The 70,347-nt window shown below is 42.9% G+C and overlaps 5 protein-coding genes across 6 annotated transcripts in view; 2 read left to right on the top strand and 3 right to left on the bottom strand.

The window, feature by feature from the left end:
- Positions 1-8,636, bottom strand: part of hectd2 (HECT domain containing 2) — a 19,743-nt gene extending 11,107 nt beyond the window's left edge. Inside the window, exons 1-14 of the mRNA XM_028969977.1 lie at positions 8,445-8,636; positions 8,043-8,145; positions 6,297-6,435; positions 6,117-6,219; positions 5,849-5,938; positions 5,688-5,752; positions 4,964-5,009; positions 3,896-4,005; positions 2,777-2,925; positions 2,095-2,218; positions 1,784-1,880; positions 735-842; positions 333-465; positions 1-2 (exon numbers count right to left, since the gene is read on the bottom strand). The exon at positions 1-2 is cut by the window's left edge and continues 87 nt beyond it. Of these exons, the coding sequence (XP_028825810.1) occupies positions 1-2; positions 333-465; positions 735-842; positions 1,784-1,880; positions 2,095-2,218; positions 2,777-2,925; positions 3,896-4,005; positions 4,964-5,009; positions 5,688-5,752; positions 5,849-5,938; positions 6,117-6,219; positions 6,297-6,435; positions 8,043-8,145; positions 8,445-8,522 (1,347 nt within the window). The 5' untranslated portion in view covers positions 8,523-8,636. The remainder of the gene's footprint in view (positions 3-332; positions 466-734; positions 843-1,783; positions 1,881-2,094; positions 2,219-2,776; positions 2,926-3,895; positions 4,006-4,963; positions 5,010-5,687; positions 5,753-5,848; positions 5,939-6,116; positions 6,220-6,296; positions 6,436-8,042; positions 8,146-8,444) is intronic.
- Positions 8,637-17,441: 8,805 nt separating this feature from the next.
- On the bottom strand, positions 17,442-31,972 carry pcgf5b (polycomb group ring finger 5b). 2 transcript variants are annotated; one of them, XM_028967747.1, is made up of 9 exons: positions 31,779-31,971; positions 29,189-29,516; positions 25,861-25,957; positions 25,290-25,345; positions 25,089-25,148; positions 23,807-23,952; positions 22,677-22,775; positions 21,571-21,660; positions 17,442-19,543 (listed from the first exon to the last, which is right to left on the bottom strand). In XM_028967747.1, the coding sequence occupies exons 2-9, from the start codon at positions 29,298-29,300 to the stop codon at positions 19,496-19,498; spliced, it is 708 nt and encodes a 235-aa protein (XP_028823580.1). In that variant the 5' UTR covers positions 29,301-29,516; positions 31,779-31,971; the 3' UTR covers positions 17,442-19,495. The 2 variants fall into 2 exon arrangements, with proteins under 2 accessions (XP_028823580.1, XP_028823581.1); XM_028967748.1 differs by lacking the exon at positions 22,677-22,775 and having other exon boundaries at positions 31,779-31,972.
- Positions 31,973-36,982: 5,010 nt separating this feature from the next.
- On the top strand, positions 36,983-41,293 carry ankrd1b (ankyrin repeat domain 1b (cardiac muscle)). The gene is made up of 9 exons (XM_028960225.1): positions 36,983-37,051; positions 37,275-37,394; positions 37,640-37,765; positions 38,539-38,646; positions 38,728-38,826; positions 39,700-39,798; positions 40,402-40,500; positions 40,577-40,695; positions 41,146-41,293. The coding sequence occupies exons 1-9, from the start codon at positions 36,983-36,985 to the stop codon at positions 41,234-41,236; spliced, it is 930 nt and encodes a 309-aa protein (XP_028816058.1). The 3' UTR covers positions 41,237-41,293.
- A 132-nt stretch (positions 41,294-41,425) lies between these two features.
- On the bottom strand, positions 41,426-46,482 carry rpp30 (ribonuclease P/MRP 30 subunit). The gene is made up of 11 exons (XM_028966819.1): positions 46,373-46,482; positions 45,924-45,979; positions 45,786-45,842; positions 44,213-44,278; positions 44,051-44,119; positions 43,063-43,152; positions 42,599-42,715; positions 42,482-42,511; positions 42,161-42,198; positions 41,910-41,989; positions 41,426-41,799 (listed from the first exon to the last, which is right to left on the bottom strand). The coding sequence occupies exons 1-11, from the start codon at positions 46,452-46,454 to the stop codon at positions 41,666-41,668; spliced, it is 819 nt and encodes a 272-aa protein (XP_028822652.1). The 5' UTR covers positions 46,455-46,482; the 3' UTR covers positions 41,426-41,665.
- Positions 46,483-46,828: 346 nt separating this feature from the next.
- On the top strand, positions 46,829-63,766 carry kif20bb (kinesin family member 20Bb). The gene is made up of 28 exons (XM_028960213.1): positions 46,829-47,162; positions 48,212-48,301; positions 48,841-48,957; positions 49,059-49,197; positions 49,967-50,151; positions 51,335-51,386; positions 51,480-51,689; positions 52,081-52,192; positions 52,303-52,374; positions 52,511-52,660; positions 52,846-53,008; positions 53,625-53,906; positions 54,054-54,178; positions 54,278-54,404; positions 54,689-54,893; positions 54,983-55,044; positions 56,327-56,446; positions 56,530-56,683; positions 57,099-58,047; positions 59,650-59,788; positions 59,894-59,998; positions 60,773-60,916; positions 61,118-61,261; positions 61,752-61,895; positions 62,277-62,345; positions 62,743-62,881; positions 62,979-63,112; positions 63,669-63,766. The coding sequence occupies exons 1-28, from the start codon at positions 47,052-47,054 to the stop codon at positions 63,750-63,752; spliced, it is 4,527 nt and encodes a 1,508-aa protein (XP_028816046.1). The 5' UTR covers positions 46,829-47,051; the 3' UTR covers positions 63,753-63,766.
- Positions 63,767-70,347: the final 6,581 nt, after the last annotated feature.

Here is a 70,347-nt window from a genome sequence, read left to right as displayed (position 1 = left end):
GCCTGCAAACACACACACACACACACACACACACACAGAGGACCCAATGCAAGACATTGTAAAAAATGCAATGTTTTAATGAGCGGCCTTGCGGTGAGCTACAGCGGCCGTTGGCCAATTGCATATTAAAGATGGGTTGGAGATGAAAGCGTGCAAGGCAGCGATGAGCACAGTTTTATAAAGTCGGATTGAACGTTATTACTTAACGGCGACAGACGCCTCGGGTTCACAGCTGCAAGCGTTTCGGGGTTTCGGTGCGCGGGCTCGGGATCGTTAGCAATACGGGAGGTTAATTAGAAGCAGCTGTCTAGCGTCCGTCGTCAGGCCCTCACCGTAGTCGGTGTGAAAAATCCGCCGAATCAGGAGCAGAAACCACTCCTTCGTCAAACCGCCCATGTCCAGGCCCGCTTCCCCAACAAACGTCACCTTCAGCTTTTTCTTCAGGTCGGCCCGCTTTCTGGTGAGCTTTCCGGACAAAATGAAAAAAAGGGGGGATGAGGGAACGAGTCCAGTTTTCCAAATGAACGCTTAGAACTTTCCAGAACGCACTTTATAGCACAGTGACCGAAAAAATATGGACTTTCCCAGAAAAAAAAAAAAAACAGGCAAGGGTTTGGTCAGAATGCATAAAAAAGGAGGCTGGGTAGGATAATAATAATAATAATAATAAAAAAAAAAGGTCCTTTGATAAGAGGAACGCCGAAGCGTCCATGTGTGTTTCGCTCCGGCATTACCTCATCCAGAGAGTCGCTGACCAGCTGCAAGCGTCGCACTTTAATGTTGAGGAACAGCAGACTCATGTCCACCCGCTGTCTCCGGGACACCTTGTCCACCAGGGTTTGCTGGGGCGAGAAGCGAAGGCGAGGGCCCGGTCAGGACGGGTGGTTCCCATGCTGCCGAGTGTTTATGTTCTGGCGGGTTGAGCGTGATATGTTGTGCGACCGCCATAGTGTTTGTTTGTGTCTGGGACTGTGTGGTCGGTGTGTAGGAACGAAGTGGCGCGGGGATCATAATAAATCTTTTCTCAGACAAAAAAAAAAAAAAGAGGGACTCCCTTTTTCTCTAAGGCTCTCTATCCCGAGTTTCGTTAAGTTAAGATCATGGCACAAATTTCCGGTAGGATATACACAAAACCAAATCTGGTGGTGGTTTTCTAAGACCAAACTGACATTCGGAAAAGCAGAAATTTTTTTTTTTTCCACACTTTGGCAAATAATTTTTTTTTTTCTAGCATCCATAGGATCAGAGCTTTATAACTGTTCATAGCGACAGAAACTCAGCTATCTACCTCTATCTCAACTGTGACGTCATGTTCAATCCCTATACAATTTACATAGATGATCAATTAAATGCTATTCATTTACATACTGCTCAGATTTGTTTTTAATCGTTAATAATGAATAATCTTTCAAATTGGAAAACTGAAACTAAAAGACACAATGAAAACATCGGTGCTGAAGTAATATTCCGCCTATATAGTACAGGCCAAAAGTTTGGACACAAAGTTAGTACGTGCCTGGTACTAAAGTGTAAAACACCAAAGTTGTAATTTGTCAGAGCTGAGAGTATGAAACTTTTTTTACTTTTCCAAACTGACAAGCATCCATGTGCATGTCTTTTTTGCTATTACATTGTTATTCACAATGAATCACAAAATCTGTCTAAATCCCCGTATGTCATTTGAAAACCATTTACTTAAGGAAGAAAATGAATTACAGATCCCTAAACCTGCATGCAGTACACTCGAGATGTGTAGGGAGTTATGTAACCCCTGACCTCTCACCCTGGCCATGCTGATCATCTGCTGCTCCGAGTCTCTCTGCATGATCGCTTTCTTCACCACTGTGGACAGGATGAACGGGAACTGGCAGAAGGTGAACCTGGAAGAAGAAAATCACGCGTGTTCTGCTCATTCCTTGAGTCCGAGGTTTTCAGCACTGTTTCTCGCTGATGCTTCGTCAAGGTGCACAGCAAAAAAAAAATGGAAAAAGCAGGAGCTCAACTGGACCTAACATCCATCTGTAGAGGTGGTTATTATGAGAATAGTGCACGCGGCGGGAATTTCCACGGAAATTCCTGCCATGGCGACCACACCTGCTGGAGTTTCCATGCATCTGCCACGTGTGGTAGTCGTCCATGAAGTCTGTGTGGTCCAGGGTGAGGTTGTAGAAATCGGTGAACGGGGCGATGGGTGGGGTGACGATGCTGTTGGCTGCATCTTAGGTGAGGAACGGACAACACTGTTCACATACAGCAGAAACAGCGTAAAACGTACAACGCCGCACAGCACATGGCTCAACTTTTTGACGTGTGCGTGAAGTTGAGAGAACTTAAAAATGCTTTTCCAACTTTTTATTTTTCCACAGTGTAGGTCTTAACACCATTAAATTACAAGCCTATGAGATGAAGTGAAAGTGATTGTCATTGTAATACACTGCAGCACAGCACACAGTGACACAATGATATGTGTCCTCTGCTTTTAAGGCATCACCCTTGGTGAGCAGTGGACAGCCATCTGTGTGTGTGGGACTTGGTGCTTTGGCGGGTCGGGATTAGAACCGGCAAACTTCTGATTACGGGGCCGCTTCCTTAACTGCTAGGCCACCACTGCCCCAGCAGTGGAGAAGATGTAAATATTCTCCAATCCATCACCATAAATGAATCCTGCTCACAGGATTGCAGATCTAACAATTAAACAATAGTCAATACTGTAGACTCATGATTCATAAGAAGTTCCATTTGTTGCACTGGTTTGAGGCTGCAAGGAACCACTCACTGAGGAGGGAGAGGACTTTGGTCGCACAGGGGATCCACCAGGAGCACTTGGCCATCGGTGGCAGGTCCTCGGGTCTGCCTGGATAGAGGCGGGTGCTGATGAAGAGCTGGAGCCGCTCCACCAGCAGCTTGAAGCGCTTCTGGGACAGTCTGGAGAACAACAATGTCCTCGGTCACTCAAATGCCGGCTGGGGCGTCTCTCCCGGGCCCACCGGAGCCAGGAGTTCAGAACAAACACTGTCATCATGTGCATAGGAAAATCCTGCTCTGTTCTATGTTCTGCACTCGGTGAAGGACTCTGTTTATCCTGACGTGCTCGGATGTAATACATACGTTACAACACAAACACGCAGAAATCGGAGTGTGTTTATGAATGCATAAAGCAAATGACGGGAGAAATTATTTGTTTATATTCAAATCTGAACTCGACAAATTACTACAAATTACTCTTATTGAGCTAGCTAGCTAGACAGATAGATAGCAAGATAGATAGACAGACAGACATAGACAGACAGACAGATAGATCAATGGATGGATGGATGGATGGATAGAGAGACAGACAGACAGAGAGTCAGATAGATAGATAGATAGATAGATAGATAGATAGATAGATAGACAGACAGACATAGACAGAGTCAGATAGATAGATAGATAGATAGATAGATAGATAGATAGATAGATAGATAGATAGATAGATAGATAGATAGATAGATAGATAGATAGATAGATAGATAGATAGATAGATAGATAGACAGACAGACATAGACAGAGTCAGATAGATAGATAGATAGATAGATAGATAGATAGATAGATAGATAGATAGATAGATAGATAGATAGATAGATAGATAGACATAGACAGAGTCAGATAGATAGATAGACAGACAGACAGACATAGACAGAGAGTCAGATAGATAGATAGATAGATAGATAGATAGATAGATAGATAGATAGATAGATAGATAGATAGATAGATAGATAGACAGACAGATAGATAGACAGACAGATAGATAGTATGGTGGAATCACTGCACATAACCAAACGGAAAATCACAGCGTTTGAAGGAACATTTCAGTCTGTGTTACAGAGCCAGAGTCATTCAGGAAACGCTTCAGACTCACTTTTTGAACCAGTGCATCAGGAAATGGTGGTCTGTCTCCGCCAGGGAGGCCATTTGCCGCAGTAAGTGCGCAAAGATGACATACGTGGCTGTGCTGCCGTACTGCGGGTTCTGCAACAAAGAGGTGCCTTTTATTTTAAAGCTAGGAAAAAAAACGTTGAAAGGGAAATATAACTTTTCACTGGGAGCAAAGAAGAAGTCTGACTTTTAATAAACGCTGGCATTACGGTGGAAACCAGCGAGCCCCTCCCCTTCCAATGTGACCTCATCTGTTCCCACAGCCAAGTGGAAAGCAAATAACACTGAGGGCCTACAAACGTGGCGACAGACAGATGCTGGTCTGGCCCCTTCAGCCGAACCCCCCCCCACCCGAAACCTGGGACAAGGAGCCTTGAGGACGGATAACATCACACAGGAGTCTACAGCGACAAATCCCCCAAAGAAAGGTGACACATGAGCGCAAATGACACAAAACATACAGGCAGGCTGGAAAAGAGCTTTAGCTCCTGTGACCAGTGTTTTAGCAGATGCTTTCACCCACACCAAATTACAGAAGAGCCGTAGAACAATCGACGTGTACCGATCTCGTCGGCACTCGACGTTTGGCCAAGTCAACTTTCACCCACTTTCTCAGCTTGACCGGAATTCGACTGAAATCAATTAATCAAGTCAAAGTGCGATGTTCATCGCGGAACGTTGAGATAACGAAACGATCCATGCATATACAGTCTGCTTGGATTCAAGGTTCCCTACCCACCCCAGCAAAAGAAAGGGCAGATTCGTTTTCAGATCAGTCCCATTCCTTGAGCTGCAGGGCTGTTCTGTGCGCGGCCCCTCGTTAAAAAGGAAATTACCTCCATTACCGAAAAAGTACCATACATCCAATGGTGGCATAATAGGGCTGTTTTTTTGTAAACTGCATGGGGCAATTACGCTGGAAGGTGGCTTCGTTAAAGCAGCCCCCATTCCACCACCAATCAATAATAAGAAGGACTGGCCAAAACCAACAAGTCCAGGCACATAACAGACATCAACAGTCCGCCATCTAATAAAATTAAAGCTGCATTACCTGTATGAGGACAAAATATGCCCTCAAATCATCTTTCGTTCGAGGCCTGCAAGTTAAAAAAAAAAGGCATGTGAACGCATTTGAAATGACATTTTCAGAAATGCAATGATTTCATTGATTTTAACATAGTATTACAATACCATACTCATACTGGATCTCTACAAGTTGTCATCATGTCAAGTTGTCATTATGTCTCAATGCACAGTATATTCAAGCTACAAGTCATTAAATCGTTCCAGGACACAATCATGGCAGGGGAATGGATTTATTGACGCTGTAAATCTGACTCCGCTGAAACAAGTTGCCATTTTGCGCTTTTCATCCATCTACCTATGACATCAGAGACCAGAACGTTGAACAAAGACTAATTGGCACCTTGCGCGTGCATAAATTATTTTTTTTTTCTTTCACTTTTTTACTTTTCTTGAGGGACAAAATTTGTCGGAATGTTGAAATGCATACATGCTATTTTCACGAAAAGTGATGTCCTGTCTTCATGCAGTAACAAAAATCCCATTTTGGGCAGATATAATCTTTTAAATGGCACACGCCATAGTTCCGTTCTTGTTCTTGGTGTGTTGAATATGTTATGTAGGAAAAAATAACTAAATCCTGGAGAGAACTCAACTGAGTCCAATTCAGAGGTGGGTGGAGTCTGACCTCGTATGGAGAGGTCTCGATAAATGGCGACTAATCAACCCGAAGGGCTGAAAAATTCACCTACCTTTTCCACTCCCTTAGTAAGCTGTTGATGGCTCCCTTCAAAACGCACTTCTGTGTGTCAGGTGGCTGTGGAAAAAAAAAAAAACGCACACGAAGGGCCACACACATGTAGCACGAGCAACGTCAGAACGTCTTCGCAAGAACGAGGCTTTCGGGACATACCGTGTGGAGCAAGACGTCATAAACCGCGTTGAGGAGCCTCGTGTTGATCCCTGAGTCATCAGTAGTATTTGACGGGGCGTTCGCTTCTTTCTGAAAAGCGCATAAAACATGAATCATAATCCATGTTTTTCCGGAATCATACAGGACTTTCGACACCGACACACGTCTCGACCCCTTACAGTCGGTCGAATGACGACGCATTAGACTCAATGAGTCTCTGTGCCTAATTCGCCTCGCCTCTAATGACATTCCCAGGGCTGTTCCAGACCTTAAAGGCCGCACTGAGTTCCAGGAAGGAGCCAAACGTGCTCGCGTAGAAGTCGTGGACGGGCTTCCAGTCACCCGAGTGGGTTGCCTTCTCTACACCCTCTCTGTAATCGGAAGAGCAGACGTTAAAACGAAATGAAGCCAGAATTAAGCTCAGGATGCACGTATTCCCGCCACGTACTGAAACTCTTTGGTAGTTCTGGCGCGGAGCGGTATTATAGGGTCCGCGACGAAGCGAGCTTTTGCTTCAGGAGGCACAACGTCGGTGTGAGTTCGATGTTTCTGACGGACACCAGTGCAGATCGGCGGCAGTCCGGTCACTGTTGCGGAAAATACATATACACATGTTCAGCACAAATCAACAATAATCTAAGACTATTTTATTTAAAAGAGATCATTAATGTTTATTTCGAGAATATATGTGTTTTACATTGGACACATTCTTTTTATTTATATTATACCATGGCACATTTTTTATGTATTGCGTAACTCTGGCTCATTATATAAAGTTTAGCACTGACTCATTATATAAAATACCATCGATAATCATTCAAAACTGATGTATTGCTAGACAAGATATTTAAACTAGATTCCCGTACAGAACTAAATCTATAAAGTCGATTCCTTCCACGTAACGGAATCTTGAATAATGCTTTTTAAAGATGACAGGGTGGTAGTAGCCTAGTGGGTAACACACTTGTAGAATGGCAAATGGTCAGTGAGCTTGACTTTCTGAGGAGAGGTAACGTGAGATGGTTGAAATCCATGTCGAACCATCGCAATCAGAATATTCTGATTTCAGCAGGTGGAGGTATTCCTCAAAACTGATGCCAGTGTGAATGACATACGGAAGTGTTTGTGGATAAACAGTACAGGCCAAACGTTTGGACACACCTTCTCATTTAATATGTTTTCTTTACTTTTATGACTATTTACGTTGGTAGATTCTCACTGAAGGCATCAAAACTATGAATGAGCACATGTGGAGTTATGTACTTAACAAAAAAAAGTTTTAAGATTCTATTTTCTTCAAAATAGCCGCCCTTTGCTTTGATTGCTGCTTTGAACACTCTTGGCATTCTCTCGATGAGCTTCAAGAGGTCGTCACCTGAAATGGTTCTCCAACAGTCTTGAAGGAGTTCCCAGAGGTGTTTAGCACTTGTTGGCCCCTTTGGCTTCACTCTGCGGTCCAGCTCACCCCAAACCATCTGGATTGGGTTCAGGTCCGGTGACTGTGGAGGTCAGGTCTCCACTTTTTGTTAACTACATAACTCCACATGTGTTCATTCATAATTTTGATGCCTTCAGTGAGAATCTACCAATGTAAATGGTCATGAATATAAAGAAAACACGTTGAATGAGAAGGTGTGTTGGCCTGTACTGTATTTCAATGTGAAAAAATATGAGATGCATCAATAACAATCTGAGAAAAAAGCATTGAGACCAAGCCTGCTGGAAACACACTGCAATGCATTAAGATCATATATTATTGTCTTATGTGAATCCTGGGATGGGCCCGTCACAAACCAAACTTTTCACGAGTCTTGCAATTATGGTAGTCATATTTATCATTACAGCGAACCTCAGTCTGTAGAAATAAACTCGAAATCCCTGTCAGATCTACTTATGGCAACCTATAATCATCTTTACGTCTTGTCCTCGCGACTACAGTGATGACGAATCCCTCGCGATCCATATGGCCCGTCTGAAGCAGTTGCTAAGGAGGGCCTCTTGAGGTGGCCTCAGACTTGTGACGTCCTCAATGGTTCCCATCGGTACGAGGACACTGATGATCCAGAGCACTGGAAAGCCAAGGGGATCGGCCCCAACTGCCGAAGTGGCGGATAAATCGACGCGTGCAGATTTGTTCCACAGCGGATACCCACACTTACAAAAAAAAAACCTCACATCATGTGACTGAACGCACCTTGTCTCAATGTGGTGAGTCCATGGCCTCCTGGTTCCCGCCGATGGCTTGTGGAGGAGATGAAGTTCCCCAACGGGTAGTGCTTGGAGCCACGATCCAGGCCCTGTTATAAAACAGCATTAATACAATATATCTGGTGCATTAATTCATCAAGTTGACTACAAGAACAGCACGTTTTATTGCGTCTGGAATAAGGGCAATGATCACACCATAATTATTATTCCGTGAAGTTGGTGAGCAGGTTCCCCCCTTCGGTTAAGTTTTATATCAGCAACAGATGAGATGTGATTATGACAGTCTTATAAATTCAAGCAATAAAAAAGTTGTAATAAACACAGTGATGGGACGATAATAAGAACCGCAGTAATAGAGTAATAACGCACAGGACCGAGTTTTCCTTACATTATTAAAAATCGGAGGGAGACGATCTCGCTCCTTCTCGTCCACCGGAGAGCTGCCGTCACTCATGTTCGGACGCATCCCGCTGCGGGCGGAGCTGTACCTCGCATGGCAGCCGCCGGATCTCCCACCGGGACGCGACGGCGGCGTCGGCGGCTCCGGCGCGGGCAGAACTGCGCGGTCTGGCGGACGCGCGCCCGACGCGGACGCGCGCACCGGAGACGAGTATGGCAAGCCATTCGGGCCAACACACGCCACTTTCATCACGCGATTTGGAAGTTAAAACGTCGTAAAATACGACATTGTTTTACGCCGCTTAGTGGTAAAACGCCGGAAAAACAGCTACCATTTGCAAACGTTCGAAACACGCCGCAAATGCGTTTTTACGCGGAGTAAAACACGCCGTTCTCCTTTGTTATAATGATCACCGCCGTGTGCACTTCACAACCAATAAAGCTGAACTGTAAGGAGCCGATCAGTAACTCAGAAAGTCCACCACAGATCTCCAACGCCGCACCCTGTTGCTGCAATACTCCTGTTTTTATGAACAAAGTGATACGCTCAGTTTTTTTGCAGTTAGACAATATTAGGGCTTATTATTTTATCACTTAAAATGCGATTAATATCTGATAGATAGAAGCAATCGTGGTGCACAGGACAGAGATCATTATGATACAAGGCAACGGCGTTTTTACGCCGCGCCGGGTAACGCGCGACGGCGTAAAAACTCCGTTAATGGCTTGTTCAGAACGGCGTTTTTTTACGGCATTGTCCTTAAAATCACGTCATGCCATTTGCGTTCATTTGCTCAGATGGCTTGCCATAGACGAGGAGAAAGGGGCGCGGCTGCGCGAAGATGACGCCATGTTGGTGAGGGCTGGAGGCCCACTACCGTGGGCGCCATGTTGGTGAGGGCTGTAGCTCCTCGCTTACCGCGGGCGCCATGTTGGTGAGGGCTGGAGGCCCACTACCGTGGGCGCCATGTTGGTGAGGGCTGAAGCTCCTCGCTTACCGCGGGCGCCATGTTGGTGAGGGCCGGAGCTCCTCGCTACCGAGTTAATTTAACATTAAACACATTCAAATGTTTCTCTCATGTTTAAATCAATAATGCAATGCCGAGTTACATACTGGGCAATAAGAAAAATTGTCTGATCTGCAAAACACGGTAAAAACAACAGTCGAGATTTTTTTCTACTCTTTTTACTTTCTGATTACCTTTTTATTTACTGAATAGGAGGGAAGCAGCGCCGCCAGGCGGTCAAGCAGAGACGCGAGTTTCTCCGATGAAGCTGCCTACCTTGTTTACATTTACAGCATTTACCAAACCTGATTGCCTTTTCGTAAGCACATTATAACAAGTTAACAGGCAACAAGTTAATTTAACATGTGGTAGTAGTGAGCATTAGAAAATATACATTTCTGAAAGCACAAGTCCATCTGCTTTAACCTGTAGGGTTGGACGTACACCAAGGTTCAACATTGGGTCCTTATGCACATATTTACAACATTTATCAGACGCCCTTATCCAGAGCGACTTACAATCAGTAGTTACAGGGACAGTCCCCCCCTGGAGCAAATTAGTGTCTTACTCAGGGACACAATGGTAGTGGGATTTGAACCTGGGTCTTCTGGTTCATAGGCGAGTGTGTTACCCACTAGGTTTCTACACACCTCTACCACTACCACTACCTCCACTTTTATTGTGGAGAAGACGTGATTGTGTCCGAAAAAAAGACGATGTCACGCTGCCTCAGAGTAACAGAGGACAGAATGTAGGATCAAATGTTTCTGGCACACAAGGACTGACTCTGTGGCATTTGGCTTTGCTGATATTTGCTTAATGTACCAGAAGGGGACGCTAGAGCGCTGCTTGTGTTAAATCTGTTTACTTGCCTCTGGTACAACTTTAAAGCTGACTAAAAACTTGACAGATTTACATTTAGCATTAGAACACACTGTATTTTATACAAATTACTGTAAATATTGTTTTGACACTTTTTCATGTTAATTTGCAGAAAAAAATCCAAACTGAAAGAACACTGACGTATTAAAAATATGTAAATATGTGTTACACTGTAAGTGAGCACAAGGGACCACCAGCCTATTTGCTGTAGAGCCATAAATAATAATCACTCGGCGGCAATGGTGGAATCCAAAAAACTGTCCGCCTCAAGCAGCTCATCTTAATCCAACAAGTCAGGCAGAAATTCCCGGTGGAAACCCGAGGACGCGGCAGCAGGAATAGTGCTGGAGGCCGTGGCTCGGATGTCTCCAGCACCATGGCGTTGCATCGTCGGGCCGTCTGATATGTTTACGGCCTCGCATTGCCCGGTTGTACGACGCACAGCGGCGAGGCTCTGAAACCAGAGAAAAGCATGAAGCAGGCCGGCTTTACCACGTTGTACCGCGAAGTGTACTCACGATTCATCTGCGTCCAGAGAGGCCTGATCAGTCCTGGCTAAGATGAGGTCTTCTCCGTGGTTTCTGAGACCAGGCGCATCACTTCCACAGGACTTCCACCCAGGCGCAGACGCAAACATCATTACAGCTCGCGCTCTGGGCAACTGAAATAGTTACACGCTCCTCTTTAAGACACAGAAAAGTTCTTTTTTAATTGCCGGTTCGAATCCCAAGGTGCCACTGAGGTGCCACCTACACACTAAGGGTGATGGGTTAAAGGCAGAGGACACATTTCGTTGTGCTTCATTCATTTTATTTGTGCAAATCCAGAGGACTGTCTTTCTTCGCTTCATTAGTTCTTTCCATAGAAGACGCAGCCTGTGATGAGTGTTTGACTAATGTCACACTAGCCCGTCCCTCTCAAGAACGAGGAAAAGGTTCCCTCACACCCTGGACACAGACATTTCGACCAGGACCAGCTGACACACGAACCGCAATTTCGAAACTTTGCAGCCCAATGACAATGGTTACGCGGTGCAGCGTACATTACCGTAATGAACCATGAATGGTCAAAAAACACAAGTCTGGCCTTCCACGAGTGCACAAAACGTCAAAGTAAAGTCAGTGACAATGCGCACACCTTTTGCGGCTTTTCCAGAGCAAACCGCCTTGGGGTCCCCATTGTCCTTTGCATACCGAATAAGCACTTTCATGCACCATTGGCAAAAAAACCTTTCAATCTGACCCCGCGTTCACTTCAGGGTCTATAAATAGCTCATCAGCAGGCGAAAATGGTCTGTCCATCAGGAGGACGTCGTGTCTTAGCAACAACAACAAAAAAATGACGCGTGCGTCTCCTCATTAGCTGTTTGTGAGCTGTTGCTTTCTGCACAGCAGTATAAAATAAATCTGAAAAAGACTGGATGGCACATTGATCAATTTTAGGGTGTCTCCACAAATGGCCCTTTTGCTGAAAAATTACACTGAAAAGTCTTTTTTTTATTGCCTAAATTCAGCTAAAAGTTGGAAATTAATGATCTGGAGTTTATTTGATTAGATTTGACTTTTTTTACCGATGCAGTACTTTTCAAGCCAGCAAACCCTCAAGGCATCGTTGTCCGTTTATGATTGCGCACAATGTGTGTGCCTGTGTACTGTATGTGTTCACATGTTGCTAAAACACTGGATTATTACCATGGAATGACCACAAAATAAATAGAAATGGTTAGTAAATGTGTAGTTTCTCTGTAGTCATGGCGTTCCAGGTAGATTATCAGTTATTGTTAAAGGCCATGAAAGTTCGAATCCCGAGCAACCAAGGTGCCACTGAGGTGCCGCTGAGCAAAGCACCGTCCCCACACACTGCTCCCCGGGCGCCTGTCATGGCTGTCCACTGCTCACCAAGGGTGATGGTTAAAAGCAGTGGACACATTACAGTGTGCCATGCAGCTGTGTTTCACAATGACAATCACTTCACTTTCAAATGTAATATTGACATATTGAGCCATGTGCAATTACAATGTACAGCAAACGGTTAAATAACTGCAAAGCAAAGAAAAGCGTTCAGGTGGAAAGAAGAATATGTGTACCAGTTGCTGAATTTTTATCCAGGAACCAAATGAGGGTGTGGTGCATGTGGATGTTTTTTCTTTTAAAAACACCACAATAAACCATTTAGAATAATCCACATTCACCAATATCAGGGGGGCTACTGTGCAAAGGTTTTAGGTGATTGTTCCGGAAGGTAAACACACATATAATAATTATTAAAGCAATCATTTCATGCTCAAATTGGAAAAAATATATTTTGCACCTACTAAGAGAACAATAGGATAACAGAGTCTCTTTCTCTAGACACATAATGTTACCGTTTAGATTAAGTAAATTCTACAATAAACTGTCCGGGGTAAATCAATATCACTGTATGACACACCGGGTTCTTTTTGCTACATTAGATAAACAGTGGTTTCCTTTTCACTGGTATGTATCGGTGCCTAAGACTTTTGCTCAGTACTGTAACTGTTGACATTCTGCAAAATGACAGGCCAGAAGGGGCAGGCTGTAATTGAAATTTCCAAGTGCATGTGCCCGAGATACGTCCCTCAACCGCAAACAGCGAGGGCCAAAAAACCTCAGGAATCCCCTTCAAATGCTTTCAGTATCACTTCTGGAGGACAGTATAAAGAGCCCTTTGACTGATTTCCCCATAGTCAGCTTAGTATGTGGCCTGTGTGGGCACGAGCACAAAGCGTTTCTTTTCTCGTGCCCTGGGCTCGGCCTCAGCAGCTGAATCTGTGTCAAAGCAGAAAGTGGTGGGACGTGCAAGCTGCCTTCTCCCCTCCTGTTTAACCGTCCTGTTTTACTTCGCTTGACTTTTCCTCATTTTTAGGGACGTAGCGTAAGGAAAAAATGCACGAAAACGAATCCAGGTCTGCCAGCCTCCACAGGCTGCAGGAAATGCATCAAAAATATTCAAGAAAGTTACTCTGCTATACTCATCTCTAAAATGTATTTGGCTTTTCTGTATCTTTATGTATATTGAGATTCTGCACAGTATCTGAAAGACATTATAAGAAAAGTACATTTTTAGAGGATTTGAATGCAGTTTCTGTGTTGCATGTTGTGTGTTTGGCTTTGTGGTAAAATTGTGTTTTACTTAATGCTGTATTTAAAACTTTAGGTCAACTGCGGACACTTTTGTTAAAGCATCTTTACATTATATTCTCAATCGCAGATATATATATAATTGCAATACATTAGTGAAAGCCAGAGCATTTGCATTCCGTTTTGGCATTAACTTACTGCAAATGTTACATTATGTTAAACATTGTACCATAAATATTTGCTCTTTGATATTCCTGAGTATGTAAAATGCAACCCTGAAAGGTCTTTAGTGGAAGATCATTCCTTTACATTTACATTTATGTTACCATGGTTAACCGCCATTGTGCTTTCAGGTTATCATAAGACCCCCACTATGAATACAATCATTCTACACACTCTGTTGTACTTTTTCTTACATAAGTCGGACTACAAACAAAGAGTTTTGTCATGGCGAAGGCGACATGCCATGGATGCTGTATGCAAAAACTAAACTTATGACAACCCTGACAACAACCCTGACAACAACCTCCGCCTAGCATTTAAGGAAGTGGTCCCGTAATCAAAAGGTAGCCAGGTTGAATCCCGGTCCACCAAGGTGCCACTGAGGTGCCACTGAGCAAAGCACCGTCCCCACACACTGCTCCCCGGGCGCCTGTCATGGCTGCCCATGGCTCACTAAGGTGATGGGTTAAATGCAGAGGACACATTTTGTTGTGTCGTCGACTATGATTATGCCTGAGGGCCTGCCTCCTGATATTCCACCACCTAGGGGCCAAGTCAGAGAAGGGTCTAGATGAGTGTCTTCCTTGTACCTTCAGAGGTGGAGGGACTGCAGGGTCAGCAAGGGGCAGTGTGAGGTTTCCCAACCCTGGTCCTGGCCGAACTTCTGCCAGAGAGTCTTCACTCCAGCCCTACCTTAATAAGGTTCAGTTGTTACTTAATGGCCTAATAATAAGTGGGGCAGATTGTGAGTTGGAACAATAACTTCCTGCCAGATGTTCCTCCAGGACCAGGGTTGGGAAACACTGTAATGAGGGCTGTGAGGTAGGAGGGTACAACCATATTTAGCTTTATACATTTACATTTTACATTTACAGCATTTTTCAGACGCCCTTATCCAGAGCGACTTACAATCAGTAGTTACAGGGACAGTCCCCCCCTGGAGCAACTTAGGGTTAAGTGTCTTGCTCAGGGACAAAATGGTAGTAAGTGGGATTCGAACCTGGGTCTTCTGGTTCATAGGCGAGTGTGTTACCCACTAGGCTACTACCAGCATCAATATTTTGAACCAGGTGTGGGCATTCGTGGACGTGCAAGGAGATCAAGAGGATTTGTTTCAATATTGCTGAAAAAAAAGGCTTTGTGACTGTGCATTACAGTAATAATGCCATGATGTATTCATCAGTCGGTAAAATCTACAGTGGCGAGTCAAACTTAAATACGGCCCCCTTTCAGAGACACTATAAAAAGCTCCATCAAGCTTTTGAGAGCGGCCTCCCTGCTGGCACCGTGAGGAGCTTGAATTGCAAAGGGAATGCACCTCTGTGGTAAATCACATGCAGACGAAAACAAAACAGACGGCTGGATGGAAGGGAGGCAGAAGAATGATGTCCTGGCCTGGGTCAGAAATGTCGGAAGCCCCTGACATTACCTGACTCAAGTCTGACATTAGCTCACGTTAACCCAGACAAAACATCAGCCAGCAAGTCGCCTGGAGCCTGGAAGATGCATAACATACTATCCGGCATGGGATATGAAACAAATCCAGACAAATAAATGGCCAAATAAATGAATAAAGTCACAAAAGGTTTTGTAAAAAAATAACCCTACATTGAGGGTTCATACCATTTGAAACACATCACTTTTCAAAACCATAGGTAGCATTTATTGTTACAATAAACAAAGACAAAAATGATGCTGCAGAATGATGGAAAATATTGCAATATATATATATTTTTGTCATTTCATTTAAAAAGTTGATCCTTCAGTGAAGACAACTTTCAAAATTGGGATATTTCTAGTTCTTGTGAGATAGTAGTTTTATCAGAATTAAAACAAAAAAAAAAAAAAAAACGTAATGGCATAATGGCTTACATTTTGTTCAAAGTTTGTCCAATGAAGCAGGTGTGAGAAGATGTGACCGACTGAGGAGATTAACACGCCAATGAAATGTGCCACTGATGACAGTTTATGACAACCTCTCCCACTGACTGACATATGAGGCCGCGTGAGAGTCTTGTGTCACAAACACGCCTTATACTGCTGGACTAGTTGGGCATAGGTCGGTTTTAGCTTGGCGCCCGAGCATCTGGAACATTCTTTGAGCTTCAGCTAGCCCTGCAGCAGGCAGATAGTCTACCAGGGAAGAGGCATGTCACACATGAAACAGTAAAGCTACATTTGCATTACATGAGAACACAAGAAAGTTCCAAGGGAGAGCTCGCTTGGAAGAAGCTGAGCTAATAATTTTGCAAGGAATCCTGGGTTCATGATATTCTATGCTACACACTGTAAAGCAATTTTTTCTCAGATGTAGCTTTAGACTATGGGCGTGGGTTTTTTTAGTTTTAACTAAGACGTAAGCATTCAGAAAAACCGTGTGGACCTGTTAGAATCTTGTATACCTGGACTGTGTCACCCCTTGGCCTCCTTTGCTGAAGACTGCATGAATTCAGTTCTGCAAACCTCTGCTCAGTCATCCTTCTATGTATACCAATCATTCTTGTAGCCCTGCACTGAACCCCTTCTAAGCAGCAAAGGCGTTGTTGGGGGTGACCAAGCTACGACAGTATTCAAGTCTATAATTGTAGCATTACATCCATTTAAACTCCACACACCTCGAGCCCCTCTAAACCACCTCTCTGCTGCAACCTCACCTCCACCTTTGTTGTTGTCAGTAAATGTAACCAGCTTATCGCATCAAATAGGGTCAATAGTGTTTATGTAAATTTGGAATAATAATGGTCCTAGAACAGAACCCAGGAGTACCTCACTATAGACATAGGCCCTTTTTGCCTGTAATAGCTTATCGACAGTTTCTGTCTGTTTTGTGGAGTAATTTGTGTGGGACTAAAGCAAATGGCTTCTGGAAAGTAAATCACATCATTAAAGAACAGTCCCAATTTAACAATGAGTAAGTCAGCATTCACATTAACTAGGTCGGCCTCCCTCATCAAACCTTGTTTTACACCATGGTTTGACCTGTGGAGGGTCAAAGTCACACCACACTCTCCTCCCATTGCAGGCACAATCATGCCCTCATTCCATGTAGTTCATGAACAATAACATGACATTTCTAAAAGCCCAAGACTGGCTCCTGAAGTTTTAAGATGTCAGAAGTTAAGAATGATTGTACGGCAAAAAGTCCAATCTCTTGTACGGGAGGAAAACCATAGCAGGACGACAGCAAGTCATAAGTCATGAAGAAGTTATAAACTTCCCAGTGTCCAGAAGGAGAATGAATTTGGCAAAGGTCAGCAGACATTCTCTCTTCCTCCCAGACAGTCACAAAAAGTGGAAAAATTGACTTGTGGATTTAAGTGCTGAATGGAAACACTACAGTGAAACGGTGTCACATATTTCCACTCATCCAGAATTCGAGAGGCAAATGGCATTTTTTTTATATTTAGCCATAATATTTAAGTGGTACCCTTCTTGCCTTGCATAAGAAGAAATGTTTGTAATGTAGATGCAGATTTTGGTGCTGAAGAAATCAAATCCTTGGCAGATACAGTGCAGATGAAATCACAGAGAAAGTATGAGTATCAGTTGCCAGACCCAAACCCCATCCGCACTGCAATTCAGCAAGATTTTCTCCCCACGGAGGCTGAGGATTTAGGTGCTGCAGTCATTCTATCTCATTTCCCCTAGACAGCGTGCTAACTGGCGCACAGATATATGTCTGCAGCTTTACAAGGCAAAGTGCATGCGTCTTTGTACAAATAGAAAATGTGATTAATCTTTCAGCTAAAAAAAAAAAAGTCACCATCACAGCAAGAGCTTTCACAATTTTTAATTATTTTTTTGTCACGTGAAGAACACTTCTTGCATATATATACAGGTCCAATCTCTATAGGAATCTCAGTGATTATTAGGCACATTGACATCCAAAAATAGAGAGAATTTAATCTAAACAGCAGTTTATGCCTGTTATACATACCACTGTTTCATTTTTAAAAAAGATTTCTCTACAACAGCTTCTTACAAAAATACAGAGAACTCAATGGAGCACATGATTATGTTAAGGATCACTCTGTTGGATTACTAACACTAGCACTACGAACCATACAGATTTCAGAAAATAAAAATATGTTAGGTTATGTAATGTGTCATAACTCAATATGGGACAGGTACTACAACCAATGAAGCCAAATATGATGGAAATAACCCTGTAAAAAGGATTTTAAATGAGTTTTTCACAGTACTGTTCATTGGCTGACAGTATATTTTCACACTATGACTTTAAGGGGGTGATTTAGTCTCAAATATATTACATATTTCATGTTTCTTTGGTGTTTTTTTTACCTTATATATCGAAAATACAAAAGCATGAAAAACTAGTAAGTAAGATAATATAAACAAATTAAACTGCTCAAAATTTGTAAAAATCATTTCTTGATAAATGTAAATGTAAAATCAGTTATGCATTATGCATAATTTTAATAATTGGTTAATTTACAATACATATACTGACATTTCGGCAGTGCATCTTTAGGTTCACGGTAGCAGGAGGTGAGGCACATTTCAAATTAAGCTATTTTTTTTAAAAGGGAAAGAAAACAATTTTCCTTATGGTAAAAAGTGCAAAGGACAGTGACTAACACTGTTGCTTGGTAATTCAGTGGATGCATTTAACATCTAACATCATTGTAAATGTTTCTGATTAAAATGCTTCAAAGTTGAAAGAAATATATTAAAAGACATATTTGTGTGTTCCACACCCTGTTCTCAAGAAGGACACCATAAGCGTGATAGGATGATTGAATGATTACTAGCATCCTTTATGAAGCAATATAAAATATTTAATGTACACTGTACATTAAATACATTGTAATTCTATTAAACACAGCCTTGTTGATCAAAAGTTTTTGATCATGAACTGTACACATACAGCTGATTTCCCTTGCGCCAATAGAAAAGTCTTGGACTTTTGTCAGAGTATTCCTTTAAAAGGGAAATTTAGTCTCACTCAGGCGTCATTGAGAAACTGACCCACCATGTGAGAGAATTAAGCGCTCTATATTTACCCCCCAGAGAAGGACAGGCCTTATCGTTGACTTCTACCTGATTGTGAGGTATGTTTGGTGAAAATATGTGGGTAAAAAAGATCCAAATTTGACATCAGAGCCAGATCACCAAAGGAAACAATGATATGGAAAAGGCACTGCTGTAATGCACGAATAATCCATCAAAATGAAACAATGTTTAAGTGCAATTTTGATAATCTTAATCTGCCCATTACAAACATAACAAAACAGTAAAAAGCTTTTCTTTTTTGGACCACTTCATCTTATCTGGTTCTGAAGGCTAGTGCTTGAGGTAAAACAACACAAACGTAAAACAGAAAGCTACTAGTCTAGTTTTTGCCAGAAATTAACATGCTGCTAACAAAACCTTTCTCCGCTATTGGCTTGCTGCTGATCTGAACGTGGTCTCAAATTAGTTGAGTGGTGTTTTCTTTTCATTAGTTGAATGGTAAGAATATACTAAATTCTGTGTTGCAATTCACAGAAATGCCACTGAATTTATCATAAAAAAAATAAATTTGGATGATCTTAATCGGGGAAAAGGAAAAAAAAAAAAAAAAGATCTCTAACTTTCTCTCAAATTTCAGGTCAAATAAGCATGTAGAAATAAAGAGAGACAGTGTTGGGAAAACATCCAAACAGAAACATATTCATAAAAAAATAATTTAATGAAGTAGAAGAAATCTGTTTCTGCATATGGAAACTGCATTGTAGTCCCAGCCGCTGGGAGGCATCCATTCATTGTGCTGTCCACCGATGGGCTAAATTTAGTGCAGACGTCGTCATATCACGTCCTCCCGTCTTCTAGCCGAAGTCAATCCGTGGCCGATATTCTAGCACCATTGGATATGCCTGCAGAAAGGGGAAAAAAATGATTTGAGATTTATCAAGAAAGTGGTAACAAATCTCATGCTGTTGAGCAAGCTGAGAGAGTATTCGATAAGTAAAAAAAAATCTGCAGCACTGTACTCCATTGCGATATATAAGGCCATTCATATCTAATATCATATATATCATAATATAATTTCATATAATTCCCCTTGAGGTCAGAACAGCTCACTCACTGAGCACTTTCAAACGGCAACATTACTCTTTAGAGAATATTTAGATGAACTTGTAACCTTATTATTATCTGACGTATGTATGGAAACTACAACAGAGTGAATAAAAAGATTGTATTCATAGTTGGGGGTCCTAGTGAACCCTAACTGATCACTTCATTGATGGTAACTTGGAAGCACGTTGTAAGTCGCTCTGGATAAGGGTAGCGTAAACGTAATGTAAATGTAAACCCAATGAGAGACCTATTGTTGAAAATATGTTGAAAGAAACATATTTTTTAGCAGGACATTATTTTTTAGTAATGTTTGGGGGAGGATGTCGGTCTACGGTCTACAATCTGGGAACCACCATGTTAGCCCACTTTAACAAATAGCACAGCCCACATTTTTTAAAATCATTTTTGATCTTGAAATGACTTTTAATATCAAGTCTGTTGGCACCTCCAAACTGGGCTTTTTGTCCTCCTTTAGCGCTGCCACAATGTCTATTTTTAGAAGTGAAGAACATGTGCTGGTCCATAAATTAAGCCCAAGAGGCCCAAAAGCATGTAGGTGTAACATGAGAACAGACGTACCAGTTCCTTCAGAGATTGGAGCAGAGACATCAATTTGTCTTAAGGTTTGTGTAGACACCTCACACACTAATGCCCAGTGCCCAGCCATGCTGTGCAGGTGTGTGTGTGAGAGTGGGTGTGTGTTGGTTGATGGGCAGCAGGTGAGTCACACACTCTCCGCTGACACATTCAGCGCCATCCTATTTTTAGACAACGGCAGGAGGACATTTCTGAGCTTTTCCTACCAAAAACAGAAGGGAAGTAACCCACTTCTTCCTCCATTTTCGAGCAAACAGGGGAATTCATTTCCAACTTCGGGTGCCAGTCATCCATTTTTCAGCCCCATTTGCACAGGACGTCTAAAATTCCATCCGATTCTCCTCCCTGGTCGATCAGACTGGGGGACGCTCTCAGACTTTAATACCAGCGGCATGCAATTATCCTGTCACTCTGCAGTATTAAAATTGATCTGTGTTAGGAAATACGTCCCTCTCTCCATCGGAAAGCCCATTTCACATCTTTCTCAGCCAGACACCAATGGAACACATCTGTTCTAAAACATGAATGTATTCATTTTTTTTAAATGATATATGCATTTGTTACCATAGCACCTGCCACCTTGGGAATGCTGTTAGAAACGAGAGAAACTGAAGATGCACCCGGGCTATCATCACCCGTTAGCAAAAGACACCAGATGCTTTACGAAGGCCAGTAGCACTGGTGTTGAGCCTCAGGGACAGGCCTCCTGCTGGGTCAGCTGACAGGGGCATTCAGTCTGTACCCACGCACAAGTCATGGAGGTGACCTCTGACCCCTGTCTCCACAGGCCCCAGGAGCCTGCTGTAAAAGCGGGAGGCACCGGGGCTCAAATTAGCTCCCCGGTGGCGCCCGAGTGAAGCAGACATTTTTACGTGGGTCAGTGCGAGGCATAAAAATAAGCGATGAGCTCAGCCCCTCAGGACATTAAGTGGTAAGGATGGGTGGTCTGTTGGGGTCGCTGTGTTAAATGACATTAGTTCCATTTTTTTCAAGCAGTAAACGCTTCTGTGTAAAAGTCCTGCTGTGCACCTCCTTCTACCTCAGTCAAATCATCTAATTAGCAGCTCATCGTGGGCCACGCGGTGGTGCGGCGGTTAGCCACAAGGCCTCACAGCTCCGAGGTGGATTTGCTCTCTCCATGTTGGCGCAGGTTTCCTACGGCCAGCTATTGTCAGCTATTATCAGCCCACATGAACATCAAAACAAGAGGCCAATCAGATCTTACGTTTTCACCCCGTAACCTCCACCTCGTCATGTAGATAAACTCCATCGTGTGGTCTTTCCCCATGATCTCACCATTGCATAGAACATCTAGCTGTGGGAAGAGCACATAGGAAAAAAAGAACAGTGTCAATAGACCAACTTGATCATCATACTGTACTTTTCAGACATTCTTTTTCAAGCATTCTTTTAATGCTTTTGATCTTCTGATGGATTTTGAACAGATAAATATCAAAAGTCATGTTTGTTCCGTAATGCAAAACAAGGGACATTTAATTTAGTACTGGTGTCCATTTATTAATGTCTTTTCTTATTGCTGCTTCCTCTGTTTAACTGCACGAGTGTACAATGATCAATAATTTAATTTTAAAGAGAAACACTAAGCACGGGGCTTGGTTTGCTAGTGTTGGACAGGTGTCTTCTGGATTTACATAAAGAAAGACCTGCTAAGTAGGTATTTGAATCTAGAGCAACAAGATCTAGAGTTTTTTTTGTATTTATTTCTGTCAACCAGAACTCGATCTGTGAAGTGGTACTGGTTGGCCTGGCGGGTAAATAAACGGACCTGTAATCCGAAAGTTCGAATACACGCTGCTCCCTGGGCGCCTGTCATGGCTGCCCACTGCTCACCAAGGGTGATGGCTAAATACAGAGTGTGTTATAAAGCGTTTCACACTCACAATCATGTCACTTTAAAGGCGTTGCTGTAAACAGAATCTACAATGGGAGGGGCCAGGTGATTGACAGCTTCCTCATTCTGAATGATTTAAACCGTCAACACGTCACACGTGCAAACATAATTAAAGATCGTCTTTCATATATATTATCCATTTATGATATTACAGTAGCAAACAAGCCCCACACTCAAAAATGAAGTGATACACTGCAGCACAGCACACGGTGACACAAAGAAATGTGTCTTGCGCTTTTAACCCATTACCCTGGTGAGCAGTGGGCAGCCATGACGAGCGTAGTGAACATAAGTAACAAGATATTAATAAAAAAGGCAAAACAGATAATCAGAACGCAATTTTCATTCGAAAAAATACATCAAGTTGCTAATCACAATTATTAGTAAAATAAGTGAAATATCACATTTTGACAATTTACCTCATATGAACTTGGAAGCTTAAGTTTCAAACTCAGGAACTTCTTGATAGTTCCGACGGTGACGCGACTGGAGCAGCGAATAAACTTCTTCATCAGGCCCTGCGTGGGAGGAGAAAAAGCTGCATACTACGTCCGGATGCATGCTATTTCAAAAGCCCGCGTCACGCTGCTTTAACCCAACCGTAGCAGCGGCGCGTTATTACTCTTCATTTGAGGCCATTAAAAGTTCTCTGCTTGGACACTGTCAGCAGCTACAGCACTGTGATCCTAATGAGGTGCCAGAACCCAATAATGGAAATAACTCCATAATTAGCCTCCGAGCAAATACGCACCTGCAGGCTGTGACTCACGGCACCCTCAGTTCTATTATGAGGGGAGCGAATGTTCTTTCATTCCGCATCCGACTTCAGGTACGAGAGGACAAAGAAAGTGGATGGCCTCTGCTCCACTCATACACTTAAGTACGTACACCGGCCAAGGTGCGCTGGTGCATTTTGGGCCATGTTGCTGAAAAGGTTATCTATTGCACATCACAGTTTGTTGGGTATGCGGTCGCGTTGCTGCACACTGGTAAGGGTGCCCATGCTGGACCATGGAGCAATAAAAATAGGTGTCCTGGTCTGATGAATCATATTTTCTTGTGCCAAAAAAAACCTTCATGGAAATGGTATTCCCAAATGGAGGAATTACTCTCAGGTGAAGTGAAAGTGAAGTGAAAGTGAAGTGAAAGTGTGATACGCTGTAGCACAGCACATGGTGCACACAACGAAACCCTTGGTGAGCAGTGGACAGCCATGACAGGCGCCCGGGGAGAAGTGTGTGGGGACGGTGCTTTGCTCAGTGGCACCTCAGTGGTACCTTGGCGGCTCGGGGTTCGAACCGGCAACCTTCTGATTACGGGGCCGCTTCCTTAACTGCTAGGCCACCACTGCCCCAATAAGGTTGTCGTTGATTGGTTTAAACGGTGAACAGGTACACCAACATTACACCAACGTCCAACATCCAACATCAGACGAGACGGTCACAAAATGGACTTTCGAAGAAAAACTTTTCATGACTACAAGGGGTAGGTGGTTCTGGAAAAAAAGGAATTTCTATGGACACAGCAGGTATGTTCCAAGATATCTAACCTTAGCTATGTTCTCCCCCACTTGGCTGTTCGTACGCAGACAGTCCAAACAAATGGCAATCTGAGGGTCACTTCGGTGGCAGTCCCCATCGCCCCCGTCATCGTCGTCATCCTCCAATTTTGCCCTCTTAGATTTTGGACCATTCTCTGGAAGAGGAAATAAAGCGAGTTTGTTGAACATCATTTGAAGCCATAATGAAAAAAAGAACATTTTCAGCCAATCAGGGACACGACAGCTGCATGCACTCATCATTTTCCACGGCTCAAATCTGTGTGTTAGGATGGCGGGGGGAGCTTCTCAGGAAAATAGCACAGGACGCATTAACAAAATCTCGAGGTCCTTCATTAGGGGATACGGTCCCTCCCTCCGGGGCACGCCAGCGCGGAGCAGCTGGCGCTCAGATTCCACAATTTCAGTCTCCGGACGTCAACGGCGCGGCAGAGGGGCCCTGGGTTCTGTGACCGTGGCTTGTCACAGCACAACGGCCTCTGAAAGGCGTGAGAATTCGTCTCGTTCGCCAAAGTTGATTCGTACGGCACACTGAAATGGAGTCAGGCAGTTATCTAAAATATTACATATTAAATGATGCAGAGGAGGCTTCATATTTAAAAGGCATCTGACCAAATTGATCATATCAGTACATATAACTGTCTTTCTGTTTTATGTGCTGAGCTGCCTCAAGAAGATAATTTGATGACTTCCCTTATCTGTAAACGTTTCGCACAGCTCGCAATTTCCCTATAAAAATATGTAACACATGTATATTTTTGCAGCGCGAGCACATCCGTTCTCATTGGCTCATGGGCAATTATCTGAATCGGTAGGGGGCTGACCCTCACTTACCCTGATCTACTTGTCCTGTGAACTAGACCTGTAGAAGCTTGGAATGGACACTCTCCATTACAGCTAGACAGACATGTGAGGTTAATATGGGATTTTCGTCACATCTGTAGACCGACTGCATGAGCTCCCAACTCTGCAGCAAATAAGTTCTGAGCTTCCGTGCCCTAATTTCGGGCTGATACAGTATATCATACATTTTCATTTACAGCATTTATCAGAGGCCCTTATCCACAGCGACTTACAATCAGTAGTTACAGGGACAGTCCCCCCCTGGAGACACTCAGGGTTAAGTGTCTTGCTCAGGGACACAATGGTAGTAAGTGGTGTTTGAACCTGGGTCTTCTGGTTCATAGGCGAGTGTGTTACCCACTATGCTACTACCACCCACATTCAACATTTATGGTGGAGCTGACGGGCGCTGTTCCAGTGAGAGGATTACCTTCTGCGTTTTCCTTTGACTTGTTTGTCCTCCAGAACTCTATCTCCTGCCGCTGTTCCTCTGAATGGTAAAGCAAGTGAGTCACGAAAGGTCAAAAATAAAAAAAAAACAAGGGCATGTAGTCACGCCGACCCAACAAAACACCTTGCATCTAGTCGCACCAGAATAGCACTGCTGTGATTTACAAGGCAATAAACTCACTTTCTCTGAGTCCGGGCACAAGCTTGAATATTATTTCTTCCAATGTGTTGTCTAGCCTATAAATGGGGAGGAAAGGCAAAAAGAAACTTAAAACGTCATTTTGACACAACCAGACCCAATCCCAACTAACTGCATCATTTGACAGCAAAAAGATTTTTTCTGTCATTATTGCCCAGCCCTATATGGTGTAGAATCTGCTATTCATTGAGCAGCATTCTGATGGGGGCAGGTGGCAGCGTCAGGTGACATTTCATCACCACGTGTTGCGGTACCATGTGGGATGGGCCGCTGTTTATCTCCCATCAGGCATTGGGCTCCAGAATGAGGCTCCACCTGCTTCCTGGAATGCGCAACTGGCAGGATCGAATTCTAAGCATGCCACACCCTGGACCATTTGCAAAGACCAGTGGCCTTCTTAAAGAGACAGTGTTGCGGAAAATGCTGATCTCGACAACACAGAAAGCCACGCCGCACTTTTAAGACGAAGAGGATTTAGCTTCATCTGTGTTTGTAGAGAGAGCAAAGCTCCCGTTGCAGGTTTCCGTGTGCCACAGTGCATTGGTCTGGTTACCTCAGCATCTCCAGTGGGTTGGTTTCGTGCACCTGGATGCCACACCTGGGGCATTCGTTGCTTTCTTCAAAGTACTGGACGATGCAGCTTTTGCAAACTGTTGAACAAACCAAAGTGACATGTTTAGCGTCTCGGTTACAGAGGAGATAATTATTTTGCAGAAAAGTGTAAAAAAAAATAAAAAGTACAACGTCCTCTAACAAAGCTCAACTCTGTCCTGTGGTAAGAAAAAAAGTCATGGGTCAAAGGAATGAGTGGTGTTATTTTATTTGTGAGTGAAAGGACGCAGAAAGGGCCGGACAGACAGTGAAAGTTGCTTATTTGTGCAAATTTGGGCGTAGCTGTCTGCTAACGGGGGGTGGAGGGGGGAGTATCTGGAACTCGGCGCTGAAACTGAAAACCGTGAGCTGGCAGTGAGTCGAAGCAGTGCGGCACCGGCCGGAACAACAGACATCACATTCCTGCAGCTAACCGCAGGAGAGACGGTCACCACACACACACACACACACACACACACACACACACGTTTCTGCAGTTTTTTGATGACCAGGGTCAAATCCCATAATATGATACTACATCAATATGCTGCAAACAATAAAAACAATTTCACAATAATGTTAATTCTTTTATTGTCAATATGAAATACAGTCTAGACTGTGATTGTGATATCTCTGAAGATGAAAATTACAAATGAAATTGTTAAAAAAAAAATTTAAATGGTTAAAAAATGAAGTAAATTGTTTAAAATGAAGTATGCTAGAAATATTTTGACATTATAAAAGTGATTTTTGTCATTGTGATACACATCAAGCACAGCACACAATGCACACAATGAATTGTGTCCTCTGCATCTAACCCATCACCCTTAGTGTGCAGTGTGTGGGGACGGTACCTTGATCAAGGGGGCCACCTTTGTGTTTCAGGCTTTGAACTCACAACCGTTTGGTTGCGGGTCTGCTTTCACAACTGCCCCCAGCACATTAGTGCTGTCTGGTGTATATAAATCATTCAATTACTTTCCATTACCGAATAGTCCTGGTAGTCAGGGACAATGGAAGCAGGGCGGGGCACCAGCAGACACACACACCATTCAATCATAAACACTCACACCTATGGTCAATGTGCATATAACTTTCAGCACTGGGAGGAAACCAGAGGAAACCTGCGGCAATATGGGGAGAACATGCAAACTATTTACACAAAACATCCGAGCTGGGATTCGAACTCACAATCTTGGAGGTGTGAGGCAAGGTGCCACTCTGCTGCCCAAGTTGATACCACATTGTGGATAATATGAAAAATAAACAGGGAATATGAAATACTGCTGTATTAACCTTTGGTCAAACCCCTAGTAATAACTGTGTAATATATCTATTGTACACATGTTACAATCACTTACAATCACAGTCTCTTCTATGTCTGAACCTACCCTAAAATAAATAAATAAATAAATAAATAAATAAATAGATAGATAAATAAATGGAATCTATTGTATAAAATGAAATATTTTTTAATTAATAGTGAGGAGCAGCAAAACATCCTCAATTTCACTTCTGTGCATCTTTGTGAGGACATTTGATATTGAAGAACCAGGCTCACACACTAAACTACTGACAGACACACAAAAAGATGCATACATGGCACAGACATTCACAGAGATTCATAAATACTGCACATATTTGTCCCCTCTCACACCCACAGGTTTTCTAACCCTCTCAAAAATTCAGTACACTATAAACACATGCACAAAACCTCACTCACTGACACAAGGTGTTGTGCTCAGCTCAGGGTAGGACACTGATCACGTTAAGACCTTCCAGTATTGCCTCTTGCGCGGCCCACATTTCCGTTGGAGGCTTCACTGTACGCTGCAACATGACGTCAAAAGTGTGTCAGAAGCAATCAGGGCCAGCTGTGTGTGAGATGGGACCGGGAGGAATGTAGGCCACAGTCACCCCCACATCTGCTTGCATGTCTGCGCTATACACCTCACCTCCTCATAAAGCACCAAAATTCATAATTATGTTTTCCTCAGTGAATAAATGACCCATAACTATGAATTATTGTATTTTTGTAATATTTGCAGGGGTCAGGTTTAATATACACACACCCTACAGGCTCTTCTGTGGACCTTCTAAGGCAGGTTCTTATAATCACTTGGCAAAAGAGAACTAAACACTTGGTCTGGAACTCCACCACTACCAGTAATGTGAAGAAAAATTTAGCTGACTAGCAGAATACTGCATAAATGGACCATAAATGTATATTCAGTAATGTATTCTGTTACTCTAAAAATGTTCTCTTAAAAGTATTTTTAAGCCTAGTGGGTAACATACTCATTTCTGAACCAAACAATCACTTCACTTTAAAAAGATAACTAAGTCACAGAAACTCACTTACTACCATTGTGTCCCTGAGCGGGACGCTTAACCCTGAGTCTCTCCAGTAACCCTGAGTGTCTGTCCCTGTAAGTGCTGATTGTGAGTCACTCTGGTGTCCTCAGGTTTTTTTTATTCTGTTACTAAACCAAAAATTCCCCTTTTATAAAGAAAGAAAAGGGTTTCACTTATAGTATGTGTGTGTTAGTTTTACATTTCTATAGCTGTGTCTAAACTGAGAACATGATGAAGAGTGATGGCTTCCCAGTATTTAATGTAATATCCTCCTGCACCATCAGAGTGAGGATTCTGGGATAGCGGCTGTTCCCTGGGATAGCGGCGGTGGTCAGTGACAGCCCTGTCGCAGATAAGAATTGACTTCCCCACCCAAAACTATTTGGACCCTGGCGAATAAGACATTAGTTGTCATGGCGACTGAACCCGGAGATAACTGCGCTCACCCCAGCCTCCTGAGACGTGGCGGTCATAAGAGCGTGTTGTCACATCTGCCAATTTACTCTGCGAAATCAAGACCAGGCCGTAATGAAGCAAATCACAAGTCCGTCCGTCCACACAAAACACATGCAGAAGGTGGATTTGGTGCACAACACATTAATCAAGTGTCTGGCCACTTTAATGGAAACATCTCAAATTGTGTCTCAAGAAATAAACAGCCATGCATCTTCTAGCTCGTCACCAGAGGTCAGTTTTTGACAGTGACAGTGACATAATCAGACCTGGCCAGCGGCGTTCTTTAAGTCAGAAGCAGAACGCTGATGAATTAAAATACAAGGTAACATTCAAGGGTAATAGCCCTTAGTAGTCACTGAGCAAGACACTTAACCCCGAGTGTCTCCAGGGGGACTGTCCCTGCGACTGCTGATTGCGTGTCGCTCTGAATAAGGACGTATGATAAATGCCATAAAATCTGTCTTTTGCCAGGCACTTACATGTGTGCAGACACTCCGTCACCGTGGTGGGCTTGATCAGGTACCCTTTACACAGGTAGCAGGTGATGAAGTGGTTAAAGTCCTTAACCATGTGCATCCTTTGCAGAGTCATGTTGAGACGTTTTTTTTTTCAATGCCAATGCTCCTGAGGTGGGTGTCTGTGAGGGGGGCAGGTGTGGCAGGAATTAGCATGGGAATGATGTTGATACGATGTGGCGGGGGGGTCTTGCGTGGAGGACAGTCGTTACATTATGAACGACTTCATCTTCAACAAAGAATCATATGGTCCTCGCGTCCCTGCTTCATCCTTTTATCTTGTGTTGGAAATCTGTAAAAAAAAGTCATAAATATGCATGATGATAATTATTCATATTACTATTATTGGTATTCTTTTTTTCTTTCTTATTATTATTAGAAGTAGCAGAAGAGTTCAAACCACATATTACTTATGTAATAAATATTTTCTAATACATTTCTAATAATGACATGTTTATAGACATATTACAGATACGTGGGAAGTGACAGATGAGATGGTGACATGATGAGATTCACATAAAATGCTGACAAAAACAAGGCTGCAGGTCCTTACAGACGTGCACACAATGATCAGTTCTGAAAAAATTATTAATGATGTGTCCAAAGAATGGACAAATGGCCATGGACCACAGAACAAAAATACTTGCAGCTTGGTGACACAGCTACATATTTATCATAGTAAACTGCGGGTCTGTCAGCGACAGGTCATCACAAATGCCCCATAAGTGCCATCTCAGTGGCACTTCCTTGGGCGGGTACCACAAGGCTCCATTCTTGGTCCTCTTTTACTTTCCCAGGGAGCAGTGTGTGGGTACAGTGCTTTGCTTAATGGCACCTCATTGGCACCTTGCCGGTTTGGGATTTAAACCCACAACCTTCTGATTACGGGTCCGCTTCCTTACCACATTATTGAGGCAGCTGTCAAAAATGAATGTTCTATCAAAACTCTTTTATAAATATTCACCTTGATTATTGTAATTCATGTTTGTTCAGAATCAGCCAGGCCTCCATGGCTCCAATGCTACAGCTCGATTTTTAGCTGGTATCAGCAGGTGAGAGCATATTACATTGGCTTCATTTCACTGGCTTCCAATTCATTTCAGAATCCATTTTAAAATGATTCATTATTTGTTTTATAGCCTTTGAATGGCTCCGGCCAAGTTTATCTGTCTGAACTCCTGCACCCATTCTGAATGCCGTTCTCTCAGGACTGCAGGCAAGAGACTTTTATCTGTACCAAAATCACGTTACAAACTTTGCAGTCATTGCTTCATGACTTCGAAATGACCTGCCAAGCAATGTTAGGTAGGCCCCTTCACTCAGAGGTCAAATCTCGTCTAAAAACACACTTTTACTCCCTGGCTTTCGATCCAGCGTGAGATCAAATTTGCAAATTCAAATTTTATTTGTCACATATGCAGTCATATACGGTATGATGTGCAGTGAAATGCTTTTGCGACTGCTATAGACCTCAACATTGCAAATGGTGGAGATGTTGACTTATGTGGTTTTTGTACTTTTTGTTTTATTCTATTTTTTTATTCTATTTTATTACTCTCATAGATATTTTGAAATTGCTTTATTTACTTAAATAAGTAGTAAATATTAAAAATATTTACTACTTTATTTACTTATTTTTTCCCTTTTATTAATTGGCCTGTGTGTTGTCTTGTTTTATGTGTGCTTTTATTGTACAGCACTTTGGTCAGCCTCGTTGTTGTGCTATATAAATAAAATTGGACCGGTATGGTATAATGTAAAAACATGCAATTTCAACCAGATACAGGCTTATACATCACAGTAAACACAATTCTATAAAATTGTACATTTCTACACTATCTGTATAATCTACTTTTGCCGTTGGTTTTATCTTTTTTTCGGTTATAGAAGAAGATGTGAATGACAGATCACGTTATTTACTGTGAGATGACCCTGTGTGCGTGAAATACAGGTGACAGTGACCAGAAAGCTGAAGGGCTGAAGGAGGTACAGGTGCAGGACCGCAAGCCCCGCCCACCGCCAAAGCGAAAGCAGCCAACACCAGCTTTTACAGCTGCATCCATTTGTCGTTGTCGCTGTCGTTTGGTAACACTTTAGTCATCCAAAGTGACGTGTTTTTTTTTTGTTTTTCGAGACCGCGTCTTGAATACAAAAAAAAAAAAAAAAAAAAAGTAACGGGCGCGTGCAAGATAAACCGGAAGGAAAAACCTAAAGTCATCAGTGCGCCGATGACAGGTTCCAGAGTGCAGATAGGTGACGTGACGCACGTGATGGGGGGGGGAGACGGGGACGTTGCACGCACTGAAGTTGCCGCCACCGTCGCTACTAACTGTCACTTTCCTGTAAATGGAAGTAGGGACCGCGGGGCGGGGGGGGGATTGGGGGTCACGTTTTCTCCTGATCAACTCGTACCCAGCCCCCCCCCCGCCCCGTACACCCCCCCCTCCCTCAGCCGGTGCCACACATGGCCAGGAACTTGAGATGCGCGACACATGACCGGCCCCGTCGCCCCCCGAAGCCGCCGCCGAAGTTTAACTGCGTCCCCGTCGCTTACCTCCCGGGCGGGCATGGTGGCCGGGCCGCAGGCGCACGGCGAGGCTCCGGACGCGGGGAGGATGAATAATGGAGAGGCGCGCAGGGGAGGATGCGGAACTGAGCGCTTTCCGCCGATGCGCGAGGGGCGGAGGAGGCGCCGCTTCGCGCCGCGCCGCGCCGCTTGTTTACGTGCCGCCGCTGGATTCCGCTCCTGATTGGACGCAAACTAGGGCGCAGCGTTCAATTACCGACTACTCGAGTAACCGCAGCGTGTGGTCACGAGGCATAAATGAAGAATGTACTGTAATCACGCATTTTACGTTGCATTATATCAGTGGTGCTCGAACTTTTCACCACCAAAAATATTAGAAATATGATCAAAATTAGATGTAAAATACAATTGCATAGGCCTATTTAACTTGGAGCCAATTTTATTTTTTACTGTCTTGCATATTATATTATATTATATTATATTATATTATATTATATTATATTATATTATATTATATTATATTATATTATATTATATTATGCTTCACTCGCCATTAGCACCTGAAAACGCAGGAATATACAATATACAAAATAGCAAAAGGAATAAGGAAAAAAAGCAAAAGGAACACTTTCTTATCATTCACTCATGTTAATAAGCATCTCATGAAGCCTTTGATGACGACAGTAGCGAACAAAGCAGCCATGAAGGTAAAAAGAGGCGACGGAAAAAATATGTTTCTTGCATTGGATTCTTCGAAATGGCTTAGTCTCCATAACCTCTGTGGAGAAGGTGCTTTTCAGTTTTTGACTGGTATACCATAGTATATACTGGTATACTATAGTATATGAACTATGAAATATGTCACAAACATTACACTATATTTAACTATGTAATTACACTCATGTGGCTTATATGCTTAATAAAGATTAAAGAGGTTAAGATCAGAAGGCAGCATGAGGCTGGGTGGCAGTAGCCTAGTGGGTAACACACTCCCCTATGAACCAGAAGACCCAGGTTCAAATCCCACGTACTACCATTGTGTCCCTGAGCAAGTTAACCCTAAGTTGCTCCAGGGGGGGGACTGTCCCTGTAAATACTGATTGTATGTCGCTCTGTACAAGGGCGTCTGATAAATGCTGTAAATGTAAATGTACTTGGTCACGGCCCACCTGTCATATGGATAAATCGCTCGAATGCCCATCCCGTCGGCAGTGAAGTGTACATTCCACCTCAAAAAAAAACTGCAAAGTGAACTTTCCCACAAAGTCATGGGGTCTGCACCAACAGATCAGCGATCGAAAGGAGAAAAAACTTGTGGTCGGACTGGACAGTTGCACTGGACAATTGTTGGTCTAGCCAGCAAATTGAAAGGGGGTCCAAGGTCATCGTCTGGTGCCAGCCGTGTTGCCCTTTCACACCGGGCGTCTGACAGATGAGGTCGTTGAGGTCAAGTGTTACACTCGCAACTTGTACCATTGAAAAGAAGGCCCGGCCACACGTGAGGGCGAATCCAACAGGAGGGTCAGCGAAGAGCAGGCGCATTGCACACTGCATAGCAACCCGGGATATGCTGCTTCGTCGGAAGAAGACACGTCATGGACGTGCAAAAGAAAGAGTTTGGTTTATTTGGTCACTCAGATCTGCAGAGACGACTAAAGTTGTATGAAGTTTTTCCGCAAACATGTCAAAAAACCTGAATTTCAGCATTCGTGATTTTTTTTCTTTTCTTTCCTCAATTCGATTAAGGGCTGCGGCAGACTTGTCCCTCACAGACAATTTTGAGGCCAATGAAGGGGACGGTTTCAACCTCCTCATGGTAGGATACGAATGATGTGTCTTAATGAAATGTAAATCGTCCTTCCTTACTTTAGTTTCAGGAGTGGGAGTCACAATTTTGCAAAAACATCACAGTACTGACAGTTCCGCAATGTTTACTGTATTTCTGTTACAATACGTATTACAAAGAGTTTAATTGAATACGAAAAACCTTTATAATTAAAAAGGCAGATTGCATCGGAACATGTTTTAATTGTTCAGTTAAACTTTTCCCCTGGATCCCATATTGTGCTCATCAGTAATGCTTCACTGTAGGGGTCTTCAGTGAAGAGACTTCAGCAGCATGATGATAGCAGGTCAGTCTGCACTGTGGAACCCTCTTCCGATATCCAATATGATGAGCTTCAGATCAGTGTTCCTGCCTTGGCCTAGATTTTATTCCTAACAAAATAATCCCAAAATGCTGGACTAACATGTTAATTTAGTCAATTAACAGCATCTAAAGTAAAGTTTAAAGTGAAGTCATTGTCACTTGTGATACACAGCAGCACACCACACGGTGACACACAGTGAAATTTGTCCTCTGCATTTAACCCAATCACCCTGATTGAACAGTGGGCAGCCATGACAGGAGCCCGGGGAGCAGTATGTGGGGACGGTGCTTTGCTCAGTGGCACCTCATTGGCAACTTGGCGGATCAGGATTCGAACCGGCAACCTTCTGGTTATGGGGCCGCTTCCTTAATCGCTAGGCCACCTCTGCCCCATATCTGATATTTAACATTGATTACGTGGACAGTAATGCAGGGTGGTAGTAGCCTAGTGGGTAAGACCAGAAGATCAGAAGACCCAGGTTGAAATCCCACTTATTACCATTGTGTCCCTGAGCAAGACACTTAACCCTGAGTGTCTCCAGGGGGTCTGTCCCTGTAACAACTGGTTTAAAAACGCTCTGGATAAGGGCGTCTGATAAATGCCCTAAATGTAATGACAGTATTTAAGGAGGACCACAATTGGTCAAATATCTCATCCAAAATAGGGGATACGGTGACTCTTTGTAAATTGTATGTAAAGTAAATAAATGAATGAGGGTGGTGGGGAAAGGAATACAAAACTGTACAAACCCGTATAAAATGATGGAAGATTACACAAAACAATGGCAAGGAACATTGCACAGAGAAGAACCAGGCCTAAGAATCTTTTGGACTGAAGTGACATTTCGGGTGAAATGTGAAATACATATATTTTGGCAAAAGGGTCAGTGGTGACCTAGCGGTTAAGGAAGCGGACCTGTATTCAAAAGGTTGCCGGTTTGAATCCCGACCCACCAAGGTGCCACTGAGGTGCCACAGAGCAAAGCACTGTCCCCACACACTGCTCCCCGGGCGCCTGTCATGGCTGCCCACTGCTCACCAAGGGTGATGGTTAAATGCAGAGGACACATTTCGATGTGCTGTTGTCATGATCTGGACCGGCAGGGGTTACTCCGGATCCAGAGTCCGGACCGGAGTTTCATGTTCGTCTCGTGTAATGTTCTCTGATCGTGTTCACCTGGTGTATATTTATATAATTATATAAGACTATCCTGTTTGTGTCTGTTCGCCGTCGGGTCATTGTGCGTGTTAATGTTCCCTTGGCTCGTGTATTTTGTATTAAACCCCTGTCCTGTGAAATCGTGCAAATGCGTCCTCCTTCAACGCCATGTCCAGCCCACCCATGACAGCTGTGTTTCATAATCACTTCACTTTCACCTTTCATATTCTTCTGTGATTGCCAACAAAAGCACATTTTGTAAAAGGGATCAAATACTTATTTCATGAAAATGGCAATTAGTTCATAAATATTTTCATTATTTTTTGTTATCTTTCTGTCTCTCATTGTTCAAATAAACCTACCATTGAAATTATAGACTGATCATTTCTTTGTTAGTGGCCAAACTTACAAAATCAGCAGGGGATCAGATCATGATTTCCCGTACTGTACAAGTTGTGCTTTAGATGCTTTATGATGCAAATTGTGCTTAACATGCAAACTCGCACCATAAGCAGATGAACAGTAAACGTGATTTGAATGTTCTGCAAATAAATTTGAATGCAAGTATAATACATAGCATTACAGTTCAATCAACACATGAACTGGTTTGCTGGACCCACGAGATTGATGAGCCTGTGAACAAAATATAAGCCAGGCCCATATATTATAGGAACTGTGACCCACTTCAAAAGAGATGATTTTATTTCAGCGCAAAATGGCTAGATACACAGTATTAACTTAGTGTGCTGTAAATGCATTAAACGTAACAATCATAATTAGCATTATTATTATTATTGGCTGAATACTTATCCTAGTAAGTGAGTAAGTGTCTGTCAGAAATGAACACCACATGTCATCATGGTGCTGATCGCGCTGAAGCGATCCCCCATGCCTCACACATCTCACAACTTGTCAACATTAAAATATGTTGTCATCTTGGGCATCACATCTCGAGCAATGCTGGCGCCCGGTCTGACACGTATACTCTAGCTGGTTTGCAGTCGTGTGCATCTTTCGGCTTTTTTCGCCCTCCTGTCGGCTTGCGATGAGCCCCATGAGCCCGGTTACAATGAACTTTCTCTACACTTTATTTTATGGAACTCTGCATGCCAACATAATTTTTTTTTTGTCATTACGCATATTATGAATATGTATAAATACATTTTAAAAATCTGTATATTCAGTTTGACTGAATATGCAAAAAATTCTTGTTCTAGCTTCAGGGAAAAGTTGTTTTTAGGGCTGAGCCCGCTACTGCTAATGAAGTGCTCCGTTCTTTGACGCTGCCCCGTCGCACAGCGGTTGCATAATAGTCTGCCACCCAGCACCAAGGGTAGGGTTTTACGGTGGCTTTTTTCGACAAGGCCGTAAATCACCACCTTCCCATTAACGCGTTAAGAGCGCATTCTCTGCATTATACAAGGTCCAGTACAGCATGTACCGGTGAAGAAAAAAAAAAAAAATCAGCTATTAAGCACACCAATGGCCATGTGAGACTTCGAAGCCAATTATAAATAGTCTCGGGTTGTAATGTTTTTACTAGCACAGCGTGCCAAAGTCCATTTTAACTGGCAGTAAAATGCAGCCAAATGAATTTCTGGGGAAAGAAATAATTAAAAAAGAATGAATTAAAATAAAAATTGTCCAGAAGCCTGGGCCGAGTCACCCCTTCCAACTCATAGAGTGACGGATGCACGTTTCTCCGAAAGACGTTTCCGGCTCCTTGAGTCACCGCGTGCAGGATCAACGCACTCGGGTGTCAGCTACATTCCTCCACTGTCTTTTTTACTGTCTTCTTTTATTTTAAACATTGCCTCCTGTACAAGTGCAAGTGGGCGAACGTGTGATGTCACACGTTTACTGCCGAACAACGCATATAAGTCACTTTGAGCTGAGGTGCCGCCAGAGAGGGTCCCAACAGGCATGGAGAAGGTCCTCAGTACAGTCACAAACACAGAGTGCAGCATGGGGTTGCATGGAATTGAAGGGCTGGTAGGTGTGCTGGTCAAAAAGATCTCCACAGCAGCAGGACCTTTCCTAGATTTTCTTGTTAATTGCGTTCATTTAAATAATCACTGATGCAATTTTTCCTTTTCATCTGTCCACAAATAATCTTGTACTTTAATTAGAGTTACATGTATTGGTAATTACAGCTTTAACACATGGGAAAGGTCTTCACGTGTTCTTTAAATGTACCGTTTGACTCGTCTGGCAGGTCAAAGGGAAGAGCTGTATTGTAAGCGAGTCTGAAGACGCTTTAGACGGAACGGGCGAGTACGAGACATCGGTCCACCAGGAAAAACAGGATGATCTGAGGTCCACCAGTGACGCTGAGGTTTGGAAGCAATTTGGAGGTTTGAATATTCGGTGGCTTTGAAGTGTCCTTTAAGTATTTTACATGTTCGCGGGTGAATTCTATAATAATTTGATAAACACGAACATGAATATTGTTATATATGAATATTGAATGTTATGATCTTGGTAATGCAGCCTAAACACCGTTTCTTTTCATCCGAATCACATCATAAGCAGAAAAGATCTGGCATGTCCTCTCAGTTCACCCAGTCCGTGCATTAACAGAACCACAACACCGACCATGCGAACCTCCAGGCGGAACGTGACTGCCAGAACATTCTGGAGCTGAAGATGAGAACAGCAGCGAAGAAAGACTCAGTTCGTGTGACACAACCCGCCCTAGAGATTGTGGTAAGGGTGAAAGTGTAACACTACACTACAGAACTACAGTAGGTACAGTACTGTGCAAAAGGCGCCAATACAAACCAGTGAAAACAAAGCCACATCTCGTCCAGTTAACGTGTCAAGTTAGCTGTTCAAATAACGATTCACCTAAACTGACCATTGCAGAGTTTCCTTCATTTCATGAAACAATGACACGATGTGCGTAGAAAAAGAGCCTCTGTTCTCCATCTGTAGACAGTTTGCTTGTAGGAGAGAGTCGGGAGAGACCAAGATCTTCTCGCACGTCTCTACAAGAACCTTATTACCACTTTTAATCGTTTTACCAATTTTTAATCATTGTTATTTTTGTGCTTTAGATAGTTTCTTCATTTAAGCAGCTCATATAAGCAGCTACTCTTGCATGTAGCTGCTTATATGTAGAACCCAATGCAAGTCTCAGCCTTTCCTGTTGTAGGCCTGTTATTAAATGTTGCAAATGAGGAGGCAGAAAGAGCTCATTTGCTGGTTAAAATGGCTAATTTGCTAATTTGCTGGTTAAAATGAGCCATCTATGACCGATTTCGCGCCATTGAAATGCGTTGAAGTCAAGGGTCCTGTCTTAATTTCTTCTTTACCAATGGGTAGGTTACCTTCATCCTAAATGACCCAAAAGTAAATTTGTGAGCCTTTTGTGAGGGCAGTGCTCGTTACCAAAAAGTTGTGGGTTCAAAACCCAAAATGTCAAGGTGCCACTGAGGTCCCCTTGAGCAAGGTACTGCTTTGTTTTGGTGACTCTGCAGCCGTACTACGTGGATGAGGACGACTTTTTGACGGCAGCGGTGGAAAACAAGATGGGCATCATCGAGAGGTATCTGGAGAAGGGCGGAGATCCAGACGTTTGCGACAATGTGAGTGGCGGCGCCGGGTGGCCACGGGCCAGCTCGAAATCCGGCCTGTTTTGTACCGACCATCTTGGTTCCCCTCCGCAGTTCAACCGCACGGCTCTTCACAGAGCCTGCTCGCACGGGAATGTGAAAGTGGTGAAAAGACTGCTGGAGGCTGGCGCTCGGATCGAGAAGAAAGACAAGGTATGCTGCCCTCATGCTTCACTTCGGCAATGGACCTCTTTCGGTTTAGCTGAACGCCGCCAGTCAAATATGTGGACCTCCATGGTTGTGATTTTGAATCTTGCTTCATGCAGCTTGCCTCCGGGTTCTCCGGGTCCCCTCTAGTCATCCAAAGCCATGTAAACTTTGTTTACACATACTTTATGTTTAATCACATAAAATTGCAATATTTGGTTATGTTTGCAATATTTGCATATTGGTTTTTCACTTGAATACTTGCAATATTTGCAATATTGAGGTCAATTACGCAAATCTGCAATCTTTAATAACACAGCTAAATGTGAGTGAGATTCTGCTGTGATGACTTCTCTCAGCCAACTGAAGTTCTGAAAGTCCTGTTTCCAGCATTACATTCTTCATAATAGCCTTCCACACACTCTCCACAGAGTGGACCTGTAGGGTATGTATGTTTCTCATGATATAGCTAACATTAAGGTCCAGTGGATTAATTAAGTTTCTAGATGTACACATTTTAAATGTTAAACACTGCCCTCTACTGGGCTGGGTGGCAATAAAACGTCACACTCACGAAAGTGTTCTGTGTTCTGTGTACTGTCTCAGAAACGCTAGGATTGAAATGTTTTGTTGGATTCTTGTATATTTGTAAAAAATATATATTTGTTAAAAAAAGAACTGATAAAACCATTGGGCAAACAGTTTTTTGCATCTTCGTTACTTGGTGCCGTGGTTGCTAGACCCCCTTTAAATTCAATTTCTTGAGCCCTCTCCACTAGCTCGCTTTGCCCTCGCTTTGAAAAACCACTGCCTCAGTTCAACTTTCAGGAGAGGACATAAAATCAAAAGAGATTTCTCCCTGTGCTGCTCAACCACCAGCTGCACTCCACGCCGGTCCACTGTGCCTGTCGGGGAGGGAACCTGGCCGCCCTGAAGCTTCTGCTGGACCACAATGGGAGCGTCAGTGCGAGAGACAAGGTCAGACCTTTTGCATCAGGGTGAAAAGAATTTCACCAGATTACTGATTTCCACCATTAAAAAATGGGCCCTGGTAGCCCAAAAACCGTGGGTTCATTATCAACACAATGAATCATCTTACATCATTTATAAGATCCTAAAAAGACGGGTCTGTTGATGCACTAAAAGAACTTGGCCAGTTTTATTCGTGTAGCTGTTTTCAGCTCTACTAAGAACATTGAAAAAAACGTTTTCTAATAATGAAAGAAGCTTTTAAAGTGACAGACAAACACGGCATGGAATTGGAAGTTGGTGATAGACTTCTGCACTACATTAACAGACATTTCCAGCGACCTTTACAACACCAACAATGTCTGGACTGGAGTTTTCTCAAATTTCACATCTTTTTGATAACCAGTCGTCTCCTGTCAAAACCGAGGACATTTCTGAATTACTTAGAACGTTTGAACGGTCGTGTGTGCATGTCATGATTTAACAATGCAATCCAAAGTATGTCTTCTAAAGCAAATGAATCCCCTTAAAAAAGAACAACCGATGGATTTCTGGAGTGGCGCTGGTGCATCAGTAACCTCTGGCTCTGTCTGTGGCTCTTGCGTCCCACAGCTGAACAGCACCCCACTGCACGTCGCCGTGAGGACGGCACATCACAAGTGCGCCGAGCACCTCCTTCAGTCTGGGGCCAACGTAAATGCCAAAGACAGGGTAAGGACGGTCACCGTGCACCGCGTTTTCTTTTTACGGCTGTCCTGACTGCTTAACGACATGCCGGCGTTCGCAGGAAGGTGACACGCCAATGCACGACGCTGTGAAGCTCAACGGCCTCAAAACAATTGAGCTGCTGCTCCAGCACGGAGCCAATCTGCAAATCAAGAACTGCGTAAGTACGACGAAACAATGAGAAACACATCATGCTCAGCTCATCACGTTGAAGGAGGAGGGAAGAACAGACAGGGAGCGGCTGCTCTACATTTACAGCATTTACCAGACGCCCTTATCCAGAGCGACTTACGATCAGTAGTTACAGGGACAGTCTCCCCCTGGAGACATCCAGGGTTGAGTGTCTTGCTAAGGGACACAATGGTAGTAAGTGGGATATGAACCTGGGTCTTCTGGTTCATAGGCGAGTGTGTTACCCACTAGGCTACTATCACCCTCAATTTTTGCTTCTATTGAACTTTTTTTTTTTTTTTAAATAGAACTACATGTTGCAAAAGGTTATATTGCAGTGACATCTAGTGGAGCTGCGAACTGTTCTGTAGAAACAGACCCCATAATAATCAATAGACAGATATGGAATTATTAGGTAATTGCAGGGATGTTTTGATGATAAGCCATTTGCTGTTTTCAGGAAGGTAAATCTCCAATGGACAGCGTCCTCCAGTGGCAGAACGGAGCCAAAAGCATCCTGATCAACAACTCCACCGGGACAAGAAAGTAACCGAACGAACCGCGATATTCAGTGCGTGCCATGCGATGGCTGTAACGGCTTGGACGTACAGAGTGAGATTTCGCAGTCTGAGATAGAGGGTCAGATGAAGTAAAGTACTAGTTTTATGTAAGCGATCGTGTTAGGTGTGCAAACCCATTTTAATTTGATAGTCTGATGAAGCACAGGTTTTATCCGGTTATTTTTGTATATGTTTTATTGAATGTTATTTACACGAATAAACAAATTGTATATTATGAATAAAAATGTGAACTTCTTATTCAATTCACTGTAAAAACAGATGACATTAGAGATTGTTTAGTAATTTGGGAAAGGGACAACGGGGATGATACCAAATGTTATAGTTCCTCAAAAATGAGAAATAACAGAAAATGCTGAGAAACATGCAGTCAAAATAATGCAGTTCACTAGAGGGAAGATTTATTTTTCCAATTTGATTATTTTACGAGGTGGACCGCCCTCTTCCTCCTCCTCCTCATCTTCTTCTTCTGTCTTATTGGCTGGCTGTGATTTCTTCATGGTGTGAATGATACCAAAGGCTGTCGACCTTGTCTCTGTCAAACACAAATTTAGACAATGAGGTCTTCCAAAAAAAAAAAAATATATATATTATATATATATATATATATATATAAAAAAAAAAAAAAAAAAAAAAGTTCCTCACTTCCGTGCAGGCAGACAGAGCGGCAATTGGTGGACACAGCGTCCTTGGCGTCCTCCGTAGACAATCCAAACACGATGCCTCTGTATTAAAGCTGTGTAAGGACCATAGATTTGTGGCCCATTGGGTGTCAGATACAATCATGATAGAACATGCATGAAATCATTTAAAAACAAAAAAAAACAAAAACAAAAACCAAAAAGCAAAATATTAAAATACAAAAAAACAAAAAAAAAACTAATTGGAAAGGATACAGATTTGCAATGTCGTAAGGTCCTCTTAACTCAATTGCCTGAATAAAAAAAAAAAAAAGACTATGATTTTATAATATACTGTATAAAGTAACTCAAATATTTTACACAAAAAAAAACAATCTTAAATAAAAAAATTCTACACTAAGCAATACATATTTTGACACTATGGGCATTTATTTGTCTCTTGACTGTACATTATGCATTTTAATGCAGGTCATCTACTTGCTTTTTGCAAATGAATAAATATAATTAATAAGGCATTTTTCATTTTGAAAGATGTTTTCAAAATTTCACCAGAATTTCAGAAATGAGCGAACGTACCTTTTCGGCACCGCTGGACACAATGACATTCTGTTAAATTAGAACACCACTGTTAAACACAATAAGGATCTTAAGGACAAAAGTGGGTGCTTGTAAGCATCTGGACCCGAGCCATACCTTTCCCTTGCATATCTCCGTCAGACTGAGGGCATTCGAGATGGTGTATCTTCTCAGTGTGGAGTCTCGGATGGCGGGTGTGTAGCTTATTTCAAAGAACACCCCTCGCTCGATGGCCTGAGGCACAGAGCATGGCCCAACAGTGAGACTCCTGCAAAAACTCAATGTTGAGACTAATTTATTCATGAATTAAAGCAACAGGTTTTCACGGACCTAGCAAGCACAGACTGTGCCTTTCCTGTGGTTCACAATTCTATGTATTGTGATGGGTGATTATTTATGATAATTGCCAACACCGCAGAGGTACACATATGAATACGTACAGTACTGTCTTCATACTGTGGCGATTATGAAAGTCAATAGCAGAAAAAGCATAAGCACCTCACATTAGGGGTCCTCGAGGAGTTCGGCAATTTAGGCAGCAGGCAAATCACATACTGCAAATCACTGCACCATATACTTACAACATTGACTGGAGCCCTTTTGATGAAGAAGCCCAGCTTTTCGCTCATGGCCACGCAAATGATGTTGACGTCGAAGTTCATGCATGCTGCCTGCAATGACGATAGACAGGGCTGTGAGGTTCAGTGCATCATGCAAAGCAGCTGGATGTAGATCAGCGTGAATTAATGTAAATTCATTCCACTGCATCAAATAAGTGCTGCACGGTGAGGCTATTTGCATGTCGGAGGTGTGATGGTGACAATTTGCCACTGTGACATTGTTGTCAGATCCTAAATGTTAAATGCAGCTTAAAATTATCTTAATTTGAGAAAAATGATCATACAAATGCAATTTACAGTTTGATGTTGCTCAGAAAATCTTCAATCACACATATTATCATAAACTGTGCATATTAGAGTATAATGCAACTTTTACCTACAGAACCTCTACCTGTGTGGAGTGCAGAATGGGTCCCGACTCTGAACAGCCCACAATATCATTTGCATGTTGCAACAGCGACAGAAAGCTTTACTATTAGTACTAGCTCCAGGTTTTAACCACCCTGTAAAACTGGGGTCTTTTTCCCCATTTATTTCTGTAAGTCTGATGGCGATGTTGCGTATTCTTACTCTTTGTGTCTTCCATAACTGCAACTCTGCCATGCAAATCCACGCTTAAACCCCTCATCACTGTTAACTTTGTGCGTCACATCGTGCATTGATGGGCTGTAAAGGCACGTGAGACGACTGCGCAAGAACAAGTCAAAAGTAGCTCTGCGCAGCCAGATGAAAAACAAGACCTGTACCTTGTCATGCTACTTAAAATATTTTGCCATAAAATTATGGGGTAAATTGATTATACATTATTGATCGTACAGAGGGTAAAATTATGGTATAAATACGATAATTATGTCTGTCAACTCTGAGATTTGAGGTCAAATAAAAAAAAACCAAAAAAAAAAAACATATATATGTGTGTGTGTGTGTGTGTGTAAATTATAAAACGTACTTGAAAAAGCTTCTCTGTTTTAGGGATCACAGCCACCAGGTCAAAAGCTTTGTATTCTGCAGTTGGTCTCTAAAAATAAATCATTAAATTATTTTTATTTAATTAATGTAAATTGTTGCTATGACTTTAGAAAAAAAAATATTAAGCTGTATACTATCTTACAAAATGTGAAGGGTCTGTAGCCACCACGGTCAAACGGTTCAGCACGGTGATCGATTTCGATTTACCCTGTAGGCAAAGGAAGAACAAGCCATATGTTTATTACAGCCTTCATCGTCAAACAACACACCGGAGCAGTTAGCAGTGAGTTCACTATTCCACAGACATTCACAGAACTTTGCTGGATTTCCTCTCACTCATTGATAGGGCTTGAACGATTATTCGAGTAACTCGAATGATTCGATTACAAAAAATGTTCGAGTAAGATTCTTTGCCTTGAGGCTTCGTTTAATTCGTCACCATAGTCCATCTATTATCGCATCACGGCCACGGAGCTACGCAGTGCTTTGCACGGACTGTTTTAACTGAAGCGCTATTTATTTTGAGCTCTATGGCAATGGCGGAAAATGTGCATAACGGTATAAAATGTCTTAAGTGTGGACAACGCAGTGCAGTGTATACACTGTAAAACGGACCTGGCCTACCATAATGGTACTTCGTCAATGCTACAGCACCTTAACCAAAAGCCTCCTGACGTAAACCGCACTTCTCCAAGCGGACTCAGAGCTTCTACAAGGTCTCGTATTTTTATGATTGCTAACTGACATTAGCGCTTCTTAGAACGCATATTATTTGTAATTATTTGTGTTATGAGTCGATAGTGACGAGGCACGATAAGTAGAAAGTACATCACAGCGGCGCAGACTTGCACATGCATTACACCCACATGCACTAAGACAAATCCTCTCTCTCTCTATTTTGCACATAACATTGCACGAAGACAATCATTCTACCTACCTACCTCATCAGGATACAACTGGAAACTGAACTGTATTGCTTAAGCTGGATTATTAGTAATTCTTGAATTGTTTATTAATATTTTCTTTTTACTATTTTGTACCTTTTATCCCCTCATTATTCTCAGATGGGCTATAGCAGGGGGTGCACCCCTTTTTCCTTTTTTTATAAAAAATAAAAGTAATAACTTTTTTCATGTGCATCATGAAAGTTTCACAGAAAGATTGATTAAATGGGCTTAGTTCTGGAGCCAGTAACCCAAAGGTTTTAAGCTTTGATCTAATAAAAGTATTGAGTTTGAATAAAAAAAAATTGTGAGGAATAACAGCCAATTGCTTGCTCATTTTAAGAGGATTTGCATGTTGCATAACACATTATTGTTTAAAACCGCAAAAGTATGATTTGTCCGAACCTCGATTATTATTCTATGAAAAAAAATCAACAGAATACTTGATTCCAAAAATATTCGATAGTTGCAGCCCTACTCATTAAACAGAAGCCTAGAAATTTCCACTTTCACAAAGTCATGTATGTCTGTGAACTTACACACACACGTTGGTTTTTGAATTGCTGCCGCAGATAAATAGTGAAAATGCCGAGAAATACGGCTGCTTTTGACAGTGTGCAACCCCATAGTTTAACCCCATCTGAAAGCCACTATAATTTCTGTAAATTAAATTGTTCCCTGTCTTTCCATTTGGAACTTTTATTAAACCACACAGGGTCACATATTTCTGTAATTAGGATCAAATAAGGTGGATAAACACCATCGCCTTACCTGCACGACTGGGAGCTTTTCAAAAAGATCTAGCACAGGCCGTGGCTTGGGTATTTCCTACAATAATAAGGAACATACTGTGACCTGTTCACATGACATTAGAAATGTCTCTCACACACATATATACATACACAGTACCTGTTTCTTATGATGGAACTCTAAAGTGTAGTTTATGGCAACTGTGGAGTAGCCAACTTTGAGAGAAAAAAAATACAGTTATAAAGTAGACACATTTGTTTGTGTCTGAATATTATATTTCTACATTGTCTTATTAATTCACTATGCAACTCAGGACTGTTTATTTAGCAAAAAATGAAAAACATAATAAAGGGGAAAACCAGAAAGGAGGTAGCACTGGGTATAGACAACCCATAGCACACCTGAAATGAATAGTGGCCAGAACCTACTAACTAATTTAACGGATCAGAATAGAAAGTTACAATAATGACATTATTATTAACGGACAGAGCGGAAGAAAAGTCGTCAGGAAGACGCTGCAACACGTCAGACAGGACGCAATGCCGACAGGCAAACGCCGACACACAGGCAAAATGTATTTTTAAAATATGAAGCTCGACATGACTCACGATGTGCCGCGGTTTCGATGATGTTCTTAAGTACCGTTTTATCTTCGCTAAAACTGACATTTAGATCCATGAAAAGCGCCATGTTCTCAATGCACGTGTTTGACCGCTGCACCGCGGGGCATGATGGTACTTGTAGTACAGGGAACCACTGGAGAGTCGTTCGCGAGCGACTTGCTCGAAATGAACAGATATTTATTTACTAATTTATTCCGTCGTATTAGTAATAGCCCACATTTTGCACGTTTTAATAACATTATAATGGCACGGGCGACAAATTAACCGAAAGCAGTTTGGAAGCCGAACGATCCAGCTATTCAAGGTGAACCGAGTCACTGTAAAGAGCCATTTTAGATTCCCCCAAGAGCCTTTGCGGCCGCGAGATGCTCTGATTGGCTGAGTTCAAATGCCAGCCCGCGGTACACTCGCAACAAACTACAGTGGTTTGCTGTTGTTTGAGTGTAGTCGATGGGATAGTTTATCACTTATCTAAACGTAATTAGATCAGATTAGCGAATTGAAATTAGAAATGTGCTCTTACCGAAACAGACGTAGATGGGTTGCAACACAGACTGGTTTTGTTAAGTTATCTTTGTGACGCGCTAATTTTGCTAACGGCGTTTTTTTTTTGTTGTTGTTGTTTGCATGAATCAAATTAAAGGTCTTGCAGCCCACTGCCAAAATGATGGAGTCTTGTTTAAATTACAAAGGGGGGAGGGCGCATTCTGTGGCGGTGGAGGACTTGCGGAAGGACCTGTTGGCTGATTTCTCGGACGCATCGGCCCCGTCCCAGGTATTGGCGATTCGACCTTCGCCTTTTCTTTTTTTTTTTTACAGCAGTTTCGACTCTTCCTTTGCGGTGCAACGCTAGCCTTAAATAATAAGCACTCGTGCCTGCTCGCTGGCTATTTTAGGCTGCGCTGTTGAGAAGGAAATGATGCAAAAACAGTGCAAGATGAACCCCTGCCGTATAGTGCAATTTGTGTGTAACCGGCACGCGTGCAGCATGTCACGGGCAGAACGGCCACGCATCCCTCTTCTTTCTTCCTTCCGCATGACGTTAACGTGCATCTTTTACAAATCATTCCGGAAAATCCCCTTCACACCAAGGAACGTAGTAAACACACGCCGATCGAAAAAAAACAAAAAACAGGCCATGAATTATTTAGGTCATTGACTTCCTCATATCCAAAAAAAGCTGGTCATTTATTTCACAGCCTTCGATTGGCCTGAAGGGGAATAAATGAAGCCACTGTCTGGGCATTATGAATGGACGCCTGAAATATAATTACACAGAGAAATATTGCAGATGCACGCTCACTAGACACCGGGTGAAATGGAAGGCGATAGTGAAACGCCGCAGCACAGCACGCGGTGACACAACGAAATGTGCCCTCTGCTTTTAACCATCACCCGTGACAGGCGCCCCGGGAGCAGTGTGTGGCGGATCGGGATTCGAACCAGCAACCTTCTGATTACGGGACCATTTCCTTACCCACTAGGCCACCACTGCCCCATGTTATCTGTGGTTAAGCCTGAGGTGGGCGTATCACCCATGTTTGACTGTGAGTGTGTGTAACACACTTGTCTACGAATCCGAAGACCCCAAAGTCACAGCTTCAAACCCCACTTATAAGTGAAAGTGACCAGTTGTCACGTGTGACACACTTGTGTCCCCGAGCAAGACCCTTTACGCTGAGTGTGTCCAGGGGGACTGTCCCTGTAACTACTGATTGTAAGTCGCCCTGGAAAAGGGGCGTCTGGTAAATGGCGTGAATGTTTGGATTATAATCTTAATATTTTTTGTTGTTGTAGTGATGTGGTCTTGTTATACTTTCACAGGTCTCCTTATCATTGGACAAAGAACATTTGCAGGTCTACCTGCGCGTCCGTCCCTTTACCACTGCAGAAAATGAAGGAGGAGAGTCACAGGTAGATTTAGCCTTTTTGTGTGTGTGTGTGTGTGAGAATCTTTTCTTTTTGGTGGTAAATTCTGGAAGTTTGAGTTTTGTGTTGGGGATACGGGGGTATACTGGCTTCATAGCTCACTGGTTGGAGCACAGGTCTTTTAAACCTGGGATCATGACTGAACATTGCCGAAGCTTTCAGATGTTTTTCTCACTTTAGTTTTGTAGGGGTGGTAGTGGCGTAGTGGGTAATACATTTACCCATAAACCCCAAGGCCACAGGCAGCACCACAACCAAGCAACGTAACTGGTGGCCTATGGAAAAGTTATGGATAGGAAAACAATGGATTTCGAAATCTAGATAATTTTTTTCCAGATTAAATTGTTTGCACAACAGTGAGACTGTCCCTGTAACTGCTGATTGTCGCTCTGAGAAATGCTGTAAATGTAAATCCCATTTTAGTCTCCCCATAGACCTGTATATAGTATAGATGACATTAACGTTTCTTTTTTTTTTTTTTTTTTTTTTTTTTGGTTCCTTTTGTCATGTGAAAACAAAATTAGGACTGCGTGGAGATTGAGCCGCCAGACACGGTGGTGCTCAAAGCGCCGAGGTCGTCACTGTCCGCCCGACTGAGTGAGAAATCGGCACAGACTGCGCAGAGGTTCACGTTTTCCAAGGTGAGCGCAGACTCTTCACGGTGCGATTCTCTGATCAACTATTTATTTTTTATCAAGAGTTATTACTATTCTTACCATTTACCACTATTTTAATTGTATAGGTATATGGGCCTGAGACCAGCCAGCGGCAGTTGTTTGATGGAGCAGCGAAGAGTCTGGTTAAAGACGTTCTTGACGGAGGGAATTCTCTAGTCTTCACCTATGGTGTCACAAATGCTGGGAAGACATTCACCTTTTTGGGTAAAACTCACATGGGATTCCAATGGATAAATGAAGTGGCAGTCTGCGTTGACTGAAATCATGAAAAATAATCCCACACAGTGAAATTAAGATTTAATATGAGTTCTTTTAGCCTGTCTATGGTCAGCAGGGGCTAGAAATGGCGATAGGTGTAAAGAGTGCTTTGGCCGTCCTCTTTTGCAGTTTAGAGAGCGGCAGCTCAGACATTCGGATGTGGAATTTTTCCCTTTATGACGTCATAAGGGGAAAAGTTACCTCCTGTTTCTCATGCTTTTTCTGCCCAGAGAATTTCCCACCCCTCTAACTAACATGGCTTCCTAACGTGCGAAGCATTACGGTTGCTCTCTGATTGGATGTAAAAAATTGCATTTTCTCTTCAGTCATGCGAGACTCTGAAAAACCAGTGGGATAATTTTTAAAAGAAAAAAAAAAAGCGCAGACACAACTTCCTGTCTGCCCAAACGTGGTGAATGGTGTTGATGACGTCATTTACGTGAATGCACCCTCAACTTCTATAGGCCGCTCTCCTCCTTGTCCGGCCTCTCTTCTCCTCATTTGCATTTAAAGCCACAGACACTAGATTTCCTTGTGCTGGGGAAATCTCATTGTGGGACTGTCTAAAAGTGGCTGTAATTCTGCACAAAGGCTGAATTTCAGAAAGACACTTCAGAAACAGTATTAGGGGACCAGGACTTGTATAAAAGCAAATTAAATGTCATGTTACATTTTGTTTGCATTTTAGTAACCATGAGCTGTTTTGCTTTCTTAGGACCTGAATCCGATTGTGGCATTTTGCCGCGATCCCTAAAAATGATCTTTGGCAGCATCGGCGACCGCGTCTACACGCAGAACAACATCAAACCTCACAGATGCCTTGATTTCATCAGGCTCACTAAAGACCAGCAGGAAGACGAGACCACTGCCAAGAAAAACCTCCTCCGACGCCTGAAAGAGGTGTGATGTTGTGGATTCCCTCTTCTCTGCCCTGTGGCCTCGGTTTTTGTGGATTTAACATAAATGATGGGCTAGCTGAGCGGTGATGGTGGCAGGGATGGAGACACAAAGTGCTTGCAGTTCGAAAGCAGATTCCGTTTGTGGAATTATTATAATTTTATAAAAATATAAATAATAAAACGTAAGTCAACCTTACTTACAACCGCCAATTAGACTCCACTCAATTCCCTTCTCTAATCATATCTTCACCTCATCTCTTCTCAAATCGCTTCAAATTCCCTTTATAGATGTGGACCGTACCATTCATGCGACAGACAACTAATCAATTATATTCACAAACATTGGGTGTTCGTAATAAAGTTGCAAATTCGCATAAATTAAATAATACATTTATATGCATAAACCGTGTTTGAAAAGTGAAGTGATTGTGAAACACTGCAGCACAGCACGCGGTGACAAAACGCACGGTGACAACGGTGGTAGTAACCTAGTGGGTAACACACTCGCCAATGAACCAGAAAACACAGGTTCAAATCCCACTTACTACCATTGTGTCCCTGAGCAAGACACTACTGATTGTAAGTCGCTCTGGATAAGGCCATCTTTGTTCCTTTTGTCATGTAAAAACCAAATTATGGATATATATTAGGACTGCGTGGAGATTTAGCCGCCAGACACGGTGGTGCTCAAAGCGCAGAGGTCATCACTTGGTTCACATCACAAACTAACCAAATGCTTATTAAATAGGAACACTGTCTGATAAATGCTGTAAATGTAAATGTAAAACGCAATGTGTCCTCTGCTTTTAACCATCAACTTTGGTGAGCAGTTGGTAGCCATACTGGCGCCCGGGGAGCAGTGTGTCGGTACGGTGCTTTGCTCAGTGGCACCTTGGTGGACCGGCATTCGAACCGGCAACCTTCTGATTACGGGGCCGCTTCTTTAACCGCTGGGCCACCACTGCCCCCCACGGTGTTAGTTTGTTCTTGGCTGGTTGGTTCACATCACAAACTAACCAAATGCTTATTAAATAGGAACACTGCACGCTGATGAGGCAAGTGCTATAGAATCAATAAAATTAGTTAAACACTGATCAGCCATACAATGTTATGTTGGAAACAGATCTTGGCTCTGTTACGATGGGGGAAAGTTTGTAACTTTTACTTCTTTTTGTCTGTTTCAGAATGACTTTCACAGAAACCCAACCAACACCACCTGTAAAACTTTACTGGATGGCAAGTATTTACACTTGTACTGTCTTTTACTGTATTTTCAATGTGGTGATATTGGGCCCGTTAAAACCCAACATGACGTCTTGCTGTTTGTAGGTTCGACATCTAGTGATGCAGATATGCAGATGGAGGAGGACAGGCTCTTTTTGGAATGCGACCCAAACACAAAGTTCTCGGTGTGGGTGTCCTTCTGTGAGATATACAACGAAAGCATCCGTGACCTGCTGGAGCTCCATCCCAACGGATCACAGAGGAGGAGCATTCTTCGACTCTCGCAGGACATCAAGGGCAACACTTTTGTCAAGGGTGAGAATTTTGGAGTAAAATGATCAAATGTAACCTGAGAGGTTGCCCTTACTTTTTTAGCCATTTAGTATATTTTATGAAGACATTGTCAGATAGGTATACCATATGTGGTTTTTCTTTTGCGTTTAAAGTGACAGATTTTGTGTCTTGTTTCCTCAAATTTTGAGAATTTTTTTTGGTTCCCTTTGTTAACCACATCCAAAGTCAACATGGGTCTAGTAAAACACAAAATGAGTGAGAAATTGATATACGAGAACAGATATATCATGTGCAGTTGTGACTTTAAATGAAGGACTTTTTTTTTTTTTTTTTTTTTTTTTTTGAGAATTCTGCAAAATGACTAAAAAATTTGCAGTGTTGTGAAAATAATAATACTTCATGCATTATGCAGATCTTAAGTGGGTCCACGTTCAAAGCGCAGAAGAGGCCTACAGATTCTTAAAAATAGGAAGGAAGAACCAGAGCTTCTCCTCCACAAAACTCAACAATGCTTCCAGTAGAAGGTAACCTTCTTCGCTTTTATGGCCGCCTCCCGCAAATTAATTTAATCAACTTGAACATGATGTGTGTATGTATGCGCAGTATGTATGATTTCATTTTTCCCCCCGCTTAGCCACAGTATATTTTCTGTCCGAATTCTGAGGATAGAAGACACTGGCGTCCCTCGCGTTCAGTCAATCAGCAAGTAAGTTGCATCACACTCATTCTAGGCACTCAGCTGGAGGCCTGGCGGTAAAAGCTTCCCTGCAGTAAAAATTTTTTTATTTTTTTTTTTTTTTATTTTTTTTTTTTTTTACCCCCTCTCCTCCTCGTTTCTCAAGGTTGTCTCTGTGCGACCTGGCTGGGTCAGAGAGATGCGCCAAAACGCAGAACATGGGCGAACGACTGAAAGAGGCTGGGAATATCAACACCTCCCTGCTGACCCTGGGAAAGTGCATCAATGCCCTGAAACTCAGCCAGACTCAGCAAAAGTATGTCCTTTGTTTGGTTTGTATAAAAAAAAAAAAAAAGTGGTGCCATTGTATGACATTAGGGGCTATGCACTACACAGCGCTATGCACCAATCGTGATTCTTCACTAGTTTAAAGTCAAATTTGACATATGTAAAAAAAAAAAAAAAAGTATTTATTTATTTATTTTTGTAAATTCATTACAGACTCCACCAGCATGTGCCCTTCCGCGAGAGCAAACTCACCCACTACCTGCAGGGCTTCTTCTGTGGCCAGGGCAAAGTGTGCATGATTGTCAACATCAACCAATGCGCCTCCATGCATGACGAGACGCTGAATGTGCTGAAGTTCTCCGCCGTGGCTCAGAAGGTGCCGTACCAGCTGCACCCTGTTGCACTATGGTGGCATGAGAAGGCTTGGAAAGCATTGGAACTATTAGTCAAACTTATCTGAGACCTGGAGGAGTAAGAAGATAATAAGAAGTGTAATCATTTACAGCTTTTTACCAGACGCCCTTATCCAGAGGCATTTACAATCAGTTTTAATCTTTAAATTGATGCCTTTTGATGGATGGATACTTTATTGATTCCAAAGTATTTATTTTTTTCCCCAGTAGGTTAGCCTTATGCTCACTTAACTGTTCACAATAACAGGTTTTAATAAAAGGTGCAAAGACTTTTGCATGCCACTGTCTCTTTCTACCAGGCTCCCAGATTGTGACCATGGTCTATTTGCATATTGAGTCTATTTTTAGAGACAACATGGGTATAATTTCCAACTTGGTGCACTGGTGCGATTTGCAAATGTGTCCTTTGTCCAGAACCTGCCCTGTGTGGAATTAATCATCCTTCTTTAGACCTTTTATTTTTTCAGATTTTGCTTTTAGCACTTTTTGACTCTTGCTTGGTCCTTAAAGCAGTAAAAGGAAAAATGACTTTTTTTTCTCCTTTTGCCCCAATATTGGATTCTTTTATTTCTCCTTCAGGTGGTGGTTCTCAACTCAAAACCAGTCCTACCCAATCTTAAAAGGTCTGCCAGGGACGTGTCTCTCATAATCAACAACGCAGGCGCACAGAACCAGTGGGCCACGAGGAGAAGCTCTCTAATGGGCTGGGAAACAACCTTGGAGGACGTGGAAGAGGATGATGCTGAGGAGGATGATGATGCTGAGGAGGATGATGATGCTGAGGAGGAGGATGATGCTGAGGACAGCTGCGATGATTCAATGGAAGAAGACACTGTTCTTGAGGCAGGAGAAGATGAACATGTGTGTTTTGAGAAGCTATCTATATATTACAGCCAAAATTGCAAGACCACACAATCTCAGAATTTAACACAATTATTTATATATATTTTAATATTATATATATATTAATAAAAAAAAATCCTTTAAATGAATGTGTTTTTGGTTTAGTCACAGGTTTCCCATGTGGAGGAGCCAAGGAACGATTCTGAGATGTTGGCTATTGAGATTCGCGTTCGTGAGGAGGTGACAAACGAGTTCATGGAGCTCTTCTCTAAAATGGAGAGAGACTACAAGTAAGACTGAAGGAGAAAAAAAAACCTTTATTATTTGGTATCTGTGACCACTAGCATCCATTTTTTAAAAATAAATATATGTTAAATGTGCATGTGCAGCGAACGCCTGCAGAAAGAAAGGGAGATCGTTGAAGAGAGAGCTGAGAGGAGGTTGGAGATATTGAAAGATTTGGTCCGGAAACACACCGCTGAATTTTCAGAAGCTGCGAGTCAAAATGCCACAAAGGTAATAAAGGAATAAAAAAATCTTATGGACTGAAAAATAACTAAATCAATAAATAGGGAATGGAGATATATGTAGATATATACATAGATATATAGATACAAGACTTTGTCCATTGATGTTGATGAGAGACATTTTACACATGCTTTTAAATAATGCATTTTAGGTTTGTTAGACAATTATTCTGATGCATTTATTGCAATGTATTCAATATTCACCCAGACAAAGAATCTCGCCCAGCCAGTGTTGTTTAGAGAAGGGCTTAATTAATTTTCTTTGTTAATAAGGGTGAAGGGATTGACTTCCTGGACGAGATGATTGAAGCCGTGCGGAACGACCTGGTGAAGATTAAGGGGGACGCTGAGGCGGCACATATTTGCCTCGCCCGTGTCCCAGATTCGCCCGGCATGGCCGGCGACCTGCAGCGGCAGTTGTCTGAGCTCTCCGAGGATCTGCTCCACAGCCGGCAGCTCCTGCACCAGAAAGCCAGCGGTGCGGCTCACTTCCTGTTTTGCTCGCTTCTTTGTGATCTCAGCCTGTCGGCCGCTGGACCCCTGAGCGACTCTTGTTCTGTCTTTCAGAGCTGGAAGCGCTGCAGCAGCATGCGGGGAGATCAAACGTGCTGCTGCTGGAGGCGCAAAAGGCATGTCTTCATCTTATATATTCCACTTACATTCTATATGTAACAAAATTACAGTTTCAGGGATGTGAAGGTTTAATTTTTTTTTTTGTGTGTGTGTGTGTGAGTGTGTATTTCCATGTCTGAAGTCAGCGATTTGTTACCAAGGACTGACCTCTAGTACTGAATTTTAGTTTCAGTTGAAATTAATCGTATAATCGATGTGTCGCGATGCAGACATGGACTATTCTGCATCGATGCAGTGCAGAACATAATCGATTACATCGTAATGAATATAATCGAATCATCATAATGGTGATTTTCTGGCAGCGGCATAATTATTCTTGTTAAAAAGTAGTGCCAGCAGTAGTGCCTGAGCTGAGTTGAACTTTGAACGCTGTGGCGTTCAAGACCAATAGAATCAAAGTGGGCTAGTATTCTTTCTGCCACTTTGAAACACTCACACGAAGGGGGAATGGAGGAAAAGCTGCTCTTAACAGTTTCTAAGGATCCAGAGATCTACAACATGACATTATCGTCTTACCAGGAGTTTAGAAAACCACGCATATTTCTTCACGCTGAGCCCCATGGCAAGCCTAACGTGTACCACCTTTGGTTTGAATGCGGCTTTAGATTTTCTCCACTGAGCAGAAAAATGGTCTGTGTTCAGTCCGCGCTCACCTGAAGCCACGTACGTCTGAACCAGCCGTTTTTCTGGTGTTCGTGACTGGTTTGGGTCGCAGTGTAGAGGAGGAAAATCTGCTGAAGCATGCAGAGGAATGAAAAGAGAAGAAAGAGAATTTCAGGCCTCTGCTGGGGTTTCCATCACGCTCTCTATTTATTATGCTTTACAGCACCTCAGTTCTGCCACGCCCGGTTCGTAACCGCTCGTACATGAAACGTTACTGCTTTTATGTAATACAAAATGAAATAATAAAGGAGCTTGGACCCGGACTGCTCTGTTCCTCTGCTTGGTGGAGAGTCGATCTGTATCAGGACCGGGCCAGACGACTAACTGGGCATGTAAAGGAGAGCTACTAGAATATATAACTGGGTGAACATGGACTGAGCGGGGACAGTTTTTCTGCTCATTTTAGCAAATCCAAGCGTCCACGCGTGTATGAGAACTTGACTCTTGTATTTGAAAACGTCACATGATGTGATGTTTTGATGTAGAAAATTCATGGGATGCAGTCATACCTCTAATGGATAGTGAGTGAGATTATAAGATTCTATGTAATAAGTTTGTACCAGAAGCTATTTTGTTAATTTATGAATTTGTGAATTCAAATTTATTTCTGTTCAGAGTTGTGAGTCTCAGGCCATTAAGGTGCAGGAGTTGATGGAAATTTGCCACGAAAAAGATGAAAGCATCTCCAAGCTGCAGGAGGCCCTAGATAACAACGTTGAAAAAATGGCAAAAGATGTAAGTGGCTGGTTTGGAAAATCGAAATCTACCCGCACCTAAAAGCCACGACTTCTCATTTTCTCCCTCTGAACTTTCTGCAGAGAGCCGTGATTGACTCTATCAAGAAAGAGATCTTACTCCTGCAGAGGAATTGTAGATGTACCCCCCCCGGTCCCTCCGACGGGGGCCGAAAGGTTTCCAGCGGTCGAGGGGAGCCCTTGGTGGACCACGGCAGACAGGATTTAGTCGATAAAGGTTGGCATCTTAATGATTTTTTTTTTTTCCTTTTTTTACTCTCCCGCCAGTATGCATGTGGCCAACAGGGTTCGAACCTTTTCATTCTATTCACGCCATCGACCGGAATCGAATCCCTTGTAGGCGTTCGCTCGCAGAACAGCTGTCAGGAAACTGCAGGAAGCCAACGCTTACATGCGAAAAGTAATACCTTATTCATTTTGGGGGCCGCTGAGCTTTTGTGCTGAGCGAAATATAGAAGGCGAACGTTCTTAAAAGCTGAGACAGCGCCTGCTGGTAATTGTTTCCTTTTCTGTCGACTTACAAAGCTTCGGCGTTGCTTTTCCGCACCATTTCAGCATCATCTCATGACTCGCTTTGCATGTTCTCTTCAACGGATCCGTATTCCTGTTCTCTTTTTTTTTTTTTTATACAGGCGTCGGCAAAGTAAATGGCTCGGAAACGGAAGACTTGATTGAACGAACGAAGGCAGAGGACGAGCGCGTGGACGAACTGGAGCGGAAGCTGCTTTCCCTCGAGCGAACGCTGCAGGATCAGACGGAAGAGCTGGCTCAACGGGCCTGGGCCCACGCCGCCCTGCTGTCCTCGCTGCAGGAGGCGAATGGCGAGAAGAACCGACTGGAGCGCGAGATCCGTGCCCAGGCTGCGGAACGCGAGCGGCAGCGGCGGCGGGCGGACGAGCTGGCTTCGAGGGCGACGGCCATGGAGGCCGAGGCCAGGAACCGCACGGAGACGGAAGCCAAGCTTTCGCAGGACCTGCGTGCGGCCGCAGCTCTCATTAAGAAACACGAGGAGGAGTCCCGGGACAGGTCTGTGGCGGTCGAGTCCTTAGCCCTGGAAGCGGAGCAGCTGCGGCAGAAAATGGGGGATACGGAGCGGTCCGGGCGGCAGGAGAGCGGCGGGCCTTTCCAGGACTCCGTACACCGTCTGCAGCGAGAGTGCGAGGAGCTGATGAAGACGTCTCTGGCGAAGGGCGAACACGCGGACCGGCTGGGACGCCAGGTTGACTGTTTGAGGGGACGGATCAAGGAGCTGCAGCAGAGCTGTGACCGGCTCAGGGCGGAGAGGGACGAGGTCCAGAATCGCCTGGATCAGACCGAAGTTGACAGGCGGACGCTGGACGAGATGGAGAAGACTCGCCGTCGAGCCCTGGCTGAGCTGCTCGGCCAGCTCCAGGCCTCCGAGGGGATTCTGGAGAGCCCGGTCGAGTTGGAGGAGTTCCTGAAGGAGATACAGACCCAGCGGGGAGTTCTGGAGGAGCGTCTGAAGGCAGCCCAATGCCATCAGATGAGAGCTGAGGACCTGGAGGAGATTCTCACCCAGAAAAAGGCAGAAATGGAAACTGCAACTCGAGAGTGCAAAAAGCAAGTCTTACATTACACTTTTTTTTTTTTTTTTCAAAATAGTTGAATATTAGGCAATCCCGAGGGGGACATTATTTGAAATGTTATATTAAAATATATATATATATATTTTGTGTTATTCAAGCCCTGTAGTGGGCTGGCACCCTGGACGATTGACTCCGGCAGTCCAGACCCAGAGAGAGAGAGAAGGATATCCATTAGCAATGTACACAACATAAATACACATAGGCACACAGACACAATTACAAATATAAAAAAAAAAAAAAAAAAAAAAACATTTGTTGAGTAGTTAAAAACTACCCATACAGACGACAATGTGATGTATTGACCATGCAGGCCAGTAATGAGTGAAATTAGTGCCAATCCATCCAGTCCAGGGTGTGTGTGTGTGTGTGTGTGTGTGTGTGTGTGTGTGTGTGTGTGTGTGTGTGTGTGTGTGTGTGTGTGTGTGTGTGTGTGTGTGTGTGTGTGTGTGTGTGTGTGTGTGTGTGTGTGTGTGTGTGGTGTGTGTGTGTGTGTGTGTGTGTGTGTAACGGCACCCTGTTGAAGGCATGATATAGATGGCAGTGTGCAGTACAGATTTAAACACTTAAGTCGATCCCACTCCTCCCCTTGTGTGTGCCGTTGAAGAGCTGCATGTCCCTAGGAACAAAGGACCTTCTGAGCCTGTCTGTTTTGCAGGAATGAGACAGGCACCTACTGCTGAACACGCTCTTCTGCTTTGGGAAAGCGGTGTGCAGAGGGTGGCTGTCGTTGTCTATTACAGAGAGCAGTCTGCTCGGTGTCCTCTTGTCACTGATGCCAGTGACTCCTGTTCCATGCCCACCACAGAGCCAGCTTTTCTTACCAGATTGCACCTGGAGGGTAAAACACTCGGCTCTGAATCAGACCACAAAATCACAGCTTCAAACTCCACTTACTATCATTGTGTCCCTGAGCAAGACACTTTAGTGTCTCGAAGGGGACGGTCCATGTCACTACTGCAAGTCGCTCTCGGTAGGGGTGTCTGATAAACACTAGGGGTGCTAGAAAATATCGATATTGCATTATAAAGCAATATTTTAAGTGGTGATCTTGTATCGATAGAGGGACTTTTCTGTATACAAATTTCGTCCATTGGGTGCTGCTGTCTGGCATTTTCATTAGTGAGGTCAGTCAGCGTGTGACTACTACCTCCACTCCTGTAGGTGGCGCTCTACAGCTGGGTACTTGAATTTCAGGCAGAGTGAAATTGCAAAACACACATGATGCTGTGGTCAGTCTGTTATATTCTACATTTTCAGTGAAATGTAGAATATCGCAATATGTACAATATCACAATATATCACAAAATAGGTGATACCTATCGCATCATGAAATCCTTGCGAATACACACCCCTAATAAATACTGTAAATGCAAATGTGGTTGTCCAGCATCCCTATAGCAGTAGTAAGCGGTCAAGAAGAAAATAAAAATGGACAATATTTAAACTGTTGGCCAGTATTCGTTTGCATATGCATTATGGGTCAGTTTCCTGTTCATGGACCAAGCACTTTTATTACATAGTTTATCCAAGAAGGCCATGAAAAGTTTCTAATTTGTCCATGATCTCCTGTTGACAGGTTAAAAGAGCAGGTAAATAATTGCGCGGAAAAAATCCAGAGTTTAAGCCGTGATCTGCAGATAAAAGATGACGTCGTCGACACCCTGAAAGGAAGTCTGGACGAACGCGGGTCACAGATGGAGTTCCTGCAAAAAGAAGTGAGTCAGGTTTTCTTTTTTTTTTTTTTTTTAATCTGACTTTATCAGGAGAACAAGAGGTTTGGTTTCACACGCAACTCCTCGATCTTTCATTTTAATCCGAAGATAAATCGAATCACGGAGGACAACGAGTCCTTGCGGCGTCAGCTTTGTGCCTTTGAGAAATGCGGGAATGGGACCCTGACCGATTCCAGGGTGGAGCCCAACGCTGTAAGTACTCTGTGTGTTTGTCATTAGGCCGGAACTATGGTTTTTCAGTTTTCTGTTCCCTTGCTGCCTGGGTGAGGTCACTGGCCATGAGTTTGGCCAAATTGTTCATCATGACCCAAAAAGTTCTGTCTTTTCTTATTGCAGTGAAATGAAAGCGGTGAATCACCTCTCACTGCTCACATTTTGGTCTTAAATTCTGCAATCTTTATCAAATACAACAGTTGTGTTCAGAGTACTTTCCCTGTTAGTTTTCATCAAAAAAAATAATGTTTAATGACTGATACTAGGTTAACAAGTGACAAGTGAAGTGATTGTCACATGTGATACAAAGCAGCACAGCCCCCTGCTTTTAACCCATCACCCTGAGTGAACAGTGGGCAGCCATGACAGGCGCCCAGGGAGCAGTGTGTGGGGACGGTGCTTTGCTCAGTGGCACCTCAGTGGCACCCTGGCGGATTGAGATTCGAACCGGCAACCTTCTGATTACGGGGGCCGCATCCTTAACCGCTAGGCCACCACTGCCACTTTGCATAAGGTTCTCTTATGCAAGAATATTACCAGTTATTCTCAAGCAGTGGGTGGGGTTTTTGAGAGGGACTGGACAAATCAGATTGGCTTATTTTGGGACTGTTTGTAAAGCATGATAGACAAGTTTCTGTACTGTACTAGCGTAATACATTGTGTTCTATTAATATAATTTGAATGGAAAACATCTGATATTTACATTCACTTTTTTTTTTTTTTTTTTTTTTGTCTTTTCTTCTATTGTTTCAGGTCTTTAATGAAGACAAAACTGCATCTGGATTGTTCCCAAGTCAGCTGGAGGGGGGTGGATCCAAGGGCAATCTTCCAGATGATCTAGTGGGAAGACAGCAGGTGGAGGAGGTAATGGGATCGTATTCCTCCCCATCCCCTTCCGTAAGAACAACTCGGCGCGGCTGGGGTGGTGAAAATCTCGCGCCATGTGTTGTAATAAAACCGGCAGGGTAATCAAGCTCTCAGGGTAACGCCGTTGGCGTGCATGCATGTTGTGTAGATTTACAACTGAATCATTTGCCTTTGTCCCTTTTTTCCTCATTTGTTTGCAAACGTCAAATGTCCTTTTTTGCACTTCTACAGGACGTTGTGCAAAACCATCCAAAAGCGAAACAGGACGCCGTTGTAGTGCTGGCCTCGTCAGGAAAAGAGGACCAGCCAAAGAATAGCGAGGAGACGTACGTAAGATGTGGGAAACAGCGGGACTCCGTCTTCCCAACACAAGAGGTCAGTGTAGAGCTGTGGGTGTCCATTAAACTATGAGCCCTGACTGGATTTCGTTGCAATCCTCAAGAACTGCTAGACGCAACTTAACAACATGCAGCAGCATTCAGCATTTGTTAACATTTATTACTTTTATATTAATCAACTAAAAAAAACATTCTAGTTCAGTGTAGCTCCCAAAATGTGCTACAGTTGCAAAGATACGTCTCTGCAAAAGTCGCTTTCAGTGCAATTATGCAGAATACATGCAGTCTTTTGTGGCCAGAGAATATTTCATCATGGCTGTGAAATCAGCCAATCAGATTTAAGAACCGGGACCTAATACTTTTACAAAAGAATCGCCCTAGTTCGTGTTCTCTTAAATAATGTGTAGGGTTCCCCGTCTGAAATTATATGGCATGTGGGTGTGCAGGCAAACTATTATCCAAATTAAATCAATTAAATAATTTCTTACTTTTTCCCCACCCATGAAAATGGAAAAAAAAAAAAAAAGAGAGGCCGACGTGTAGATCAGCTAGACGCGGAGGTCTCTTCCACCCCTCCCCGTACCAACATCGCGAGCAGCACGCAGCCGGAACAGTCGGCAAAGACGGCCAAGAGGCGCGTGGCCAAGAAGAGGAACAGTGCTGAGATGGGGGTATGGCGATCGTCATGGAAACCCACTACTAGCCTGTTGTATGCAGCTTTATATTTATTTTTAAATCATTTGCCATGCAACTGAATTTTCACTGAAGCGCTCTCTGCCGATTCTCTGCCATCCCAAGACATCCTACTGTAAATCGGCATGGGGTTTAAAAAAATATATATTAATAATAATTTTCCGTGGATGAAATTGTAGTTAAAGCACTTACAGCACAGTTCATTAAAGACAAGCTAGCCTTCCTCTCCTTTTTTGTCTGATTTTATATGTACAAATTGACAATAATAAATATTTTCAACAATAACAATCATTTTCTAGAGCTCCTTGGAGGAAAATTGTGCGTGTGGGTATATAAAATGTGTACACGTTTTCTTACAGGGTCCTGTGGCATCTTCAAACCGCAAGAACATGCGCCTGAGAGGGATTTCAGTGCTGAACACTGAAGAGGTGAGGCCGGTTCCCATTCAGAAAGTGATCTGCATGCCGGAGGGCTCCCTGCGGCCCTAAATGACATCATTATGTGGACCAATTTTCTTTAATTAATGACTAAATTAAGCTCAAATGGACAAAGCTAGTGAGAGTGTTTGCTTGCAGGGGATTGTAGATTTCTTCCTCTTTGTAGTCATATAAAGGTTTCCACAGTTCCCTTGCAGAACTGTGTTCAGATAGCTCTGTTTAATGAATCATAATCACTGTTTATTATTAATATTTTTATTCATTGTATTAAATGGCATGTTCCTCGTGACTCTCTGATTTAACAGTGTCCCCCTCCCTGGCTGTGATGTTAGGATGCTTTTTTGTTGACCTTTGCTCACACCTGCTGGGTTTTTTCATCCAACAATAGTCTCCCACCGTTCTGGGCAGAAAAGCCAATCAAATAAAGCCGCGGGGGTCTCCAGCAAGCCGGAGAGACAGAAAGGACGGTGACCTCCAGAACACTGGCGACTTCATTCAAAGCTCCCCCACTTACCTTGGCAGCAAAGGTGAGCATCGATGGCATTACAGTGAATCGTTCAGGATTTGTTGTGCCTGTACTTGGCTCAGTTTCTTTTCCCTCTCTCCAACAATGATCCCCTTTAGCTAAAAAGATTATGGGGACCGTGAATGGCAACTCACCCGAGGTCCCGAGTGCAGACCACGACAGGCCCAAGCGGACCAAGCGCAAGCTGTATAAAACCCAGGTGTCCTCCCCCATGTACTTCACCTCCAGTCCAGTAAGTGCTGCCCCGCAAAGGGGTGGAGCCAAGTCCAAATATGGCATTGGAAAAGCCGTAATGGACATTGGGTCTGTTTTTAGTTCATGGAACTTTTTCCCGTTGACCCTAGTCTTAGACTTAAAGAGAACTTCAATAAACCTTTTTGTTAAATCAGTGGTATTTTGAATAATTGTATAAACAAATAGTTTACTGTCATAGTTATAGCTGTCGCACCTGTAATATGCAATACAGAGTTGGTGTGACTGAATCTCGATGCTCAGTCACACTGAGCTCTGTTTTATACCCATTACGTATTATACGCTTCTTTAATTCCACACGTGCTGCAAAAGCATACAAAACTACAGAAAGTCTCAAACATTTAGCATAATTGCAAAATTTAAATACAATATTCCCAATAATAATCAAAGCCGTGCAATTTGGCAGCACAAGAACGAATGCTTCATGTGTGTGCTTGTGTGTGGTCTGTCAGTGTTTACGTATGCATTTCAATGCATATCATACACATCGAATGTGTTGAATAGCATACATATAATGACTTCCTTTCTTCTCCTAGACTACTGCAGCCACTCCAGATGAAAAAGAGAGTGACCACAACATCATGAAGAGGAAATTGCGATCAAGAAATCTGAAGATTTGAGAGATTTCTGTGTTGAAAAAAAAAAAAAAAAAAAAGGGCATTGTTCACATTAAAATTTTGTTAAAATATTTTTGATAATAGCTGGCAACCATAAAAAAAACTTCTTAAATTGGCTTTTATTATTCTGTAAATATGTTATGGATTCACTTAATGTGAATAAAAAAAATGTATTACAAAATTGTGTTTGATTTTGGTGAACATAACCTTTTGCCGGTAAAAAGGCAAAGTGGCAGTGTGCCGCAGACTGTCCTCCCTCCCCGGTTTTGGGGGTCAAGCACACGGTGTCACACTCATTTATCCTGTCTGCCAGCGTACGGGTGCTGGCTGTCAGCACAAAGGAGTAAGTAATATTTCATCTGGCATCCTCACCTGATCCCTGTGACCTCTGACCCCTGCGCGTTCACACAGTTCACAGGCGGGGTCGCGTGGGTGCGCTCTGAATATGGAGAGGAGCGGCAGCTCCGCTGTCGCAGCGGCGCGCGCTTTAGAGAATGAAAAATGTCTCGGCTGGAGCTGAAATGGGCCCGGTGATGGATGACCGGCGGTGACGGACAGCGGGATTTAGTGTTGGACTGTGGGAGCCGTCCATGTGAAGTGGGGAATGGTCCGTGTGATTTGGTCCTGTAAGCCTGATGTGGCTCTCAGCTGGGCTGCTTGCGATGGGGAAGGCGAGTGGATCAGACGCTCCACTTGTGGAGCCAAGCTGACAAGCGCCGCTGTGCCAAAGTGGAGTGGGGCTTGGCAGCAACGGTGACCTTCAAGGAGAGCGGGGCCGGAAAAGATTTTCCACGTGTTGATACTCGCCGATTTACTATGCCGCCGGGTGGCCGCTTTAAATGGCCGTCATGTAGAATTCCCCCGGACGTCCATCCTTTCCTGAAAGCCTAAGCTGGCTTCACCTTCACTTACTCAGGCGGCCAGAGATGCCTTCACAGTTTTATTATGCCTCCTCGTCGAGCTTCATAACGCCTGGGTGGAGCAATGGAACATGTTACACTTGAGAAGATTGCAGAAAAAATGTACATGCAAAATAACTAATAAGACATATAAAGGCAATCTGCTTGTCCTGCGTCTGTAAGGGTTTCCTCCTGTTTTTCAAAGGCATGTACGCTTGGTAGATTGGTGGCTCTAAATTGTCCCTGGCGGTGCCCCATGCCCAACGTCCCATCAAAGGTTCGGCAGCCTTGACCCTGATTAGCAATAAGCAGTAATGGATAGTGAGTGAGAGGGAAGCCATAAATTAAACAAGCATAATTCAGCTAAAACAGCACTAATAAAAAGTCTTGGTACAGTGCTGACAAGGTCAAACGTTTAAATGGTAATCGTGGCTCTTTAAAGGCAGACAATGACGGCTGGAATCGCAACACCCTTGCAAGGTGAGGAGTTTTTCCTTCCTGAAACTCAGGAGGAACTTTGCCAACATTGCATTGCCATGGTTATAGGTTCCAATTGGGAGGAGCTTTTCGAAAAGGGTGCAATGTTGTCTGGTGTCCTCTGGAAATGATATGTTTAGGCCCATTTAGGAGCTATTCTGCACACTTGTTTTGGCAGAAAATGGGAAACCTTCTCAATATTAAGCAGGTGGTCATGATGTTATGGCTGATGTGTGGTCTTGCTTCCTATAAGTTCCTCACTCATTTCTGGAGGCACTTGTGCAAATTGCTCTGTTGTAATCAGACGTTATGAAATGCATCAGATGTCCAAGATTCTCTGAGGCGTTGATTAATGGCGGAGGGCGCGCTGTGCGCGATGTGAAAGTTCGGCTCAACGTTCCCGTCCGCTTCATTATTCCTCTTCGCACCGGTGGCCATCCTATAATCAACTGCACCACCACCCAATCTTGCACACATTACCGAACTGGAAATGAGCTGTCGCCAGTTGGCGGCCCGTGCTCGTATCTTCATTTGTGAAGTAGCGTGTCTGGTAGCCCTTCGAGAACCCAGTGGAGCAGCCACTGAACCACTCAGATGTGTTGCAGGCACTTGAATATTTTAATTTAGACGTTTTCCACCACTTCACATGCAGAATGAGAGTCCTGTAGACCTCTTTATCACGACAAGCCCATTAGATGAGCTGATCAACCAAATCTCACCAGAGTTGGGAATTGCTGCTGTGGACGTAACATGCCTACAATATAGTTTAACTGTGACTATAAACTCATTTAGATAGCATTAAGCTATTACTGAAACATTATATTAAGTTTTACCAATTTCAATACGGGTTTGGATAAAAATGTGATCAGCAGTTTTTCTTACTACAATATTGTTTAATCGTGACTATAAACTAATTTAGATAGCATTAAGCTATTACTGTAACATTATATTTAGTTTTACCAATTTCAATACGGATTTGGATAAAAATGGCAGTTAATTGCAGACCACATACTCTATATTACGGGCAGTGGTGGCCTAGCGTTTAAGGAAGCGGGGCCCCGTAATCAGAAGGTTGCCGGTTCGAATCCCGATCCGCCAAGGTGCCACTGTGGTGCCACTGAGCAAAGCACCGTACCCACACACTGCTCCCCGGGTACCTGTCATGGCTGCCCACTGCTCACTCAGGGTGATGGATTAAATGCAGAGGACAAATTTCACTGTGTGCACCGTGTGCTGTGCTGCTGTGTATCACATTGACAATCACTTTCACTTCACTTCATATAGATAGACAGATATATTTGATAAATGTAAAAGAAACTTTGCTGCTATATCTTCATTGTTTCTAGAGCTTCATATGTCATAACTGTAGGGCAAAAAACGTAGGCTCTAAATATCTCTATCGACCATAAATATCTCTCCTATAAGCAGTTGGTCATGGTGTTCAAGCAGAGAAATGAGTGTGAATTTATAATATCACACCCCTCAGTATAAAATATTCATGTGTCCATGGAGAAATGCAAAGAAATGCAATTTTTCAATTTCCACAAAGTAAATTCAAAAATAAATGTTACTTTCACAAAGTAACATTTGATAAGTAGAAATGCATGATGTTTTGATTAAACACGGTTGTCAAGCTTTACGGTTTACACTTTTCACGTTATGGCTTAAATGCCTACACATATGACATTGTTTATGACTATATTTTGTCTGACTGTAAACTTACGCCCCTCCAGTTCTCACCCCTTGTGATTTAAACGCTAATCAGGATCAGGGACCGGATCAGTATGGATCTCCTCCATGGTGTTCTGCACAAAGGGCCCCAACTCAATGAAGTGGTGATTTAATTTACAGGCTGCGTTGTTTTTATTTTTTATGGAAAATCAATATATCATGAAATCAACCATTAATTATATTTCATTTTACTCACACAATCAATATCCATTACCCACTATCAGTCCTATCCCAGGACATTGGGGCAGGGACTCACCCAGGATGGGGTGCCAGCCCCACCGCAGGGCACACACACACACACACACTGGGCAATTTAAAGTCACTAGCTCACCTAGTGTACATGTCATTAGATGGCAGGACAAAACCGGAGAACCCATGCCAACACTGTAAATTACACACACACACACACACACACACACACACACACACACAAAGCCAGAGCTGGGAATCGACAGAGGTGTGGGATCACTAACCACCACATCCCCAATTTATTTGAGATTATATACATATTTATCATTACCACTTTCTCCATTTCTGTCACTGTTTGATGTTACATTGAAGGGCAGTTGTGGCCTAGTTGGTAAGGAAGCGGATTTAAATCCCAAACCGGCAAGGTGACACAGAGGTCCCCTTGACTATGGCACCATCCCCACACACTGCCCACTCCCTGGGCGGCTGTCATGGCTGCCCACTGCTCACAAAGGGTGATGGGTTAAAAGCAGAAGACAAATTTCGTGGTGTGCATCGTGTTTGTCACCATGACAAAAAATCTATCCCTTTCACTTTCAGTATTGAAAACCAATTCCCATATGATTTTAGGCAAAATCATCTGGACTCGTTTTTTTACCTCATTCTCCCAAAGAGAGTTCGCTTAATGTGAATGGTCACCAACTAATTGAACTTAATCACCTAGTCGCCTCCGAGGTTTAATTTAAATGTAAGTAAACAGGCCAAAAGTGATGCAAGTCACCAATATCTCAGACAGTTTGTCTTGGTGGTTTCTTATAATAAAGGTCAGTATTAACCTGGAAAGGTGCGTGAGAAAATGCTCCATCTGGGTGCAGTAGCCTAAAGTCCACTGAGCATGTCGTGCTTTTCATCACTGACGCATTCATGTTTGTGACAGTTTATATAAGCCTTGTCGCGTACGGAACAAGTTGCAGATGTGCGTGTGTGTGTGTGTTTTTTCTTTGTCTGTAATAATATAGGTCTACGGGCATCACAGCTGTTGACTAAGTGGTGAGACGGATGAAAAGTGGCATTAAATATTGAAGTCAGGCCTGCCAACGTCAACTCTCATTTTGTACTTCATTTGTTTCCAATTGAATGTCCTGTCCTCATCCTCTCACAACCTCCTTAAACAAGGTACAGACAGGGTCGCTCCACTACGCCCCAAACCTTTCTCCGTCATCAAACCCTAGGAACACAATGAAGGTACTTAGGGTAAAAGAATAAGATCCCTGTTTGACAAATGATAAACATGAAATCATCATTTATAACTGTCGTTAATGTCATTTCTCCAAATTGATATAGTGTTGACAGACTTTTCATGCTACAACTATTTCAATTGACAATTTGTGTTGCTTTTTTTAAGTCAGTGCATGTGACTTATTAAAAGATATGCTGTATATGGTCTGAATATAAGACAATAATAAATGATGACCCCTTTTTTTCAAGAGTAACACCTTCTGCTGATATTCATTATTGTGAGAAAAAAAATATTTACATTGCCTGTTAACTGACTTAACACTTAACTGAATTAACAAAACCATTCATAGTAAAGTTCCATTTTAGTTATATATTTAATGAATATATAAATGATGCATAAACACATTTATGAATTACCTGTAGGATAAATTCACTCTCTAAATGACTTTCCAAAACTGCTTATTCCTATGTTGTCTCAGCCCATCCCAGGGATGCACGCAAATCTAATTCTTATTTAATCATGTATTTTTTAATTGACATTGTGGTATACTCTGTTGAAGTGAGAATTCATCCATCAAAGCCGGTGGGTGACATCTAAGAATAGATATTAGATTAGTCAAAATGCCCAGACCAGCATGTTCATGTCTGTGGTCAGTCCACCCGAGTGGCGCAGGTCAGAACACCTGACCAGACAGGAGGCTTACAAAAGGTCACCGCCGGGGATGCGGCATGTTATTCGTAATGCGTTTTGACAAACTTCTCCCTCAGAACATTCCTCATACCAATGCTGCTTAAGCTCAAGGTCAATGTCCTCTGTCCCATCCTAGGATTCAGGTCGGTTCACACTGAAGCATTTACCAGATTTGTAGAGATGACGACCAAGATTCCTTTTATGAAGATGGAATTGTATGTGTCACTGTGGAACCCAGTCATTTAGTTTTTTCAAATTGAAAATCTGTCAAAATGTTAATGCTACACGCTTCCCACAACAAGAAAAACTGATTGCTTTTGTGGCCTTATGAGGAAATGTGCAAGCGCGTGGGTTTAAATAAAGTACAGGAAGAGTTTAAATACGGCAATGATTCCGCTGAGAGTAATGCGATTTCCAAGCCCTCATCAGTAACATTTAGACACACCAGACATGTTCCTGTGAATTCCGCTGCACTGGTATTAGGCCAACGCCGTGGGTTTACAGATACACTCCTTGAAATGCCATTAATCATTTAGGAAGAGCAAAGGTAGAGAGAATGAGAAATCGGTCATAGTCAGGGGTGTATAATACTTTTTTTTTTTTTTAAAGTGGGGGGTTCATTTCCACTTGAACTGATCTAAATTCTAATAGAATTATAGTGACTGTCAACTTACGCTGTTTAGAATTATTCAGTTAAAGCAACAAAATGAAAGAACTTGTGGCCTCACCCCTTGGCCTTAAATTTTCAACAATATTTTATTATCTTTGAAGTGGTGCGTCCAAGATCGACCCCAGGACATCTAGAGTGTTTAGTCCTACTCAGGGTTGTGACTGCCGGAGCACATCCCTACACACACAAACTTACAGATAACATGGTGAGGTCAGGATTTGATCTCACGACCTTGGAGGTATGAGGCCGCGTTGGTACTGTATGGCCCCAACAGGACAGTGCTTTGCTCACTTTAAATTCGTCCACAGGAACAGTTCCCAATCCTAATTGACACATTTGCTGTGATTGGCTAAATATCTGTTCAATCAACCAATCTCAATCAAAGCCAGTGTAAATATCCCCCTGCATGTCATGCCTTTGGTCAAGCAGTACATAAAAAAACCTACTAGTGTATTGTTATTAAAAAATACTAGTGCCCATCATAGGCACAGTTTTTGAGCTGCCAAAAAAGTGTGAGGCTTGTTTACTAGTGTATGGTATTCATTTATTAAACGAGAAATAACCACTTGCCATTTATCTGTATCTTGGTGTGCAGATATTCCTGTCTGGAAAAAAAGCTTTAAATGGGAGGAGACAGACCCTCACAAGTCCTCCCGTTGGATGATCTAAACCCACACTGGTCATTTTGCTGCATTTCCAAAA

Source organism: Denticeps clupeoides, chromosome 2, assembly GCF_900700375.1.
Source record: "Denticeps clupeoides chromosome 2, fDenClu1.1, whole genome shotgun sequence".
Lineage (NCBI taxonomy): Eukaryota > Metazoa > Chordata > Actinopteri > Clupeiformes > Denticipitidae > Denticeps > Denticeps clupeoides.
Note: the sequence above shows the minus strand (reverse complement) of the source record. Positions and strands in the feature narration are given on the sequence as shown.

What these genes read in the sequence shown, in the direction of transcription:
- pcgf5b (XM_028967747.1), bottom strand. Translation starts at nt 29,300, where the DNA reads ATGACTCTGCAAAGGATGCACATGGTTAAGGACTTTAACCACTTCATC. An exon ending in AACCCACTGGAGATGCTGAG is followed by an intron (nt 25,346 to 25,860) that starts GTAACCAGACCA and finishes CCCCATTTATAG; the next exon opens with GCTAGACAACACATTGGAAG. An exon ending in TGGGGGAGAACATAGCTAAG is followed by an intron (nt 22,776 to 23,806) that starts GTTAGATATCTT and finishes CCTCCCACGCAG; the next exon opens with GGCCTGATGAAGAAGTTTAT.
- ankrd1b (XM_028960225.1), top strand. Translation starts at nt 36,983, where the DNA reads ATGGAGAAGGTCCTCAGTACAGTCACAAACACAGAGTGCAGCATGGGG. An exon ending in ATCCAGACGTTTGCGACAAT is followed by an intron (nt 38,647 to 38,727) that starts GTGAGTGGCGGC and finishes TCCCCTCCGCAG; the next exon opens with TTCAACCGCACGGCTCTTCA. An exon ending in GGATCGAGAAGAAAGACAAG is followed by an intron (nt 38,827 to 39,699) that starts GTATGCTGCCCT and finishes CTCAACCACCAG; the next exon opens with CTGCACTCCACGCCGGTCCA.
- rpp30 (XM_028966819.1), bottom strand. Translation starts at nt 46,454, where the DNA reads ATGGCGCTTTTCATGGATCTAAATGTCAGTTTTAGCGAAGATAAAACG. An exon ending in CTACAGACCCTTCACATTTT is followed by an intron (nt 44,120 to 44,212) that starts GTAAGATAGTAT and finishes ATTTATTTTTAG; the next exon opens with AGACCAACTGCAGAATACAA. An exon ending in TGTCCAGCGGTGCCGAAAAG is followed by an intron (nt 42,199 to 42,481) that starts GTACGTTCGCTC and finishes TTTTTTATTCAG; the next exon opens with GCAATTGAGTTAAGAGGACC.
- kif20bb (XM_028960213.1), top strand. Translation starts at nt 47,052, where the DNA reads ATGATGGAGTCTTGTTTAAATTACAAAGGGGGGAGGGCGCATTCTGTG. An exon ending in ACGCATCGGCCCCGTCCCAG is followed by an intron (nt 47,163 to 48,211) that starts GTATTGGCGATT and finishes ATACTTTCACAG; the next exon opens with GTCTCCTTATCATTGGACAA. An exon ending in ATGAAGGAGGAGAGTCACAG is followed by an intron (nt 48,302 to 48,840) that starts GTAGATTTAGCC and finishes AAACAAAATTAG; the next exon opens with GACTGCGTGGAGATTGAGCC.